We start from the raw sequence: 72,089 nt of genomic DNA, 5'->3' as shown, positions 1-72,089 counted from the left end.
CAATCTTGGACGCGTCTGTGGTTAAAATAAATTGTTTGTTAAAATCTGGTTGGTTTCTATATGTTATTGTAACGCTGCCTTCTTCCAGCCTTAACTTGATAAGCTGGAATACTCACGGGCGTGGGTTACGGAAAGCACGGGGACAACCTTTCTCCGTTTCTCACTTACTTTAATCTCTTCATGGTCAGAAGGACAACAACAACTTTTCACTCTCAACATAGCGAAAAAACGATTGGTCACTTTACATCCCGTGATCTCAACTATCCTTGAGCTTAAAGGGGAGGTGCATCAAATTATGTAGCACATACTCTTGAACTCTCTGGTATTTGAATTTTACCTTTAAGGAAATTAAATCATTTGTCTGAATAAGTCATAGAATAAAATAAAACCATCTATCAAATAAAACAAATCTTCACAAAAAGAAATCTCATCTTACATTATGTTGGCAATTTCATTTTATATGTCTTTGAAGCTGTTCATCTGCTCCTCTGTCCAGAGAATTTATTCTTTGCTTTCTTTTGTTTTTACTTTAAACATTTCATTGAGTTTGCGAGTTATCTCTGCAAAACGTGCAATGAATTCTCTACTATAGTTTGCTAGAGACGAGAAAAGAGCACAGTTCTGTCACGTAAAGGGACCCTTTTAATACAAAGAAGGTTTGTATATCTTATTTAAGTCAGGTTTTACCTTTCCTTGACAAATGATAAGCTCTAAAATTTTTACATCTTTTTTGAAAAAGTTAGATTTCTATAATTCATTGACAAATTGGCTCCTTTTATTTAACCAAAAACCTCATCTAGATCTTATTGATGCTGTTCTGCGGTTTCTGAGTAAACGATGGTATCGTCAAAGTATGGAATTGCACACTTCCACAGTTCTTTCTGTAAGACATTAATCATGATTTTTTGAAATGTCTCTGATGCATTACAAAGCCCAAATGGAATTCTACTGTATTCATAGTGTCCTCCTTTCAGTTCAATGCCGTTTTTCTCGGTCAATTTCTTTGAGGACGATTTGGTGATAATCACTTGTAGCGTCTAACACTGAGAAATATTTTTCTTTACCTAAAGCGTTTATTATATCGTCTATTCTGGGTATTGAATATTTGTCCTTAATAGTTACCTTATTCAATGGCCTAAAGTCATTACAAATTCTCATTTTCCCATCTTTTTTTGTCACTGAAATCAATCTTTCACACCAAGGGCTTGTACTTAACCTTATAATTATATTTTTACTTTTTTTCGAATTCGTTCATCGATTTCTTTCTCCCAATGTATTGAAGTTTAATATTTTTTTAGCGATAAGTGTCATTTCTTAGTATAAATATCATGCTCTCTATATGTGCACTCTGTTTTTTGGTTTATAAGATATCTCGAGATCTTTTCATATTTTTCTACATCTCTACAATATTTACTGTTCCTATTCTCAACCATTTTGTTTATATTCTTTTAGACACGAAAATAAAATTTGCTTATTGTTTAAAATATCACTACAGACAATGATCATGTAATTTGGATTATTTTGTGTTACAAATGGAGAAATCCCCAGTCTGTTGCTACCTATTTGAATTTAAATTTGATGCATTCTCGATGATACCGAGCATGTCACAAAATTCTGATTTTTTTTATGCTTGTTGAGAAAATTTTTTGCCTTTTGGAAGGTGATTTATATGCATGATTGTGGTATCGGCACCAGAGTCGATCAATCTAACATGTGTGTTTCCCGAAGAGCAAATCGTTGTGGTAAAAGGATTGTTCCCCTCTTTTATGAGGTGTCTAAAATTATAATAAATAAATCGTGTTTATTTACAATTCTTCAGTTCCCATTAGTGTGCATTTCAGAAGTCGAAGAAAGGCATCCTGTTGATGGTTGACTGAAACGAGGTGTTGAAATTCCACCATAGCCATTCTTCAAAGAACAATCACTGAATATAACAATAAAAAACGATCTTCACAATTACTTTTCTGAACATAGAAACAAAAAATGGACACATAAATATATGATTTAATTACTTTTTGTTCTCGAACACAACTCATTTATCTGTTTTAGGAAAATTGTAAACAAGACGAAACCAATTAAGGACATTGATTTTCGATTGAGGCCAATTAAAAAAATTGCTTGGAATTGATCAAAGAGAAGGTGATATAGACCAAAATGATAGTGAGCATGATAAAGAAATAGTTAGAAGGTCCAAACGCAAGAGATGTGAAGTGTGTCCGCGAAAAGATGATAAAAAAACAGCAACGATCTACTTTTGATGCAAAATCTATTTATATCTAAATAAAAGCTTAGAAAAGCATCGAAAAGGCATGAAAACGAAGTAAATGAATGCATTCTAAGTAAATTGTTCCAATTGAAATTCTTGATTTTTCATGTCTTTTTCTAAAGAAAAACAGGATCCACCCTTGAAAAGAGATCAGAGTTAAATTGGCTGTGTAATTTTATATTAAGAGTTTCTGGAAACTAGATCGAGGTGGCTTCTTCTACCTCTGTAACAAATTCGTGCCAGTTTTCTGAGGATTTTTCCCTTTCTTATACAGAAATGTCTCTAATCCACCTAAAGATTCCGTGATTAGCAATTTCGTGAAAGGAAGAGTTTCTAAAATGTTTTGATAGTTAAGATAAGTTGCATCTATGAGCTACGTCTTGAAGTTTGGTTATGTGTTTGCTGGGTGCACGCAAGAAATCGAGCTAATGCTGCGTTGGATTTGTTTTGAATGTTGACCCGTTTTTGGATTTTTGCAGTAAACGATTGTAGCTAAAGTCTCAGTCATGTTTTCTTGTAACATCCATGACCTTGCTTGTCCTCCTAGAGCCAAGATAATTGTCCTCATTGAAGTATCTTTGTCAAGGTTCGCTTTTGACGCGACCAGTCGACTGTCTCTGATCCAAACTGATACATTTTCTTCTTTTCCGGTAAATTTAGGCATTATTTTGCCGCCGACGCCATATAAAGTTTGTTATTATCAATCGTTGAGTTTCCCATCCTCTTGTTAGAGGGTTCGAAATGAAAATATTTTTATCATGTTTATGGAGGTCTTAATTGACCTCCGACACTATAATTTTTGATTATTCGCTTTTACTTAATAATTTTATTTAACTTTGCAATAAATCGTTCTACTCGTATAGTTCGGCCTTAAATAATCAAAAGTGTGTTTTCAAAAAACATTTATCTTGCTTATAGTCATTCCAATTACAACAAAGAATATTATTTTTTCACTCTTAACTATGGCTTAAGGATTGGGGTAAAAGTTTGACTTTGACTAAATTTTGAATTCATAATAAATCTTAAAAATCTTGAAAAAACGACAATAATATGAATTTATTGATAATTATTCGTAATATCGGTAAAAAATTCATTGATATCAGACTTCTTCGAAATTTCGAGAATATCCTCGATAATACACAAAATGATCTTTCAACATCTACATTTGGACAATTTATGAACTGGTATTTTTTATCGTCATCATTCCACTCTTTTTCATTTTCTGTAACACCTTTACAGAAGTCATTATTTTAAGTTACTATTTTTTCGAGCCTTTGTGTCAAAATTCGATTTTTCAAGCTTACAGCTACGTTCATTGCTGTGTTGCATTGATATATGAATGATATTTTCTTTTGTTGGAAATTTCCAATTTCTTTAACTATAAATAGGTTTTTATATATGAATTCTAATTCATCATATAAATTTTGAAAAATCTGATTTCTCAAACTCTGATATTTTGCTGGTAGATTGTTGATAAAATTTTTGATCTGATTCCAATTTTTCAAAATAAAATTGCTGCATTCAATAAAAGTAACCTATATTTTTTATATGAATTTTTGGGAGTGTCAACATAGTCTGCACTGTATCTGTCTCTTATTGTTTTTACTTTATACGAAAATCTTTTTTAATAAAATTAAGAAATTATTTGCTTTATTAGTCATATTTCTCAATGATTCACTGGTATCGTGCAGCCTGTGTGCTAAAAGGTAAGTTTTTATGTCAGTGAATTTCGTTTTGAGTATATTTCCCACTTTCACACATACTGTTGCTCTATCTGAAACAATCGCTATGAATTTATTCTTATCGATGAAATATAATGAAATCGTGTTCTCAATAGCAGTTGCAAACGTCTTTGTATCCCCTTCCTGTAATTCTACGCTCTCAATCAGTTTCATATAATCATCGACTGATTCTACACTTTTTGTCATGATATTGGTGTTGGCTCATTCTGATGAATAAACCAATAATTTGACATAATTGGTTGTTGTTTCCATTTTTGAAATTGATATTCCTTTATAAGAAAGGTTTTGTTTCTATTGGATTTGATCACCCAATTGAGACATTTTCGAATTATCCCACCAATAGAGTGGTAGACAGATGACAGAAAAGGGAATCTAATCATCTTGTTTCGGTTGCCCACCAATGGGGTGGTTGATCTTGTAATAGTTTCTCCTTTATTGAAAACTATATAAACAAGATGATTTTAAATAAAAAAAGAAGAATTTTTATTACCGAATTTATTTTTTTTATTTCTATTTATTTAGTATTTGCCAGTAATGAAGAAAAAGCAGCAGGAGCCGTCTGCCTCCTCTACCGTTCCCAACCATTGAGAATATTTTTCTGTGCTATTTTCATTTCATAAAAAGCCAATATGTATTTTTTTATTGAAAAATATTCGAATATTTGATTCTCTTAATTTTCTTTTTCTATTGTTAGAATAATCTTTCTATAGCTCTCAGATGATTTTGAATTAAATGCCATATCATCTGCAAACCATGTTCTTATATCTGGATGATCTATAATGTTCAATGACACTCCGGCAGAAGAAAGTACTGTGGCAAGTCGCTGATGTTTTTGTTTCATGTGGAACTGTAAGTGTTTTTCACGTGCTATAATAAAACATAGGTAATCAATGTGATCAATACTACCTAAATGTCGATTAAGAATAAATGAGTTTTATTATTGATTCTTTTTCAGGTAATTATCGCATATTTTACTTTTGAAAATAGTTTATTCTTCATCAATCCACTCGTTCTCTACGAGAATCTTGTCAAATGAGTGCCTATTGTGCTTTACAATAGCATTATACTGTGTTTTCATGTTAAGGGAAACCTGAAACCTGAATTTTTATGACACAAGGTCGATTCTCAATTTTTCATAAAAATTACCATATTCAGCATTTTTTCTATAAAAACATAGTAAAAACAAACGAAGTTGAAAAATTTAACATTATATGACATTTGATTGAAAAAACTGTATAAACTTTTACCCCTGTTTGGAGCTCAACTCTTAACTCTTGTTCATGAGCCACAAGAATCACAAAAATTGTTTCTAAAACGAAAAATTTCGAAAATAAAGTTAAAAATTTCTTTTTTTTCATTTTGATCTAAAAAGGGTTTCAAAATGAAAATTTATACTAACCTCAAATTAAATTCAATCAAGACTCCCAATCCGAATTCTTTTCATCAAAATGAAGATATTTGGAATAAAATAACAGTCTATGAAGGGTGATAGAGTTATTTATTGCTTGTATCGATAGGTTATTACGTCGATAGTTCATAATACACTTTTAGATCAGTGTTATTTGAGACATCCATCATGTTTTCGATATAAAATATTAGAAATCTAAAATGATCTTCAATTTTCTGTATCTTTCAGAACCGTACCTGAAAAAATCATTGCCATCGTGTATTTGGATTATTATTTATAATACATTAAATGATATTATGATATAGGGTTTGGATTTATTATATTCATTCCATATTACCAGATATATCTTTTTTATACGTAGAGAAATGATGTGCAATGACTCCATCTGCGCTTCTTTTTTTTGAAATTCTATAAAAACTCTGCCTTAAATTTTTGAATCTTTAGTTCTAATCATTTCTACCTTGAAAAGGATTATTTTTGTCACAATCTATGTAAAATGATTCTTAGAATCGTTTATATAAAATCTTCTTGCTTGATTGATGTAGAAATAAATTCTTTCGTTCTAAAATTGTCTTAATTTTTGCTTGACATGTAGAATAAATAAATATTCGGGTTTTTGTTTTTTATCTGACAAAATATTGCTCTAAAATATATAAATCACAGCAAATAAAATAAAAAGTACTTTAAATCTCAGTTTGCGGATTGTCTGGATACCTATCTTTCCATAATATCGGTGTAAATTAAACTTCTCGCTGCAATTAAATTCCTTATTATAAAACATAGCGCACCCCTGTCTATTTCACTGCAGTTATCAAAATTATTTGCCTGTCCGCCGTTTTTTAAACAATTCTTACTTTCAAAACACCTTCTACCCTATGTCTACTGTGATATTTTCTCTTGCTTAATTTTTTTCCGTCAATTTCGACCATTAATCTTTTTCATCGTATTTTATCCTTTTTTATTGGTGCAGGTTTTTGACTGTTTGACACATTCTTTTTAAAACCTTGTATTTTTGGACTTTAGTCAACAGTTGTTGAAATGGCTTTAAAACCACACCATAAAAATACAACTGTATGATTTTTTTTCTTGTTTTTTCTAAATTTGCATCTTTCTAAAAATGTTTCAGCAAATGGTTTCAAAACAACTCTACCAGATTTCCAAGAGCGTTTTATTCTGTTTTTGGTTCAGGTTTCCCATGTCATAGAACCCTTGCATTTTTTACACTTTTTATTTTTAAAAAACTCATTTGGTTGTGAAACAAATACATTTTCAATTTTTCACTTATTTTAAGAGCCTGAAAACAGTTTTTTTGATTTCCATATACTTATTCCCAACTGTGTTGAAAACATGAGGGAGTCAAACTAATGCTTTCACCAGACTCAAAATAAGAAATGTTCTGTGATTTTAACTTCTTCAAAGAGAAGATTATCAAGATTGAAACTCCACATCTGAATTTCATATATTACAAAACAAAGCTACCTTAACATATCGTAGAATGTTCGTAACAATGAAAATTGGCTTCCGAAAAACAAAATTTTTCCAATAGAAATTTTCAATTTAGAACTCTAAAATTTTTAATCTAAACATTCAAAAATATGGACTAAAGATTAGATCAAATAGATTATTAACATTTAGAGCAGGGGTGTCCAAACTTTTTGCAAAGAGGGCCAGATTTGGTAAGGTGAAAATGTGTGGGGGCCGACTATTTAGCCTGACATTCTTTGAACCATTAACATTAAATACAAATTAACTTTTTGGGATTTTTTTTAATTACAAATGGCATACTTTTACTTTTACATTTTTTTTTACATTTAGGTTTTTACCGAAATCACAAACCACAAAAAATTAAGAAAACTATAAAGGATATCTAAGTTCATGTGAAACATTACATATTATTCACTATTATATGCTCACTGTAGGAAAAGTGCTGAAAACAAAACAATGATCACTGCATATTCAAACTGTGATTTTGACCATCACAAAAAAATTAATTAACTGAGATTTAAGAATTTATTCAACTCAGAGGACTTAACAAAGGTCTTGCCTGCACTAATGTGAAGGGTGATACTGGGATCTTGACTGCAGTATGTAGTCCATGTCTGGCTCAAGAGCAGTGGTTTTGATGCGCAAGACGTCACGCAGGTGAGAGTCACTCAGTCTCGTCCTCATGCGGCTCTTGTTAATGTTCATAACGGAGAATGTCTTCTCGCACATGTATGTGGAGCCAAACAAGCTCAGCATTTTCTTAGCAAATGTCCGAATTGCTTGGAACCTGCCTTCATCCAGCTGGCGGTAGAAGTTGACAAGAGGGAGCTGTTGGTGCCGACTGCGATGCTCGGCGTCACACTGCAGCTCAATGAGCTCCAGTTGCAGGTGGTCTGGAGCGTCATCAGGGTCCACGGAGAAAGGAGAGGGAAAAAGCGTGATCTCCTTTTCAATAGCTGCAAAGTCCCGAAAGCGCTGCTGAAACTCCTCAACCAGAGATGAGATGTCTGCTGCATACTTTGTCATTTGCGCCCTGATATTGATCTGTGGGAAACTGGTCACAATTTCCTGCAGCGACGGGAAATGTGCGGTATTGGGCTGCGCCTGTGACAGGTGTCTTTGGAAAAGTAGCAGCTTGGTCCGAAAGGCTTTGATGTGTGAATACAGTTGGCTTACCACTGCATTTTGCCCTTGAAGGCTTGTGTTCAGCGCATTCAGATGTCGCGTTATGTCAACTAAAAATCCCAAATCAGCCAGCCAAACAGGATCATTTAATTGTGGCATGGGTTGTCCCTTTTTAGTCAAGAATTGTCCAATTTCAGACCCCCGACTGAGCCACCTTACGTCGGTGTGATACAAAACATCTCCGTATTCAGCCTGGATGTCGAGAAGAAACTGTTGAAACTGGCGGTGGCACAGCGCTTTGGAGCGAATATAATTAATAGTCTTTATCACCGGTTTCATAACATTATCATATTTCATATATTTGGCACAGAGAACTTCTTGATGAATAATACAGTGGAGTTTAATAGCGCTGCCTCCTTCTTCGCTGACTTTGTTACAGACAAGGCTTGATAATCCACTCCGCTCGCCAGCCATGGCAGGTGCGCCGTCCGTAATAATCCCGGTTTATACTGTGGTCAACAGTGCTGGCGGGCCGCATATTATTGATTTCATGATAGAGGCCGCGGGCCGGTAAAAATTTGTCCACGGGCCGCAATTGGCCCGGGGGCCGGACTTTGGACATGTCTGATTTAGAGGAATCTTGTGAAAACCATTTCATTATTTGCTGAATTTATGAAGAAAGATCAGTGCAGAGGTGCCCTTTGAAACCTTCGAGTGAATTTTAAAAAAATTTGTTACTTACTGACGTATTCCGCAGGATTGACATACAAACCTGCGGAATCGCGCAAGAATAAGTTCTTAGAACCAGAACTCTTGTTCTTTGATAAACTCTTTAAATTATGATTCAAATGATTTGTTCTCGAAAAGAAACTGTTTACCATACTACTGTTTATTTTTCTCGCTCAATTTATACCTTCTAATTTATCAATGTTTTGTTTGTCAACAGATGTATCAGATGACGTTGAAACTGATTCGGATGTGGACATAACACTTACAAGTTTAAAAAAATATTTTATTGCATTTTTATCTATTTTTCGCTCGGACAGAAAATTGCCTTATGGGCCGAAAAGTTTTTCAGATTGTTCACAAAGCCTTTTTATTTTATCAGCAATGAATTTTATTTTCCATTCATTTCCGAATAAATACTTTTTCTAGTTGAGAACTCATTACTAGCTGTGATTACTCAGATCTAGTTATTTTTTGCTTAAGAACCAGTTATGTATTTTTTGAGTGAAAAAAATAATTCAAAATGCAAAATATAAAATGAAAAACGGCTTTTAAAAAAAGATTTTTTCACTTTTCACAGAAATTCATACTGTTGGGCTATACATCAGATAAAATAATTGAGGATTTTGCAACCTGTTGCAATTCAAAATTTTTTTCATGATATTTAAATTAGCATTCCAATATCAGATTTAACCAAAACATATAGTTTTCATTTGTATGAGTCGAGTTGAATTTTTAGCTTTTTGTAACAATTATCTCGTATTTTATCTGAAAAAATATGTAGTAGATTTTTTTCTTCGCAAATTCCTTTCATTTTTCATTCTGATTTCCTATATAAAAAATTTTACTAGTTTTTGAGCAAAAAAATAGCTAGATCTGAGTAATCACATATAGTTTTGAAAAATTACAACTAGATTTAGGTAATGACGGCTAGTTTTGAGTAACACAGCTACTTTTGAAAAATCACAACCAGATCTAGGTAATGACGGCCAGTTCTGAGTAATCACGGCTCGTTTTGAAGAATTACAACTCGATCTAGATAATAACGGTTAGTTCTGAGAAATCACAGCTAGATATAGGTAATAACGGCTAGTTCTGAGTAACACAGCTAGTTTTGAAAAATATCAACTAGTTCTGAGTAATCACGACTAGCTTTGAAAAATTACAACTCGATCTAGGTAATGACGGCTAGTTCTGAGTAACACAGCTAGATCTAGGTAATTAAGGTTGGTTTTGAGAAGTCACAGCTAAATCTAGGTAATTACAGTTGGTTTTAAGAAATCACAGCTATTTTTGAGTAATGACAGCTAGATCTGAGTAATCGCTGCTAATTTAAGTAATCACAACTAAAAAATAGTGGGCACACGACATTCTTGATAAGATTCATGTAGCTTTAGCTAAATCAAAGCATGTTAAACAAAAAAGATAACAGGCATTTTTTTAAAAAAATTGAAATTGAAAAATTCAGTTTAAACATACTATTATAAGTTTATTTTCGTGATATCGGTTCCATTTTTCGATCAATTATTAGAATAATAGTTATAAAACATGCTTGAGTTTACTAAAGTTGCTTTGATCTTACTAAAGTAGCCTAGATCATATCGAAGCTGCACGACTTTTTTTTGAACAAGTTTGAATTTCATTTATAGTTCCTTTTCTCAAACAATAGCTTGATACCAAAAAATTTATTTTTGAAATTTTTTTATGCAAAAGCAACAATCATTTGCAGAACTTCATATATTTTCTAAAAATCCTTTCGACAAATTGAATTTGGCACTTTTCTACTTGTTTTGAAATTGATGAATCAAAATGTTTTCCCCAAAACCGTCACATGTTTTGACCCCTAGAAAGAAACATTCCCGGTATCAAACTAGTGTATTTTTTTGTTGTTATTTTTGAATACCAGTCTCTTCTAATTTTATATTTTCATCCAGAAAACAAACTCTTTTTTTTATATTCCTATTTTTCTGACTGAGATCATCTATTCCGAGCTGTGTACATAATCCCCCCTCACAGGCACAAAAACATTTTTTTTTCGAACCCCTCAAAGATCTTCTGCCAGATATCAGAAAACTCAACTTTTTGTTCCTTCCCCTTACTTATATAATTCTGGCAAGCTTAGGCCAATACGTGCAATTTTTCTAAACTATACTTTTCCGGTTACCTTTTCTGTTGCTGCACTTTTTACCCCCTATGAAAAACCGTATTTCTTATTTTTATGATTCAAACATAGGAAATTATCACTATTCAGATGGCCATCCTATGAAACCGCATCGAGTCAGAATGACACACTCTCTTTTGTTAAACTATGGATTGTATAAACATATGGATGTCTTTAAACCAACAATGGCGAGCTTTGAAAATCTCACAAATTACCATTCAATTGATTACATAAATTTTCTTCAATCTGTTAGTCAGTCAAACATGGATGATATGGTCAAAGACTGTATCAAATTCAATGTAGGAGATGATTGTCCAATTTTCAAGGGACTTTATGACTATTGTAGATCGACTGCTGGGTCATCACTTTGTGCAGCTTATAAATTGAATACAAAAGAATCAGATATTGCAATTAATTGGTCTGGTGGATTACATCACGCTAAAAGAAACGAAGCAAGTGGGTTTTGTTATGTCAATGATATTGTTTTATCTATACTAGAGCTTCTCAAATATAATGAAAGGGTCATGTATATAGATATTGATTGCCATCATGGTGATGGTGTTGAAGAAGCTTTTTATACTACAGATAGAGTTATGTGTCTTTCTTTTCGTAAGTATGGTGAATATTTTCCGGGAACAGGTTCTATAAATGATATTGGTTTGCTTAAAGGCAGAAATTATTCTGTTAATGTGCCTTTAAAAGATGGAATTGATGATTTTTCATACCAATCTATTTTTAGACCACTCATTGATAACGCAGTAGATAGATTTAGACCTAGTGTCATCGTATTACAATGCGGTGCAGATTCATTGGCAGGTGATCGACTTGGCTGTTTCAATTTGACAAACTTTGGCCATTCTGATTGTGTTAAATTTGTAAAAGAATTGAATATTCCACTGCTTGTACTTGGTGGTGGTGGTTATACTATCAAAAATGTCTCTCGAGTTTGGGCATACGAAACCGCAATCTTAGTAGGTCAAGAAATATCTTCTGAAATCCCATTTAACGAATATATGGAACATTTTGGACCCGAATATCAAATAAATGTCCCTCCTTCCAACATGGAAAACCACAATTCAAAAGAATACCTTGAAAAAATCACCGAAAAAATATATGAAAATATGAGGGGAATACAAGCACCTTCTGTGGCCATGCAACCGATACCAGAATCTTTTGTAACAACGGATGATGACGATGACGATTTTATTTGGTCAAAGTTCAAGGAAGAGCATTTCATTAAAGATGAGCATCCTGATGAAGAAATAATCTCATAAATAAAGTGGGATGTTTTCAGCCTAGAACATGTCTTTTTTTCGTTTTGTTTGAATAAAACTTTTTTAAAAACCGCCTTTTTTTTATTTCGAATAAATAGATTTCATATTGGAAAAATAAAAAGCTTTTTCTATGAAGAATTTAATTTATTCTATAAATTATTTTTATTTGTGAATCAATCTATGAAATCATAAAGAATATTGATAGGCTTCTTACACAATGGACAAATATCGTCAACAATAAACCATTCATCAACGCAACTGGAATGAAAATGGTGCTTACAGGGTAAAATTTTTACTTTTTCGCTTTTGGTGTAATCAGTTAAGCAAATTGAGCACTGTGCCGATTCAGATGGTATCCCACAGTTTTCTGAATACTCTATTATAGGTAAATCAGGTTTGAAATAAGCTAATATGAATATTAGAAGCATTATGGCAAAAAGTGGCGCAATTACCACAAAGATACCATAATATGACCAAAATAAAGTAGTGTAATACAACAAAGGCGTTGTAACCCTACAGGTTTTGCATTCCTGCGTCCAATGTAAGCCAGTTAGTGACCAAAATAAAGAAAATGCATCTACAAAGTTCCCGAATAATGAAAGTTCTCCGTTTTCTTGTATATCAGGCAAACTTGTCACACTGAAATATTCCTTCCATTCCTCCATTGGATAATTATCAAAATCGTATGTACACTTATAAACAATTTAAAAGGTGCCTTAGGATGGAGATCTATAGTTTTTAATAAAACATAATCATTAAAGAGGAATTGTGTGAATTTTATCGATAAAACTGTCACAACAAACCATTTAAGACACTGTAATGCTGTTAACCGAGAAAGAAACCTTTCAACAATTTCTGTTTGAGATCGTCTCGATCCATTTTCCATCTTATCCTGTTTTCGAGTATTTTGACCCTTTTCTGTTTTTTTCTTTTATTTTTATTATTGCTTTTTTTATTGGTTTCTTTTCAAACGGGGAACTGATCTCTGACACAAAACAGTGAATAGCAAATAAACAGATAAAATTATCAAAAATAACCGAATAATTATTTTAAGCTCTTTCTAAAAAGAAATTCAAATGAATCATTGCAACACATCTACTTAAGTAGAAATAGTTAATAAAAAACTGATTTACGACTATCACTCAGTTAAATTATTGGCAACTGCACACTAAAATAACATTCAAAAATTGTTTTATCAACAATGATACCAAAGAAACTGTTTTTTGTTTGAAAATGACTCTAATGCTCTCAAAGAAATCATAAACATGGGAACTGCTCATCATTTTTTCACAGGTTTTTTTTTGAGCAACGGCGAGCTAAATCTCAACCATTTTAATATGAAAATATTTTACAAACTATTTGCTCTTGTAATTGAATTCAAAAATGTTTGAAAAAATATTTCAGTTTTTTTAGATGCTTTGTTTAGATTAGATGTCCTCTTTTATCATTTATTTGACTGGTACTATAGACCTGTTTATACTCGATGAATATTACCCCTTAGGAATGAAAAATTGGACACTTGATGATTTCGAACTTGGCGCTCCACTTGGTGCTGGGCAATTTGGACAAGTTTGGCTGGCAAAAGAGAAAAAAAGTGGTTTTATTCTTTCATTAAAAATTATAGACAAAAACATAATCAGAGACAATGAAAATTTTAAGCACTTGAGAAGAGAATTGGAAATTCAATCGAAATTGAATTGCCCATATATTTTGAAATATTATGGACATTTTCATGACAAAAAAAATATTTATTTGATTATAGAGTATGCTAAAGGTGAATTGTTCAGGAGATTAAGTGAAAAAGGAAGATTTGATGACAAAACAGCATCTCAATATATTTACCAAGTACTTTTGGCACTCAAGAATATGCATGAAAACAAAATCATTCATAGAGATCTAAAACCTGAAAATATTCTTATTGGGTTCGATGATAAATTACGAGTGGCTGATTTCGGATGGGCTGTCTGTAATATAGATAATAAAAGAGCTACTTTTTGTGGCACACATGAATATCTCTCCCCAGAAATGATAGATAAATCACCTCATAATGAAAAAGTAGACATGTGGTGTGTTGGAATTCTCACATATGAGCTACTTTCCGGCTCTACACCATTCCAATCTCCTGATAGATCTTCTAGAGAAGCATATCGAAGAATTAAAAATTTGGAATTCGATATACCAAACTATTTATCAAAGACAGCACGCACATTTATCTCAAGATTGCTCGTTGTTGAAAATAATTTGAGACCTACTGCTATTGAAATGTTAGATGATCCTTGGATCTTGCAGTATCAATAAAATGTCAAATATTCAGTACTGGTTTTGCTTTTCAAATCAAAATTTTGCAATCTTTTTGTGAAAAATTTCGAAAAAAAAAACAATTTCTTTATGTATATTTTGTTTATTATTTGTTTCATCGACACTAACAATCTTTCTTCATCAGTTCAGCAACTGTTTTTTTGAGTCGAGCATTGCTAGTTTTTAATTCAGCATTTTCATTCTTAATCTGATCAAGTAAAGCATCATATTTTTTAATTTCAGACCGATAAACTTCATGCAGATCCTCTAACAATTTGACACCCATTTGAATCTTGTTGGAGTTAATAGAACTATACCTGGATTCGGTATCAAACTGATCAATTTGATTTTCTAAATCTTTTATAACACTTGCCTGTTCAATAATTGACGCTTTTAAATGGTCTATACAATTCAAGAGGTGCTCATTTTCCTCAAGTAAATCTTTATTTTTTGACCTTTCTTGTGATAAAAGCTTTGAGGCGCTGGTTTCGTTTTTCTCAATGTATGAATGTCTCTTCTCCTCTTCAAAGTGTTTATTATCAGTACTTTGACCGTATAACGTTCCATTGCGAGCTTTTTTGGAGAGGTCCAAAAGAATTTGGCTTGCTTCAAGTTGTATACGATCCTCCCGTTCTTTTTCTTGAAAATAAGTAAACTGTTCAATAGCCATTTGTTCTCTAAAAGACAATTTCCCGTTTTCTTTGTGTTCAGGTTTCAAAGCCTTCACCTCCTTTTGATCAGGTTCTTTCAGGTCTCCCTTTTTTTGATCCAATTTTTTCCTTGATTGGAGTCTTTTTTTTAACAGCCTTATTCTTTTTTACGGCCTTTTTCTTGTTGACAGCTTTTTTCTTTTTGACAGCTTTTTTCTTTTTTTTATTTGTTTTTTGTCTTTCGATGACTCCTTTTCAATCAATTCAACAGTGTCACAAAAAGGAGAGTCTGTCAATGTTATATTATGACAGGCTTCTTCATAAGCCATATCTTTTTGTCTAAAATCATTCATTTCTGTGATTTGTGAGAGCGAGTTGAATTTTTCTCTTACATTTGCCAATGAATTTTCGGCTTTATCATAAATTTGATTAATTTGAACAATTTTGCTTCCTGAATATTTCTGTAAATAGCTGACTGTTCCAGCTATTGGAGAAAATTTGCTCTTCTTTTCTTCTTCCTCTCGATCTATTTTAATTTTTGTTTCAATATTGGTATCTTGTAAAGTTTTTGTAATATCATTTACAATGTTTTTATGTTCAAGGCCTAAAATTGTATTTTCCTGTTCAATATCGGGTTTTTCATTTTGCTCTACCCTATTTTCATTTTCGACATCTGCGAGGCCTGCAATATCAGGGGTAGCTGGAATATGAATGCCTTTTTGCGTGATATTTTGTGATTTCTTAACCGAAGCCTTGCGAATTGGAGTTTTTTTCTTTCCTTTTTTAGGAAGTGGGGTTTTTTTAGGCCTTTTCACAGGTGTTTTAGTCAAATTCTTTCTGGGCCTTCCTCTAAAAGATACTTTTTTCAGCTCTGATGGCTCTTTATCCTCTGTTTGAGATTTATTAGGAGCTTTTAATGTTGAATTTGATTTTTTTTCTTCAGGAAAGGATATTTGACTCACAATATTATCCTTTTTTTCTTTGGGCATTTTAAGTACAGCTATGGTTGAGTCAAATAAAAACCCTGTTTCGTCTGGGTCATTGCTTTGTTCGAATGATTCGTTTTCAATCAAATTGTTTGCATTTTCTCTATTAAAAGGTTTTTTGTTCTCAACATTTATTTCAGATGTTCCAAACAATCTATCACATTTTGTTTGTTCCGTTGATTTTGTTTCATCCACTGCTTCCTCTTGTTTAATAATTTCCTTCAATTGTGGAATTGTGATTTTTAGCACATCATCGTGTTTTTCAGCTTGATCCATTTTTACTCTTTTGTTGTTGAATCTCTTAGTATTTTTATTTTTAATTTGTGTTTTTCTATTCCTTTTGTTGAATGAAAGGGAATTCCTTTTTATTTCAGTAGTCTCAAAAAGCGAACCGTCATTAGGAAACGTAGCATTGCATTTTTTAGTTTCATCTATGCTTTGATTGATGTTGTTCGTGCGTTTTTTCATTTTTTTAACAATAATATAGGATGATTAAGTGAGGCAATTGTTTTTTAATTGTCTACGTATGAGGGTAATTTACTTGTCAATAAAATAGAGTTTGTGATCCTTAGTCTGTTTTATTTATTTGAAGGGGTAAAAGCTGTTAGAAAGTTGGTCTCAATGAATTTTTGATCAATATAAGAATTTTTGAAGCCAACCATGTTTCACCATCAGAATATTTGCAGTGTGAATGGTCGTTCAGACTGAAGTAAAAAACCCGATTGAAAGAAAAAACACAAATAAAACAGTTTTTGTGTGTTTCGAGAGAATTCTAGAATATTCTTTGATTAAAATTCAATTTTTCCGTATCATTTATTTTGTCTATTCCAGAATTTTTCTAAAATGAATGCGCATCTGTTGTTTTCTGTTGCTGAAAACTTGGATTAAATGTTCAAAAATATTCTAACTTACAAAGGAGAGAATTTTACAAATGTAATCTACAAAATAAATGAAAAAATTTCTCAAAATGCAATTTATTTTAGCGTTAATTTTACTGATCATGGAGTTTTACTTATCAAAAATTAACACGTATTTTCTTTTTTGTAATATGAAAAAATGAAAAAAAATTATTCTACAATAGAAAGAATATTTACTCTTATTTCATTAACATGATAGTATTTCCTATTTTTTACTCAGTTCTGAGGGAACTGACAAAAATGATCAAAAATCTCAGACAATTGAAGTTTATACATCGAGTCGTTCAAAACATCTCATAAATTAGCATTTCATGAATAATCTCAACAATCCCCATAAAAAGAATGATTCTTACGGAAATTCTTCTCACTCTGTCATTTTCAATAATCAGCTCTGATTCTTTGATACATGTGTAACAAATGCAACTATTCTTTTCAAAATTTTTCTAAAGAATTGGACTCTACAAATAGTCCATTTATTTGGGTTGTAAATACATAATCTAATTTTTTGATACAACAACTCAAAACTGAATTACAATGAACTATCATGATGATACGAGCATATTATCAAAATATATCATAGTCCTAATTGTAATCGTATAGTCTTTTGTTTCCATTGTCTCTTGAAGAACTTTTACATGAAAGCCTGTCTTTTATAAACCGATGAAGTGCTTTTACATATATGGCAGCTTTTACATACTCTTTCACATTTTTCTCAATCAGAAACTCTACATCTGATTTGATATGTTGAGAAACAATCCGTTTCATTCGGAAAAATAAGAAAGAATGAAAAAGACAGAGCAATGTCCCTAATATCTGCAATAAGAGAATTCTTTTTGGGACCACCATTGCAATTTCATCACCAAAAAACAATCTTAGAAACAATAAATACGCAATTGAACAACTCTAAATTTGCCTATCTCTTGATTATAGTATCAATAATTTGCATTTTGGCTTTATTGATACGTATAAAACGACTTAAAAAACAAACAGGTGTATTGCCATTTGTGGTCTGTGCAATTTTGATTTATTCTGGCTATTGTTTAGAGAGAAGTTTCAGAGTAGGCGTCGATATGGATGCTGAAAGCCCTCTCAAAACCCTTTTAGGTAATGGTGCGCGAAAAAATTCACTCATTTCTAGCTTTCTTAGTGAGACAAAAATTGATGATCAGTTTTCTGTTGGTTTGACCAACCAAAACAACGAGAAAATAGTAAAAATTTGTTCATAAATAATGGTCAAAAGCTGCAAAACATGCCAGATAAGTCGTTTACGGACCCAAATTTGTCACAAATGAATTCACCACCGAAAAAAGTTTCTGAAGAAAATTTGAAAAAGCCAGTCAAGAAAATTAGTGTACAGATCGTAAGGCCTAAATTAAACACTATAGAATCCACTAATCAACAACCTCTTGCAAAGAACTCTGAAAAAAGCGAAAAAGACTCCGAGGAAAGTGAACAAAAAACTACACCTGATCCATATTTACCATCACCTGAGGAATCTACAAGCACACATAATGATTCAGTGCAACTCAAAGAGAGAAAAATAGTATTTGATGATACATTTGAACAAAACGATTTCCTTAGAGAGCTAAAGAGATCAATAAACAAAAAAGAAAATGCTATTTCAAAAGCTAAAACTTTACTCACAGAGCTGAAAAAGACTGGTGGATTCTTGAGAGAAGATCTCAAAATGTTCGAAGAAAATTTGAATCAATTTCTGAAGAACAGTGCAAATTATCAAAATATCTTACTCAAGGCAGACATTAGTCCAGATTCGTATAAGATTGATTTGGAAGATCTAAAAAAAGAAGTTGAATCACGGTTAGAAATTACTTCATTATTAGAAAAGTTCTTAACCGTGTCTAAAAATGGGCAGCCAGGCATTATTGAAAAAATGACATCTGCATTTAGTTCCAATTCAAAGAAAAAAATGGAACCGAATCAACAATTCAAGCAGCAAAGTGCTCAATCAAACCTAAAGAAAGCCACATTTAGACCTGAAGAAAGTAGTATGGCTGACAATCAAGCAAGCAACATTATGTCCGAAAACATCCAAAATATAACTGAAAATGATTCCAAAATGAATGATATGAATCAAAACACCTCTTTCTCCAAGCAGTTCGAACAAAATGAAACAAATACAAGCAAGATCAACCTAAAAAATAATTCTATGGAAGAAAACAATTCATATGAATCAAACTTGAAGACAGATCATGATCAAGACGATGAATCACAAGATCAAATCGTCCAAAAAAATAGTTTAATGCCGAAACAAAATGATCTCACAAGTCTAATCCACGCAAATACTCTCGAAACGAGAAACAATCTGGAAAATTATTCATCTGCATCCAATTTCCTTGAAAAAAACAACTTTTTACTTCCATTTGAAAATCGGCTTTTTTTGACAGAAAAAAAGGAAGAATCATCCAAAGACACACAATCATCTGATTTTGATCACGAAGAAATTGAAAATCTTGGTTTTATTCAAGCTTTTATGGTAGTCCAAGGACTTATTTGTTTAGTCATATTCATCTTAATGGTTTGCAATCTTTTGAACATAATCCCACCATGCAAACTGATTCTATTGGTTGTTTTAATAGGAAATGTATTCATAGGAATCGTCAGTATGATATATGCACAAGCTCTTGCCAAGCGATGTATTATCATGGACGTTCCAAATTGTCAAAACAGAAACCTATTTGATGTCGAGGAAGTAGTCGACATCCTTAATGAAAGAGAAGAGCCAAAAACAGAAAATGTTGTCCATTTTATTCAGTCTAAAATCAAAGAAAACAGTGATGAATTGAGCATTTTCGTTGAAAAATTTGAAACTTTCATGAAAAGTAACGAATCCAAAGCATTGCACAAAGTTGACGTTTTCAGAAATATGATAAACAAGCTCATGTTTATTGAATCTGATTTTGAACCTACAAGCAAATTTTTTAGCCCAGTATATACAATGAAAAGATCCTTAGAAGATATTAAACATCAAATCGTATCACTTTCGAACGAGCAAGTTTTTCCCATCTATAGGGAATTGCTTGAAGCTCAAATCTTTTTTGATGATCAAAAAGACACAATCAGTCAAAGAATTGAAAATTTTTTAAAATTAAATATGAAAAGGAAGGAAGATAAAGCAAATGATGATTGTAAAAAAGAAATGAAGAAAATATGCAAAGCCAGAAAAGATTATGAACAATTAGCATTTGCGCTTGTTGTTTTTGGCTTAATCTTTGTAATATTAGTATGTTTTTGATAAAATAATTTATTTAAATGTGTAAATCAGAAAATAAATTCATCAAATATCAGATAGGGATAATTGGCTTTTGATTTTTTTTATTTTTTCATCACTTTTACACATGTAAAAATCTTGACCTAAATAAAAATCGCTCAAGAAATTGAGCGTCAGCTCTTTCATGTCATTTCGGAGGGGGTACATTTTTTGCTTTTTTTATACCAGGACTAAAAGGCTTAAGAGAAACTGCTTTTCATATACAATCACCACTAAATTATGGTTAACCAAGCTCTTAAAACCTATCCGTCAAGTAAAACGATTTGAAACCATCTATACGATTATCACGTTGATTTTCAAGCAATTTTTGTGGAATTTCATCAAATGCCAGATTGTTTGTTATGAATTGTACTTTTGCCATTTCTAAGTAAAAAGATGTTTCACTTTGATCAATTTCAATCCAATCTGAAATATTTTGGCCATCAAAAGGAAATTCACGTGGAAATAGCAGATTTTCAAACTTTTTAGCAATATTTAAAAGATGAAATATCAGATATTTGTTGTTTTTAGAAGCTTCTTCTACTGAAATGTCTATAACAGAATGTTTTAAACCATTCTTCTCATCACAAAAATTTTCTTTGTCATAAAGATTTTTGAAATCGTCGTGACATTTATTTATTAGAGTATCAAACGGCTCACTATTGTTATTTTTGAAAGAATTAGATATTTCTGATATTTTATACTCAGCAGCCATCAAGAAAATAGCCAAAGAAGTTTCAAAATCTTCCTTCATATGTCTTAAGAGGAAGACCGCATCTTCAATTGACATTTTCTCAGTCACCTTTTTTAAAAGAACAAGATTTTTCTCTATTCGTTTTACTTTGATGAATACTTGCTTATTACAGCATAGCGAGTTTTTGACCATTAAAAAGTTAGAAAATGAATTCTTCACGTGGTTTGCCGCATTGAAGACAAGTAAAACATAAAATCGCACAAGAAAATCGTCAAACTTCATATGTTTTTTTAGATTCGAATAATTATTGTAAACTCTACAAATGCTCGATATTTCTATTTTTGTCTCAATTTTGAAAATAGCTTCGATTAAATTGTGAGTTTTGAATATTTTAAATGCGGTAAAAAATCTTTCACACTCTAGAATCTTGAAAATCTCTATTCTAATCCTTTCACTACTGATCTTTTGTTTGAGACTAGTTTTTATTTCATCCGAGTTGAATGCTTCAAGTACTTCACTGTCAATCTGAAAATTTAATCGTATTGCAAACCTAACAATTCTCAGCACTCTCAAAGGATCATCAACTAAAGTTTGATGTGGCGCCAATGGTGTGCGAATTATTTCATTTTTCAAATCTTCAAGGCCTTTACCTGTGAAATCTTCTATTTTCTCAGTCAATAAATTATAAAATAAAGAATTGATTGTTAGATCTCTACGAAAAGCATCCTCCTTTGCAGAACAGGCAACCACCTTCGGGATACGAGTATTTCCGTATTCCTCTTTTCTTAATGAGAGAAAGTCTATACTTATACCATTGATTTTCATGACAGCAGTTTCCAAATGCTTCGATTTGTCAGGGTTAGCTTTTATTTTTCCAACAGGGCCAGTCCAACTGTAATAACTTTTAAGTCCACTTGCGAAATCAATTCCAGAAATTGTGTCAAGTGTAATGTCTATATCATTAGAATCTTTTCCCAACAATTTATCTCGTACCCAGCCACCTGCTATTCGAGGAGTGACTTTCGGAAGTGTTACTGCATATGCCTGTATCTTGCTCAACGCCATTTTTTCATTCAAAGTGAGTAAAATGTTTGTTCTAAGCTTCATTTTCAAAAAAGAATATTTTAAAGGGGCATACAAAAATCAGAATCTTAAAATTGCTCAAAGGAGTAGAAATTAGGAGCAAATCCACAAATAGAAAATGTTTTGCACAAATCATTTAATTGTATCCAAAATATATAAATCTACAAAAATGTATGACAATTTTTCAATAAGGTTCTGGATCACCATCTTTAAGAAATTGGAACTGTCAAAAAACGGTTTCTTTATTTGATAATTTTGAATGTTGACAGACCAGGTAATTTTGGAAAACTAATATTAGAAGTATAGCGACTTCATCCAAAAGAGTCGCTGAGAGGCTGAAGCCGGGCCTTTACTTTGTCTGACGCGCCGCACATAAAAAATCTCTGAGATACAAAAAATGAGTTCAACCTTTTATTAAAGAAAATTAATGATAAACTTATGATACCGTGCACAAACTCATAATCAAAGTAATCACAGAGATTAAATGAATTAGCGGTCAACAAAAAATACGGCAACCCTGCTCACCCTCTCTCTGTCTCTTCCCTGCACACACAGGTGAACAGGTGCCTATATTAACGAAATATCACCGCCCATAACCAATTGACCTACTTCCCGTGTCCACGTGATCACAACGAATCTAAATAATATAAACAATAACAAACACCACTATTCAAATTTAAACCATCATGCACCTACAAAAAAATCAATCCAAATTCATTCATGGCTCCTACAAGAAGCGTCAAAATAGTTCCTAAAATATGAAAAGTGGATTTTAACGGGAGCATATATCAGATTTGAAGAATTTTGATAAGCATATAGCAGATTTGAATGCTAACCATTCAATTTGATAAACCATGGAAAAGACGATTTTGAAAACAGCATAAAACTGAAAAAAATTTATTATTAAGGATAAAATTGGCCATTACTTCGTTTAATCTACTATTTGGAAAGGTCTTGTTTTAATTGATTCAATATTTGAATTTTATCTGCATGAAATCAATTTTCTAAAAAAAATTGATACATTTAAAGAGTTTTGACAAATTTGTGATTTAAGTACTGATCAAAATATCTTTTTGTGGATTTTTCATCTAAGAGCAATAAATAAGATAAACCTAGCTTTTAATTAACACATTGCAGGCAATGAATTTGATTGAATTGTATTCTAAGTAAACAAGCTCGGTGAGACCGAACTAATAGCTTAATTTTCACTCAATTATCAAAATTGAGATTTATTTATGCTCAAAAGAGTTTTTAACTTGAAAAAGGCTATCATATTTTTCATATTTCACAAGTGTCATATGAATCAAAAAATATAAAATCATAATATTCATTATGTTGCAAATTTTTGGAAGATTTTTCTTCTTTCAAATATTTCTAAATGAACCAATCGATCAACATCTTGTTATTCAAACCTTTTTTGGTAAATTGCAATTAAATGGCATATTTTCCTTTTTTGCTACTTTTAAGCTGACAAAAGATAAAATTGGCTGTTTTTATTGGTTATTATAATATCTTAAAAACGTGATTTGTCAGACCTGAAAATATTTTTCTGAGTTTTCATCACATTCGATGCAAATATCTCATTTTTGAAACCTTTTTTTTTGAAACATTCATTTTGCCTCAAGCACCAAAAATAAACAAAATACCCCCTTGATAAAAAAAGGCGGGGTATTTTTCATCAAAATTAGATTTTCCCTCCCAATCTATTCTTTTTTGGTAAATCCACTTCAAAAAGGTTACTTTTTCATGGTTTTGATCCATTTCTTATTTTATTAGTGTTTTAAAAATCGAAACTAACAAATAATTATGTTTTTTTTGATCTGAAACAGATCATATTCCTACTTTTGATTTTACTCCTTTTTTTCAAATATAAAAAAGAGTTTTATCATACCCTTCAAATGGCAAGAACAAAACAAACAGCGAGAAAGAGCACTGGTGGGAAAGCACCACGTAAACAATTAGCAACTAAGGCAGCAAGAAAATCAGCAGTACAAGGTTCATCACAAGGAACAAAAAAATTACGTTTTAAGTCTGGTATGGTCGCTTTAAAAGAAATCAGAAGATATCAGAAATCGACTGAAACTGTTGTAAGAAAGGCCCCATTCCAAAGAATGGTAAGAGATATTACTTCTAAAATCAGAGATGATATGAGATATCAAGCACAATGCTTGTCTGCTTTACATGAAGCATTCGAAAATTACATTGTTGGTTTGTTTGAAGACGGTCTCCTTGCTGCCAATCACGCTAAGAGAGTAACAGTCATGCCAAGAGATATTAGTATTGTCGGTAAACTTAGAGGCAGATTTGGATTCTACTAATTACTAAAAGTACCTTTACACGTATAGCAAATATTTTTTATTGTTTCTGATTTATTTGATTTTGGAATTTCTTTCTTTTCGAAGATTCTAATTTTTTGTAGATTCAATTATTTTTTTGTTGTTTTTTGCTCTTTTTTTCAATTGAGAGCGCAATGTTACTAAAAACGGAAGGTGTTGACAGCTACTGCTAACATCATTTTTTTTAAAAATAGGTCGTATGCATTCACGTAAAATGGTGAATATGTGATAGAAATACATCTTCATTACGTAAAAACGTATCAGTCAGGTTAATTTGAAATATTAACTTGAAATTCAAATATTTGTTTTGCAATTTTTCACTACAAAGACAAACACTCAAAGATGGTTTTCTTGTTGGAGTAAATTGATTAGTTTTAAATAAGAAAAGAATTACGTTTTTTAAAAAGTTAGTTTTATTGATTTTCGTTTCTTGAGACTATTCTTAGAAATATAATTGAATGCGCAGAAAATTTTCCTTATGACAGGATGGTTCTGATTTTGATTAAACATGATTATTTATTGAGACATGACTAGAGATTTTTGCTGTCATAAGTTTTGAACTCAATTCAGTTGAAAATGTAGATTTCAAGCTTTCTTAGAAGTCTTCGATTTCAAACTGAATAGGTTAGAAAAAAACAAAAAATACAAACATTTGAACTGTTTTAAATCTATAAATTGACACCAGATGAAATTTTCATTTTCAAGTTTGAATCAACAATAGATGTTGATGAATACGATTAATTTGAAATGCCCTTGAATATATGTCAATTACATCATTGTTGTCGTTTTCAGCAGGCATTTTTGCTACAGAACATTCTTATATGAAAAAAACAATTTCAACCGGACTTATCGGAGCAACAACACTTTTTTACGCAGGTAGTTTGTTAGAATGGGATAATTTAGTGGGTCTACAGCCAATTAAACCCTATAGGCCTGGTTTTTGGTTTTTCTGTGGTGGTATGAGCAGTTTAGGACTGATAACTGGTGGTTTTCTTCGAATGGCCACTAAAAAGTCTTCATTTGAGATATTTCAAGACATTTTGCTATCTAAAAGTGTTTTTGCACTGCCATACAAACAAAATAAAAACAAACATTGAAATAAAGCAATAATACTAAGATTTTAAAATCATTTATTTTTCTTTTTAAAATGTTGTAGCAAATTCGGTTTTGTGTCGAATATTTGACTTTCTTGTATGTTGAAAATATTCTCATTTTTGCATAATTTTTTCTGCCAAACATCTATTTCATCAAAAGTTTGTAATACCGTATTTTTTTCATCTATTAGAAAAGTTTTCATCTTAAGAGGCTGTTTTATCAGTAATGTGCCATGTAAAACTGTTTCAGTCTCATTAGTGCCTTCTAATTTAGCAGTATTGAATGGTATCTTGTCGGTATGTTTTGGAAAGATGATTGGAACAATTTGCGGTTTCATAGGATTGAGGGCTTATTGTCGCTACTTTTAATTTTTTTGGAACTTTGTTCAATGTTTGAATGAAAATATTTTCGACAAATGTCAAATTCATGTCAGATGTCAAAAATTTCTCTAAAAACAACGAATTCTATTGATATTCAACTAAAAAACTAAGTTCTCCGCGTTTTGTAAGTGAATGAACATTTGATAGTAAATTATTTTCATTATGAGACTTTATTATAGAGTATTTTTTACTTCTGTTCTAGAATTTTTGAGAATGTAAATGAACAATTTGAATACCCTTTATAAAAGCATGTCTATGTCTGACAAAAGCCATCAAGCAAAAAAAGAGTCTCTACCCGATATTTTTCTGACAGGAGATCCATCACGTGATAAAATCATCAAAATATTCTTCAAAGCATTTCAAGATGTGATTCCCGATTCTGATTCTACAGCGTGTGGAAAAATTGCCTATGAAATAGAGTCATACATAAGAAATAGGAGAATAGATGCTTAAACAGTAAAAACTAAATTTCTGAACTTGAAAATGCCACAAAATCAATTATGTTATAGGATTTATTATAACGAACTGTCAATCGGCGATTTTTTCGATTTGACAGTCGAGCAAATGAAATCAACACAGATGATTAAGAATGATGCGAAAATGGTAAGAGAAGGTATTTCCAATTCACAAATGGCAGAATCTGGTGAAGTTACGACCCTTTTCACATGTGCAAAGTGTAAGCAGAAAAATTGTAGATATAGACAGCTACAAACAAGATCTGCTGATGAACCGATGACCACATTTGTTTTTTGTCAATGTGGACATGTTTGGAAGTGCTGAATGTTCAAAAAATAAACATTTTCTCTTTTTCTATACTTTTTAAAGTCTGTCGTTTGAATTAGAATTAACAACTTGACGAAGATCTGTATTTTCCTTGATGATTTCTCCAAATTATTTGTTCTATTCATTTAGTCAAATTAAATTGTTTTCTGAGTAAATTTAATCTGCTCTCGAGCGGAGTGAGCTCAAGCGTAATAAATTACACAATCGACTGTAATTTGCAAAATTAAAAAAAATCGAGGTTACTGTTTAATATTGAGTGGATATCACCTCTATTTAGTTTTTTTAAACAAAAGGAATAAAATTGTGTTGATTTTTCATATTTTCATCAACGTCTTTATGAAAGAAAGGTGAAATGATAGAAAAAATGACACTAAAAAAGCTTTAGGAAGAGTCAAATATAGTTATGTGAAAACCAAAAAATATAGATTCAATACAACCTCATCATTTTTACTTTTTGGTGTGATTGTTTCAGAGATGCCTGGGCACAAGCTCTGCACAAGTCGAAGCTGGTGCTAAGACTAGTTTTCTAGACAGAAATACATTTTTTTGATGCTTATTCAAAACCAACATATCAAATTTTTGTTAAGAAAATTTACATAGCTTTGTTTTCGATAGTGCTATTGAGGCAGATCTCATCTGAGTGTTGTAAAAAACATTACTTTCATTTCAATAATGAGAGATCTGCCCCAAAAAATTGAAAACAAAGTGGAAGAAGATAAAAAAAGAAATGAAAGATCTTTAATTTAAAAGACATTCCTATTTTATAACTAGTTGATGATGGTGCAGTACAAAAGTAATTTTTTATATGAGAATTTGCTTTCATTTGCTGGTCCATGGGCAACCTTGGTCCTTTTATTGTTTTTGCACTTCCATAATTTCAGTGTTCAATATGAAAATTTCGTACAGTTTGTCTTGAATCAATAGTAAAATGAGCTCAATTATATATCCCGACAGAGTTTTACAACATTCTTGTCGAGAAATGTTAATTTTTACAGAGAGAGTTTCAAAAATCATCAAGTTCTTGAAATTTTATACACTCTTTTTTGCTAGTTTCAATTTCAAAATCCTCAAATTCTTGAAATATTTTTACCCCAATGTTGTTCAAAAAAAATATGTTAGTTATCATAACAAAAGGCAGAATGGCATCATGTAAAGGTGTTATTTTGGACGTTCTACCTGATAAAAGACTTCTAGTCACAGGTTATATTAACAGACGTAAAAGAAACAGAGAGACCAAGGGAGCAAAATTATTCCTCAAAAGAATGAACCCAACACATGTTTTGGCCACAAGTCATAGTATTTCGGTCGATTTCACATTGAGTGAATCCATTTTTGAAGATCAAAAGGCCAAAAGAGAGACACTAAATCAAATTGAAAATCTTTTGGATAATCAAAAAGTAGCAGAAGCCAAATGGATGAAGAAAAAACTTATTTTCAAATAAATTTAAGTTTCTCACATTCTTTTACGTTTCTAAAATGTTTTTAGTTCGAAAATATGAAAAATTCAGCAATAGGTCCCAAATATTTTATTCATTTTCTTGCATCCCTTATTCCTTCATGACAGATAACAGAACTCCATCTATCGAAAGTTTGACTAACCACGAGTTTTTAGATTTTATAAATTCCGATTTCACTGCATATTACAATTATCTAACATTAGGTGGTTCTCAAGATGATTTGATCAAAAAAATGGACTGTAATATACAAGAATATCATATTTATTTCCCTAATAGACAAAATAGAAAATGTTAAAAAAAATATTCGTAAAATAAAAAATGTTTACAAAATTGAATGTAGCTCAGAAAACAATTTTCAAAATAACAGATTGGTTTATGAAATAGCGATTCACGATAAAAACACTGCTCTTTTACTTGTCAAAGGCAGAAAATGGTCGTTGCAACAGTTTTACACAGAATTGCAGAAAATATGTGAGAAAAAAACAAAATGAACATCCTTAGTGTTTGCAAATTTCTACTAATGATACAATTGAATTTATTCGAATGAAATATTCCGTGCAACTTTTATTTTTAAGTTCTTAAATTCTCAAAATCTTAAAATTTTGAAACTTGAATGGATTGATATCCAAAAGACTCAAAATTCTTTAAAATCTTAAGTTCATAAGATTTTTTTAGTCTAAATGTTGGTTTAGACAATTTTTTTCGAAATTTTCACTTCTATAAATATTTCCGTATGAGCTTTTTCAGTCAAAAGGTGATCTTTTTTGCCTTAATCGTTTATTAGATGGTTCAAAATCATCATCATAGAGACTTTTACGTCTTTCTTGCACAATTATGTCCTGGTCAAAAGCTCTGCTTCTCTGTTTTGATTTTCTTATACTGTCATATAATTTTTTTTGTAAATTTTCATTTGTTTCCATTTTTGAATATTCGCCCCAATATTTATCGAACAATAATTTGTCCATTTCCATAAATTCTTGAACTAATCGTGTGATATATTGTCTGTCAGGAATGTCCCAAAATTTTCTATTGATATTGAACATATTTTTGAAAATAGCAGGGAGAATATTTTTTACATTCAATCTCATTTGGTAACGAAATTGATCACAGAAGATGTATTTTTTTATTATACTTACCAAAAGATGATGCTCGTTCTCGAATGCTGAATTCAAAAAATAGCAAAAATGCTTGGTGTAATCCTCTAGATTTTTGTATCCTGAGATCAGAACAACAAAAAAAATCTCAAAGATTGTTTTTTTCACAGGTGTAGGCGAATGTGAAAAAATTTCCATGAAATAATTGAATAGTTTTTTGGTATAAAAAGAGGAAATAAAACAGACACTCTTATATAGATTTACAGCACTTGTTTGATACAAACAGGCATTTGACGGTGTAAGCAATCTGAAGACGTAATTATCGATAAATGATTGCAAGCTGTATTTTGATTGTGTTTTTGAATTGTGTGATGGCGCAGTTATCGAACCATTTCGATTTATCGGTTGTCCATCATATGAATCATTCAGAAGAGAACAGGAAAATCGCCTGTTTTCTTTTTTGTTGAAAGGAGAGTTGTTAGGACTGTTCTTATAATCTGAATTCAGAAACCGAGTCATATCTGATCCAAAAGATCGTCTACGATCTTGAGACTTATCATCCGATTCAAGATAATCTCTTACTATAACGGTGGTTGAGAGATCAAGTAGAACGTCTATATATGTAAAATTTCTACCGTTTTCAAGATAAATCGTTAATTCATTGTAAAGTAGATCTAACAAAACAGTTTTTAAATTGTAAGGTGGATTGTTTTTTTCTATGTTAGATGTTTGAGGCTCTATTTTATCAAAATTGCCACTGTTTGTAGGTTGAACACTACTAGATTGTGTTTTTAAATGAGTGACATCTCTGTTATTCGATTGAGGTCTTTCTATCGATTCTGTACTTATCTGTGAAATTTGACGAAAAGATATATCATTTTTTAATCTATTGTCGAAATCTAATTTAGTTTCATTTTCCCATTTACAAGCATTTTGCATTAAAATTTGCCAAATACTTGTCATAAGAGCTTTATTTGGAGAATTCAAAAGATAAACCATTCTGTATAAGTTCGGCAAGTCGTTTGTATTGAAAGATTTCATAAAAATTACCTGTGTACATCTTTTATGAGTAATGAATTCTGAAAAAACAACTAGCTTGCCAGAAAGATGAACATGGATTCTTTCAATATTATCTTTTAGTTGCAACAATATTTTATGATCAAAAGCAAGCTTGCCTGACATTTGGTCCTTTTTGAGCATTTCATTTCGAGATTGCTCACATTTTAATCGATGAAAAATTTTGAAAATATCCTTTTTCAAGCTTGTGAGGCCAAAAACCAATTGGTTTTTGTTAGATCGTTCAGAAAATAATAATCTTAAGTTACTAGAGTAAATAGAACTAGGCTGGTCTTCATCAACTGGGCGTCTTCTTTTATTTTCATTGGCTTCCTGGTCAGATTTCGTATTTTCTGTGTGATCCGCATTGGAAAATCTTCGCTTTAACATTGTTCTACCGAGTGATTTCACAATTGGTAAATCTGGGTTAAAAATTTTGGGTGTCTTTGGTGAGGCTTCACATTTTTTTAAGTGGTCATTGCTTAGATGAAAAGAAAAGCTATTTTGGTCCTCAGGACTTTTTGATTTAGATCGTTGTTTTTCACTTTTGAATTGTTTAGAATAATCGTCATATTGTTCCCGAGCCTGCTCGTTGATGTTATTAAAGTGATTTTGTCTTTTTTCATTTTCAATGATGCTCGTTTCTGCTTTAAATATCTGTTTCTGTTCAAATTTACCTTGTTTGAATTGACTTTTATCCCTAACTTGAATATCTTCAACATTCGAAATATAAGTGTTTTCTTCCTCAGTCTTTTTATTAGTTTGGTTTTCTGTATTGGAGTATTCCGATTCCTTTTTTTTGTCCAATCGCTCGCACGTTGGCATTTTCTTGCTTATGTTGTTTTTTATGTTTTATGAATATTCTTGGGGTTGTTGAGCTATTTTATGAAGGCACTTTTCTCCAAAGTATTACAAATTTGTAACTATACTTCAAAATTACCTGTTTTGTTTGAAGAGGTTTGAATTGTATATCGTTTGATCTATGAATAATTTCTTGTTTCCTTTTGTGATTTAAGAATCTATAAGGGTATTTGACCAATGTAGGCACAATCTACTCTTTTTGGTTGAAACCGATAAGAAATATCAATTTACTAAGGTATCAATCAATAATAAATCAATATATAAATGAATTGATTCTATTGATAATAAAACTTCTATAATTTTACAGATTTTAATTGAGAAATATTGTTTTTATCTGAAAAGATGTAAATTATTTCAAAAATGGCAAAAAGTATTGTGATGGCGTAGCAGTAAAAAAGCGCTTTTTGATATTATTTATATCCAGAAAAAGCTCTTTGTTTGAATGTAGATACTATATATGGTTAATTGCAAATTAGTCGGCAATAAGAATCTATTTTTGCCCGACATCTTGCATTTTGAGGAGCAAATATTTTCTTTAAAAACTAAATATTAAGAAACATAACACCATATATTGGAACATATAAAACTGACTGTAAAATATTCTCATCTAAATGAAGTACAATTGTTTGTTAAGTGAAATAATATGGCCGACAGAAAAAAAAAGGTCGGGTAAATTGGTGAGGTGTGTCGGGAAAAACTGGTTTTAGTATCGAATAAACAAATTTCAAATACGAAAACAATTGATCATATGTAAATAGACATTTAAAGTTCTCGAATTTTGAATAGATTTCGAGGCACTTTTCCAAATTTTTAGTTTTCATATGAGCCATCAAATTTCAAAGTTGTGCTTGCTTAAAAAGGTCTCGGTTCGTTTCTTATAAACTTCTATATTGAAAAAATTGAAGTACAATTTATTTTTACTTTTTGATATGTATAGATTATGCCTTGCCTTATATCTTTTTATGATTTTTTTGAAAATTTATCGAAATTTGATTCTTTGACCAAATAGCAACTTGACTATACACAAAAATAGACAGCTGGCCATCAAACTCGCGGTCCAACAGATAATCTGTTTTTCCTTACAGAGACGGGGCAATTTTTAAATTAAGATAAAAAAATTTTCTGCACATCAAAAGAAGTGTTCTTTATCTGAAATGAAAGAATAAAATTTGAGCCTTTTGTCTATTGTGATCTGTTTTACGGTTTGAAAAATGAAAATAAAATTTTGAAAAATATCTTTCTTCAAAGACAAACCTGTGAAGATTGAATGAATAATAAAATGTTTCAAATAAGTTTTAACGAATTTAAACCACAATAGTTTGAAATATTCATAAGAGATGAATATTGCTGATTGTATCATTCATACTAATGAATTCAAAACATTTTTAAGACTCAAATTTGACCATTCAATTGTATATTTATATGTTTTGAGATGGGAAGTTTTTCAATAGATCAGTTTGAAGCTTTTTTTCCGCTTGAGGTGTTGATATTGAAGTGTGCCTCAAAATTTATCTAGGAGCGCTTTATAAAACAAAAACGTTTTCATTTAAAAAAAAACACCTTCATAGCAAAAAAAACGAAAAAATAAAATATTCATCGATAATCTGTTTTACTTTTCAGTTACCCAGATTCCCTCCTCATTCCGTTTTTCTGTTCCTTCACCCTCTTTTACAATAACTGGTGTTTCAACTTTATAAACACCGGTGATTCTTCTAGGATTTCCTTTGAGACCTATAACACACAACAATTTTCCTAAAGTCACTTCCTTTTCGACGAAACGAAAATTAAGCTGATTCACGTTTATCATATTATCTTGATCTTTTGAGGCACAAACACTTGATTCATTTTCCAAAACGGGTTCAACATGTAAAAGTGCCCTATTTCTTGCACATTTCGTGAAAAGAACAGATAACCATTCACTCCATTTTCCTTCCATCAAAATTACCATAATTAAAAAAAGAGCTGACTTATTGCTTATATTATCAATTTTTTGGTAAAATATTGTTGATAAATCGAACATACATCCTCCCAAATTTATCAGACCAAGCGATAAACCTTTGAAAAAATCAACCATTTTATCACAATCTGTAAGGGCTCCTTCTTGTTGAGAAAAAGATGCAGCCTGGCCATCATTATACGATCTCTCTGTTTCGTTATTCTGTGATAATCCCCCTATTGCTTCAATTACCTTTTTATTACCATTGCCAGCACAAACCATTCCCAATCCAACCAAACGATAAACCAATTGATCTCCTTCTAACACATTTATTCCTCTTAAAAGTGCGTCAATCACTGATTGATCGTTTGTGCTGTTAAACAATAAACCTATAAATAACGAAGACAGTCTCCTTTGCCTTAAGAGTCTCATACATAAATCTTTGTCATTTTTACTAATCAAAGAGATTGATAACATTGCCATATTTACATCTGTATAATCGTCATATGAGTCATCGATGCTTTGTTGTTCAACTATATTATTCTGATTGTTCAATGGATTATTGACATTTAATTGATTATTTAGATTGTTTGTGTTATTATCAACCAAATTTTGATTGTTGCTGTTTAAATTATCGTTGTTCTGTTGATTGAACCCCGAGTTTTCGTCATCATCATGGTTAGCATAATTTTGTGAAAGAATTTGTTCGATCACATCAGTTCTACCTGTTCCATAATAACGCATTGCTATCAACAGCATATTTACGTCCAAAGGTACATTTCCTAATAAGGTTTGTGGTATTTCTTTTTTATAGTACAATAGAGATAGGGAAAGAGCTCAAATATTTCTTGTCACACTGCTACTGTCAGCTGTATTATTTGTTTGCAAAATTAAACTGGTTATTACATCTGATAGTGTCTCATCAGACGATCCTATCATAGAACTGGCAATAACAAACACGATCAAGGCTCGATCGAAAGGTATTAAGGCATTTTCTTCATCAGATGGAATCGCCTGTTCCAGCAAACTATCCACAGAGAGAAGGCCCCTGTCCCATTTATCAGTCAAAAACATTGCAATTAACAACTTGGCTCGATTGTCATGACTATCCGGAATATTCAATAATTCATCATATTTCTCTTTCAAAAGTGCCATTGTAACCTGTTCCTCTTCTGTTTTGTTCATTGCTAGAGCCAAAAGACCATTTATATCATCTGTGAGAAGGGAAAAGTCTAAATTACCTGTAGAAAGAGGCAGCCCATCCAAGCAATTTAATAGTTCTGCATTGTTTTCTATTGGTTGGCCGTCTATTGATTGATCAGTGTTTTCTAATTCATTGTTTTCACAGGAAAGCAGGCCGTAATTTGAAAAAGCCCATTCAACCAAGTCACTTTCCTTGATTCCTCGTTTTATCCTGAAATCTTTTTGTGTATAACCAGCAATTTTATTGGGGAGTCCTTCTATGTATTTTTGAATGACCAGTTCTGTAGAAAACCAAATCCATTTTTAAACGAATCGTACTCAGTTCTGATTTCGATAAAAAATTTTCTACTTGATCATTAAAATTATAAAGTTTCTGGTTCACCTCTTCGTATAACTCTCTGGCACTGCTTATTTGGTCCATTGACAGTAACATGATCAACTGATCCACTAAAAGGCCGTGCTTAGAAAAAATTGATAAAAGAGTGCTCTGAAGCGTGTTGCTATTAAATGTGTTATTTTCGGTATTATTATCTTGGTTTATAGGTCTACCTGTATCACCAATTTGTAAAAGTCCCTCAATATAATCAATTATCCTTCTCACATTATATTTATCTGTAAGCTCAACTATTTTATTGATTCTCTCCACCTCTAGTAGATAATCAATCGTGTCAATCTCTGAGTTTGTGTCAATCAGAAAAGAAAGGCATTCATTCTCTATTTTCATCAAACGGCCGTATAGATTATCAAAAAAGACACTTCTACTAGCCGCCTGCTCATTTTCAGCATTATCATTGGATGATAAGGAGAGATCCTTTCGTTGAAACAGCTGAATGAGCTGTTTCATCATTTCTTTGACATATTGATGACCAAATTCTTTTAATGGTCTGATCGAGTGTCTGTAAAGTATGTCATTCATTAAAAGACTCAAAATATCTGAAAGAATGGATTGACGTTCTTTGTTTTTGTCTCCTTTTAATGATTTATATGATGAGAGTATCTCTGTAAGCTGTTAGGTGTATTTTTTTATCGATTGCAAATTATTGTAATCTTTTAAAAGAACAATCAGAGATTGTAGTGCATTATGTTTTATGAAAGGATCCTCTTCTGACAGCCTGTCTATTATTATTGGTAAATGATCTGTCAGGTCTATTTCTGTTTGTTGTGTCTCTTTTTTAGGTGATACATACGGTCTGCTGTCTGAGGTGTTCATTTTGAAGGGGTCTTTTTTGTTTGTTTAAAATTAATTGTTGAATTAAACTTGTTGAATTAAACTGTAGGATGTTATTATTATTTGTTTCATCCTATATGTACCTTCAAAATTTTTAATCATTCTTATCTGATTGCTTATCAGGTGACTTTCAGGTTTTGAACATTCAAAATTTATATTCGGAGTTGAATTCTTTTAGCTTTGTGAAATAAAATTCGAAGAGAAGATCACATTCTTTTCTTGAAATTTAAGGCTTAGCTCCAAGATGATTCGGACAATGCTGTCGGTTGAATAACAGATTCAAAAATTACGACTCTTTTCTTTTGGTTAATCCTTGGATCTTTAAAAGTATGACAGGGAATTGACACACAAAATTGAATTCATTCTTGTTCTTTTATGATCACTAATACAATGATTCCACTGACTATTTGCAAAAACTAGAACTGTTCTGGCTCGATCCGGAGCGGCAGTAAAAAATTCTTTGAAAATCTCTTGATCCATTTCTCCCTATTCATGTCTCACTGTGGCTGGTTGATGATTTTACTATACGAAGAACTCAAAAGCTGAGACAACCTACAGAGAGCAAAAAACTTGAATACATTTATTTGGTTTGTTCAGGAATTTTTTATTGGTCAAATTGCTTACCTTTGATATGATTCGATATGTTATAAGAGATCGATTTTTATTTTTTGAAAAAGACAATCAACTTTTTATACACATGATTTTCAGTCATAATTAAAATCATCGAAAACAAAACAATTCACTGACAAAAATTAAGCTTTTTTCTTAGTTTTCAAAGAGTGCTTTGAAAAAATTGAAAAAATGCGCCACGCTTTGCTCTTTCCGGAGTAATATGGTACGTGTTGGCTTCGGGCATGAGCTGAGCCAGGCACTACTCATTAAAAATCTGTCTTAGTATTATGAATGTATTCGATTTGCAATTTTTCAAAAATGTGATCTCTTAAGATCTGAGAATGATTCTTGAAATGAGTAAAAAGAAGCAAAAAAATCTAAAAATCATTTTACGAAGAATTTTAAACGATCCACTTTTTATTTACCCGGTCCGAATGACTAAAGATTTTATTTTATCGCCGACCATAACCATGACTTTATATTGAAGATGGCCTAACATCAATTTTTGTTTTAATACATTCAAACAATCAGTTAACAGTTTTATACACTCATAGATAGTCATATTATTTGAATATTTCCTATCTAATAACCCGTATAGAAAAAGGGAGGCATAACCATGACATATATAATTTTCTCTTAATAATACGCCGTTATTGTCAATTGAACAGAGATTATAGTTTTTATCCATAAGCATGTAATTGGATTTACATGGCGATTGTGTTCGCAGAGAATCATGAACAGATTTTTGAATAAAGGAAGAAACAGTGTTGATATTAATGTCAATGTTTTTAGTCAACTCTACTAGTTTCAAAGATTGTATAAAAAATTCTTTTCTGCCTACAGAATCACCAAAATCGCCACAATGTGATAAAATAACATTCTTATTGACCATTCTGAATTTATCGTGTTCAGCTGTAATGTTTAAAATACTTCTTGAAACTGTCATGTCACTTGCAATCATAACAAACTTGTCAGTTCGTATTCCTATCAGGTTGTCCATTTTTAAGGGCAAACAAAATTGGCTCTCATAATTCAGTAAAACAGAAGCTGTCACTTTCAAAGGACAACAATGAATTCAAGAGAAAAAATTTCTAAATAGAATTCAAAAAACACAATTTATTATCTGGAACGAAATGATTATTGTTTATCACAATAAACGCAATAGCAGAGATCGTTATGCAAAAAATGTGAACAATCCGTGCAATAAACAGTTTCACAGGTCGGACATTTTTCTCTGCCAACCATTTTACAAATTTTACACTTGAGATTGGCAGTAGATGAAATCGCTAAAAAGTCCCGTAATGGATAGCAAAAATATAATGATTGTATCAAACTAGAATTAACGACGAGCTGTGTCTCACAAATTGGACATTTATAAGGCAATTTACATATTTTTGTATTACAAATCGGACAAATATAGCCTATATTGCTCTTTTCAAAGCAGCAAATGCAATAAGAAAGCTCTGTGGTTATATTTGGGAATCCTAACCGTAATAAATTGACATTTATCGTTGTGTTAATCGTGCTCGGCATGCAAAATTGTTTCAAATAGAATGAAATATCTTTCACATCTATTGGAACAAAAAAATGACCGTGTGTTTTTTTTGATAATTCTTGAAAAAAAAACACTTCACCTCTTATACTAAGAAAATGAACTTTTATGTTTTCTAAACCTGCTATCTCTTGTGTTTGACTGCTTTTTGAGATGTTTGACAATAGAGTATGTGCCTGTGTAGTATAAATAGACGCAGTAATGACTAAAATTTCTTTTATATAATCATTCGATATGAAATTTAATGAACTCTTAAGCGCATCGGTTAAAGAAAATTCTCCGGATCCTGATTCGCTGAAAAATTTGTCTATATCTGTGTTTGTATCAACCAGAGAGTACCTTTCAATATGATTGTTTCTATATATGAGAATAGAAAGGATGGATATAGGATTTTCTGAATACATTTTTTTTACAAAAATTTTTAGTTCTTCACAAATGTTGAATCTGATTGATGGGAGAAAGTCGTTCGATTCTATAGATTCAGAACAATCCAAAATAATATGAAAATGTCTGATAATACCTTTTTTGAAAGAATTCTGTGGAATTTTTTTATATGTCAAATATTCGTGGTCTTCATTATCTGAAAGATTTTCCCATGTTCTTTTATATTGCTTCTCCCAACTAAATGGATTTGTCATCCGATGGGCTAATTTTGAAATAAGGGCAGATCAGTTTTTTACGGTTTTTCCTTTGGCTCATTTTATTTTTGACAAGTTTTTTCACATTTTAACAACAGCATCGAAAACTTAGAAAAAGGAAAAATAACTTTAGAAATTAGTTTGTTGATACTGCACTATAATTTATAGGTCAATAATGTAAAAAAAGAATGCATTTTTTTCATGAGATTAAATAACCATTTGTGTCGTTTAAAATACTCTAAATCGAAGAGTCTGAATTTTTTTCGATTGCTTCAAGCAAAGTCGAGAAAGAACCATCATTAAAGACCCCTCGAAATAGTGGATTGTTATGTTGTCATTCAGCGGTATGAATAGGGAAAAGCTTAAAGCAATTTTTCTTTTAGCTAAAAACACACCAAATTTGCAGGATCAAATTGAAATGGCCTTTCAATTCAGTAAAAAATTGAAGAACAACGGAAAGGTGTTATTAGGATTATGGGAACGTGCACAGGTTGATCTGAGAAAAGACATTTTTTCACAATTGAAAATCACTGATTTCAAAGATGACACTTCAAATATAGCACATTTTGAACTGATCAGACTTCAAATGGGAGAGAAAATTGATTTCAAAAGTTTAAATGAAATTCTTGATAGAACAAATGTACATTTTAGAGAAAAAGCGGAAAAAATAATCAAAAAGTATCAGGTTTTTATCAAAAAGCAGCATAAATTCATTACTATCGGATCTTTCATTTTGAATCCTTCGGATATCATTACAGGACAACCATATGGAGCAGAAAATTCTGTACTCTTCGCTAAAAATGCGAAATCTCTAAATTTGGACGAGCTTTTTGACATAAATGACATTGCTCTAAAGAAAATAAGTTTAAAAACAAACGGACAACCGAGCTCAGTTTCAATTCAGGTTAATGAAACTCTCAAAGAATATAATATAAACGAAAACTATTATAAAACTATTATCTGATGGAAATTTCCATAACATGGAAAGATACCTCCAAAGAGAAATAATTTTAGCAGATTCAAATTTTCATTACACATTCATGAATGAGATATATTCATTGATGCTCAGACTCGCCGACTTGCCTGGTCCTACACCACAAATATATTTAATATCAAATGGCCAATGGCAATCAAATTTTCTTGAACGGAATATATTATTTAAACCATTTGATCATTGTTTGAGAGACTTCAAAAACAGTTTCAGCTCGTTCAGCATTTTTAAAGAAAAAATAACCAAAATTGGTCCAGTTTACCTGTTTTATGAACGACAGGAGCTTTTAAAGATTTTTGATGTTAAAAATAATAAAACAATTGCAACTAAATTGAATATTAGAAATAAAATGGTTGAACTTGGCTATATTATCGAAAGATCCAAAGAGACGATACGTAGAAAGGTTGATTCACCAGATCAAATCAAAAAATGGTGGATTGATAGATACATTTTGGACAATGAGCTATGTGATTTGCTTTCATTTGAAATAGCAAATTTTCCAGAAGATAAATTTCACATTTGTCTAGATGACGATTTGATCAATTTTCCTTTTGAAAACAGTGAATCACTTAAAAACAAAACTGTTATGAGATTACCGTGGTCAGATTTCATCAAAACTACTGAAATCAAAGTTTTTAGCGAATCATTCGTACAAAACAACGAGAATACTGTTAAAGACAATACAAAAGTTCGAAACGAAGAAAAAATCAACATAAACAAATCAATTAGAATAATAACAGGCGAGAATGTCATAAAAACAGAAAAACGAATCTCAGATTTTGTTAAAAAGCACGAAAATTTAATAAACAACAATGAGAGTGATTTGATGGCGTATTTCGGTCACGGCAATGGAAAAAACAAATTCATCCTTTTTTCTACTATTTGGATGTTCATCAGTCAAAATAATCAACAGAACAGGTTTCAGACGAAACGGGTATGCCCAGTCACTTCTTCAAAAAAACAACACAAATACCATAATAGGTTGCTTATGGGATGTGACAGATGGTGATATTGATAATTTTGGTTTAAATTTTATTGAAAAATATTTGAAAGGAAATGACTATAAGGAATCTTTTACCTTTGCTCTAAAATCCATGAGACTAAAATACCTTAATGGTGCAAGTATTGTGTGTTATAGCAAATTGATAATCTAATAACTCGAGGATTCCGACTATTGAGTTGAAAAAATTCTATCTTTCTTTCAAAACGCATTTGACATCTTTTTGATGCCGTTTCTTCATCTTATTCCTCAAAAAAATGTTCACTGATAGTATTTTGCCCAATTTAGAATTGAACAAATGAATCAATGACTGATCATTGTTGAAGATTCCTCATTGATAGAAAAAGATCAATATCTTGACAGCCTCTCCTTTTCTCCTTTTTCATAAAATATAAAAGAAAAAATTAGTTAAAAAGCAAATATGAAGAATAAAAAGGAAGACACTGATCGAATAATTGACACTTTACTTGCAATGATAAAAAAATTAGAAGTAGATTTACATAACCTGAAAAATTCCTCAAAGAAAAGTACAAAAAAAATAGAATATTATTTGAAAGAAAAGAAAAGATCAATCAATTGGGTAACAAAACTGGCAATTTTTTCAACCTGTTTGTTTCTAATTACTGTTTTTGGTTTGTATGTATATGCGAAATCAGGATTGATTAAGTTGGCCGTATAAATAAATTTTATCTTATTTTGTTAAAGTGTGATTTTTTCAATCAACAGTGTTTATAAAAATAGCACATTCATTTTGAAGAACTGATTTATCGGTTTTATGATGAAATTTGCAGCAAATCAAAAAAACAAATAAAAATTGATTTTTAAATTTAAATAAAAAGTAGCACATTATCATTGAAATTGAAGAAAACAATTCTAAAGTTTTTCAGCTTAATGATAACAAATCATTTGATAAGAATTTCGCCTTTAAAATTGAAACATCAGATATGGATTATTTCAATGAAATCTTGTACTATAATCACCATTAATTGGGTTTATTTCTATCTGGATGTAATGAAAAACACAGAAATTCTTCGAAATGATTCATTTCACAGCTTTGCATTCCTTTGAGATAAATTTATTTTCTATAAAATTATAAAAAGTAATCTTTTGAATTGTTAATCCAATTTTTTATCAAATTTCAGTAGTGCCGAACCAAAAAGCTCAGGTCATTTTTTCTGATAAATCTCATTAGCCAAACTGTTAGAAATGATATACGATTTTTTGATAGAAAATACATTTGTGAATTAAAGTATGAGTTTTTCACTCATTTTTTCCTATTTAAATATTAGAGAAATTAGATATTCAGATAATTTTTAACATATTTTCAAGAAAAAGTTGATAATATTTCTTCAAAATATCAACAAAAAGCAATTTTGATAAAAAAATTAAACATTAAAAATACCGTTAAATTTGACATTTTTATGTGAAATTCGACTTTATCATAATTTGATCATTCTTGATAGAAAATATGAGCATAGAAAAATTGATGTATCAGCTGACGAAATTTTTTATCAATAAAAAGCTATAAAAGCCGGTAGAATTTCAATCCATGTTACTTTTTTTTACCAGGATTTTGTTTAACGGGATTAATTCCAAATCGAGAGCTCACAGGATTGGGTGGAAATGTTCTTACCTCTACAAAAGATGAAGATAAAAGATGGCGACCAGATCCTTCAAATAATAAACCTATCACTGGTATCACAGACATACCAAGTGCCATTGCATCAACTGTGAACGGATCTATATTTGATAATTTATTGAATAACCCGCCAAATAGGGATAATCGTTGAATATACAAGCGAGTTTTTGAAGTAAATTATTTATTGCTTCCATGTTTTTGATATTTTTCTTTCAGGTAATTCCTTTGAAAACTCTTGAAAGGCCATAAAAGCTTAATTTTTCATAAATATTTCACATCGTTAAAGATATGTCATTTGAAGACCAGTTTTTCTTGAAAGATATATCATTCGTGAATGCTCTTTCACAATTATATTTTTTTATGATATCAGTTATGAATTTCTCGGAAGAAAGGCTTTCAAAACGAGCTGAATAAGTATTTTTTGATTAAAAAACGAGTAAAAGTATATTTAAGAATTATTTCGATTATCACGCGCTATGTTTGACACAAAATTTCAGAAAATTTAGTCAGGTAATTTTTTTGAAATACTTGAATAAAAGATGAGTAAGTACATTTTTGTCTTGAAAGTACACAAGTGAGCACAATAACACAAAATTCTTGTCCTCAAACCAGCCATTGGCTTGTTTAAAACACTTTGATTGGCTTATTAACGAATAAATGCTTTCAGAGTATCTTATCAATTTTATGTGACAGCCTAAAATTGCAGATTTCAATTTTTCATAAAAATATGACTTCATCTATAAATTACTCATTTAGAACGATTGTCAGTTTTTCTGTATGTTTTTCAATTTGATGTAGCTATCACGTTTAAATTTGCCATCTCATAATACAATCGGATGAAATATTCATTACATTTCTCTTCTTTCATTCAAAAACGAGTTTGTCACCGGAATGTAAGGAATGATAGCACAATGTCTCTGCTGATACGAACCGTGCACGATAACACACTATATATCTAGAAATACTCTTAAAAATCTCTTTTATCGTCTCTGATATCTGACAGAATTCATTTTGGTAAATTTTATAAATTTGAAATCAAATCAATTTTCCTCATCGGATTCTTGAAACAGAATCAAAACGTTGATCAATTTTCTTTTGTAAACAAAAATCGAGTTTTCTAGTTCAAATAATGAATTGAATGCCTTATTACACCAAAATTTTCTTTCTGGTATATCGCCAAAATTTATCAATCAATGAATCAGTGATTTCATACCCTGAGATTATCTCTATAGATTAATAAAACATGAAAAAAACGTTATCATATCACTTTTATTTACAAAAATTAATTAATGTTTCATGTTTGTTTGTGTTTCATGCTTGTTTACTTTTTTCAAAACAAATGGACTATAAAAGAAAATCTTGAAGTAAACAAACAGAAAATGGAAAATATCCAAAGAGAACCGAAACCAAAAAACAATATGGTAAAGGTGACATTTAAAATCGTGAACATAATTACACTTACAGTATTTTCTTACATATTATATTCTAAATTGACAGATGACCATTTAAATGAAATCAAAAATGGCCTGAGGACAATCGGTACCATAATAAAAAAATCCACCGTAGGTGGATATGCAACACAAACCTGCAATATTGCTTATGACGGAAGCGTTTATTGCATAGATAAGGCTGTCTCACAGATAGAGAAGCTGAAGAGATTCAAAAGTGCAACGTCAATTTTAAAAAATTTAACGATACGACCAGCCTATCAAGCTATAAATTCCATCAAGCATTTAATGAAATATTTTCATGAAAATATTAAGAAGCTTTATAACCTTATTCAGGTAATTATGAATAAAATAGAAAATACAAATCTTGTCGTCAGATTAGACAGGTTCAACAAAATATTCATAAAATGGTTGAAAAATATCGGCAGAGACACTATGAATCGGGTTAAAGATTTTTTCAATCACATAAAGACTATTTTCAAGGAAATAATTGCGATATTATTACAAACTTTGGTTCAGATTCCTCTGATATTGAAGAACATTGCCATAGGAATTCTGAGAAGAGAATGGCACGCTCTTGAAAGTTTTGTGAGGAAAACGATTGTTTTAGTCTTGAAAGTAACGATAAGGACATACAGATTCTTCAAAGACGTATTATTTATAAAAATTCCATTCATCGTTAAAAATATTTACAATTCTGAAACTACGCTATATACAAAAAAACTGGCCGCTCATGTAGCACATATGAGAAATGCAAGAAAAGGTAAAGATTAATTAAATAGAAGTATGGACTAGCTCAGAAGATCTATGCTCGGCTCTAGGGAGGTTGAGGTGCAGTAATATCACAGAAGACACAAAATGTACTTTTAAGTGGCTTGGTGCGTTATTATTTGGTTTAAGTGCAAACAGTGACAAATTATTTACAATATACACAAACGGCAGTAAAATGGTATAGAGGGTTCGGGAATTCCAATAGCTGATGAAGTGCACTTCAGTCTTTCAATCTAGTTCATTTGTTTCTTACAAATAAAGAAATCACAATTCAACAGTGGTTCAGCACAGTCCAGGGTGTAAATGCCCTTAAGCTCACACAAAGCACAATATCACAGTATTCACAATAAAGGGTCAGTGGCCACAACAATGTGTGGAGCGAATGTCCATCTCATAGAAACCCAGAGTCCATGGTATATGTGGAGATTGTCCAGGATCGCGCGCAACAGAGTTCATATGTGAACAGAAAGTGACCAGTGCATAGGTGGGAGAGAACTGGCTGCCAACACCCCTACCAGACCGCAGGAGGATGTTGAAGTGGTTCGGTTCCCTTTGGGCCTAGCTCGCCTCGTAGCATGGGGGTTGTCCCCAACCGGCCACACCTGGCCTGTATATCACAGACAGGGCCACTATCAGTAAAATCAATCATAATTATCATTAGCTAGCTCAGTGTACAAAAATCCATTAATCAGTATGCAAAATCCATTACACATCAGAATATGAAAATACATTTTCAAATATCAACCCCGGTTTAGCTTTAAAGAGGATTGTTTTAAAATGCAATTTAAGGTGCATAACATTCAGAATACACAGTAATCAAAAGCAGTAGCTCACTATTTAAACAGTTAATTCTATTTGGCCAAATCAAGTTAAAAAGTTTGATTATCGTTTTGGGGGTTAGCATAACAATGAATCGCATTACAGCGGCGAAGTTTGTTGCCGATCGCATTGATATGCTAACGCTACATAAGCTAACCACACACACAACAATAGCATTCAGACTCACCAATTCCCCTCGTAATTCAGTCCCCGCTAGAACCCAGATGTCTGCAGCGACGGTACGCGGCTTCTACAAGTTTTATAATGCACAAAGGTTTAGAGAACGATCAACAATATATATATAAGTTGAAGTAGTTTGTTCGAGACTAACCGTGTTAGCAGCGTCTCCTCCCCAGTGTGTGTGAGGGAGAGCGCACCGGTGTATTTGATTGCGGCCCGGGCGAACCTGATTGGCTGAGACGCAGCGCAAGCGGAAGACGGAACGTCTTCCGTCATGTGACTGGGTTGCATTCACAGACGTTATAAAAGACCGGGGAATATTTTTATATTATATAAATATTTAATAATTTTATTATAAAATATATTTTCATTATTTTCCAAGGATGCCTAACTTCTATGTGGGTTACACTCAACTGAAAGAAAATTTCATAAGCTGGATTCAATTAATCAAAAATGAATTTGAAGATAAGCCAAAAGAATCAGATCCTAAGGAAGCGGTTGAAAAGCCTGACACAAATGAAATAGCTGTCAGGAAAAAACCAAATGTTATTGACACAGTAGAAGCACCTGTCGCTGGCTGCAATTTGAAGCATGATTTCAGAAAGAAATTGGGAAACGGGACATGGTATCTATTACATACTATTACTTTGAAGTATCCTGAGAAACCTACGCTTGTTCAACAAACAGAAATGGCCAATTTCTTAGTTCTTTTGGGTAGAATTTTTCCATGCGAAGAATGTCAAAAGCATTTCCAGCCTATGATAGAAGAGAACCGACCAGACCTGTCATCACGAGAAAGTTTCAAAAGATGGATGTTTGATATTCATAACATCGTCAATAAAAGGTTGGGAAAGCCAGAATTTTCCTATGAAAATATTGAAAAAGAGTATAGCTGTGGGTGTTAGAGCGAATTGGTGAGAAAATAAAAAAATGAAAAAAACTGTCTTTTTCTCATCAATCAAAAATATTTTGAAACTTCTAAGATACGTATTCTGAATACGTAAGTAAACTGATTCATTCCTAAACATAAGGGAATGATTGTAAGTCTTTTGAATGCCTTGTCTTATTGATAGACCTGATTAAAACCGCACAGTAAGCTTGCTTAGTTTGTTTGAACGAACTGTCAAGAAAATGCCCTGCATATATCTTTGAATTTTAATAGTTCTCAATTATGAAAAGAACTGAAAGATCGTGAATAGAGAGTTTTGTAAAAAAAGAGTATTTTCTTGTGTTTGCTCTATTTATATATTCCACGGTGATTGATATCAATTACAGATTAATTGCAAAGTTGTTTATAAACAATTTAATCAACTGATACATTGGAAAATATTTTGATGCTTACTATACTGTATAAACTCTTCTTAACAGCTGTGATTTCCAAATTCATTTTGAATACTATGTTGATTTATAAATTTCTCATGAAAAATCAATTCTATCAAAATTATTTCGAACCTTTCAGAAAGTTGATAAAAAAATAAAAATAGTTTGAGCTTCAACTGAAATATTTCATATTTTTCAAATGATGAAATCTTTTAACATATACGCTTCACGAATTTTAAAAAAAAGATCAAATAAACATACTTTTTTCGATATTGATACGACAACCTGAAATTCCAACCCTATCACTTGTTGTTCAACCTGCCATAAACTTGAAAAAGTTCCTTTTGAATCCATTAAATTGTTTTAGATATACAATTAACTCTATCGAATAACTTCAACTTTTCATTTTGAGTATCCTCTGAGATGAATTCTCCGTTATAAATCAACGGTTATTGATAATTTAATAGTTTATTTTTGGTTCTTGAATATTTTGTTTGTAATTCGATCGCCTTTGTCTGAAAATTTCTTCATAAACAGGTCTTCCTCTCGACTGAAACATCTCTTAACAGAAACTTAGTAATGAAAACTCAACCCGTGAAAATATTGATGTAATTCGGAAAAAATATGACTGTAATGAAGCATTTACTCGTTTTAGATTATTTTGATGACAAAATTGATATTTTCACTTATTTTTTATGCCCCTTCTTTGAAATAAAAATATTCTAACATTTTTGCATAAATAGCTTCACAGTAAAAAAATGGCAAAATTACTCATTAGCAAAAGACAAAAGAACGAAAACCACCTTTCAACAATTAATGAAACGAAATCATTTTTTAAATCAATGATAATTTGTGATATACAACCAGTAAGAACCAAAATATTACATTCTTTGAGAGAAGAATTCAGAGCCGATTCAAAAATTATTTTTGGTAAAAAACGCCTATTAAAAAAGGCATTAGACAATCACGAAAAACAATTCACAGATGCTCTCACAGCAAACACCTTCGTAATTTTCACAAACTCTGCCACAAACACCATTTTAGAGAAACTTACATCATTCAACAAAGAAAAAACAGACAAAATTATCAAGGCAGGTGTCCTTCAAATAAATGATAAACCTATAAACACCACTCTAAAAAAGAATCTCATTGAGTTTATTCCTGTTTTCGAAGAAAACGGTGTTCTCAAAATAAAAGAAGATTTCGCTCTTGATGAAAAGAAACACAAAAAAGTAATAAAATTGCTGAAAATAGATGATGAAAGTGTCATCAAACCACTTTACATCTATGAGAATGAGAAATACACAAAAATTGAATAAATCTCATTAAATTATTATTTTTCTTCAAATTATTTTTCGCAAATTATTTTCAAAGAAACGAAACAACGTAAAAGCTTCAATTTTTGAAAAAAACATAAAAACATACATCATATTTTTGAAAAATTCTTTTACTTTTTTCAAAAATAAAAATTTTCCCAATAAGCTCATTTATTTTTTCATTTTACAACCGATTGATTTTATCATTTACAATTTTTGGCAGATGCTCCTTCAACTTCTGACTCTCCTCCTTTCTATAATTAAATTTACAATTATGTTTATCAAAAAAATAGTGATTTACACAGAAAATCTTTTTACATTTACATGAAAAATAGAAAAAATAATTTGAGCTTCTTATTGCAAAATGAACAATTGAGTGTCTCTTTCTTCTTTTCTGCACGTATTTCTTCCTTTTCTACTTGTTTTCCTTCTTCTAAGATATTTGGTCTGACTCTCTTGAAAGGATTGGCTGTTTCATTTTCCTCTATGACATTCATGTTTCTTATAGCACTATTTGTCTGATTATTTGTTGAATTATCACTGTTTGTTTCTGTGCTATGGTTTTCGACTGACTGTCTCATTTTGATGGGGGCTAAAGAGATTTTCAGTTTTCACCTTTTTCCTTCTATTTCTGTAGACGATGCAATAACAAACAAAAAATAAGTTTTATAACTTGGATTGATTGTTAATTTTCTTTATTTTTTATTGTTTACAGAAAATATACAATATTTCTAAAAATAAACTAAATATTTGACAGTTTAGACAAATAAATATGATAAAAACTATAAAGATTGTATTTGACAGTTTAAAAATGCTTATTTGATAAAGATTGACACTTTTTATCAAGATTTGTCTACTTTGCTTCGATGAAATAGTATGTTTGTATCTTTGAGTCACTGTAGAACCTTTTCAATTATATCGGGCTATACCTTTTTGAATGAATTGAAATTTTTAAAATAGAGTTTGTCAATGTGTTCATATCGAAAAGGTATGCAAATTATAAGAACAGAAGAAATGGCCTGAAAAATTAGAGATCCTCAAGATATGCTTAATATCATTTGGTTTGATGTAATATATTTCTATTTCGATCATTCAACACAAAATAAGTTGAAAATATCCAAAATTTTGAATATTTTAACTGAAAAGTACAATCGGTGCAAGTCAAACTCGTGGATTAATTGAAGCAAAAAAACATGCTGATTTGAGTGATACTAAAGTTGAATCTAAGAAAGATTCAAAGATGTTGAAAATCTAAATCAATACGAGTGCACTCAGAAAACTCTAATTTGACAAAATACTCAAATCAAGTATAAGAAAATAATCAAAAAAATGTTCGATTGAGAGATTCTCAAACAGCAAAAGATTCGAAAAAAATGATATTTTGTTGATCAAAAGTTAATTTATTGGTTAAAAATGATTTTTAGAATAAAATTTTTCTTTTCAATGCATTATTTTGTCAATTTGATAAAAAAACCATACTGATTGGTAAATCTAAATCATCTAATTTTTCAAGTGTTTTTTCACCAGTGCTCCATTCATTTTTATTATTTTTCGAATATAAAACTGTTTTGTTCTCCTCTTTCGTTAAAAAACTGGTCAAGTTGTAATTTCTTTTGTTTAATTGTAATATTTCTGATAATCTTATCAAATGATCGGCATCGGAGGTTAAAACGAGTATCAAAGGATATTTTGATATTTCTATATTCTCGATTGCCAATGCATGTTCTAAACAATCACTGATTGTGACGAGGTTTCTTCTTTTGTGCTCTTCTTGAAGAAGCTCTCCAGGTTCTTTTAGATGTGGAGTGGCGTAAGTTTTCTTACTTTCTTTACGGTCCTTTTTAAAAGTATCAGGCTGTAACTGAATAGTGTCTTTCGTTATTTTAAATGGTTGTTTATGGATTTTTCCTTCATATTCACCATGAAAAATTTCTACAATAGGTGAATATTCCTTTAAAAGTTTCTTATCAAATTTGTAAATTTTCTTTTGTGACGAGTTCCAGTCCTCTTGTTCAAAATAACGAGTGGAAATGAAATCAGAATGTGCCTTTTTTGTGATACTTCTATAAATCTCAGATGGTTGATTACCTAAAGATGCCATTGTCGTATCATAAGCAAAAGGATTTCTGCAAATGTTCTTCTTTCTTGTTGGTGACTCAGTATTGATATTTGAATGTGTATCTTCTTTTTCTGAGCCCTCTGCCGTATTATGACAAAAAGATTGTAGACATTTTTTGAAATGAACAAGTTTGCACAAGAACGGTGTATAAACACGTGTATGATTGATTTTATCCTCGACATCTTCAATCATTGTGAAAAATAAGGAATTTGTCATCAAAGCTGTCAAAATTGACTCGGCAAGATTATTTTGTGGACAATTTACATAAAAAATCTGTTGCGGTTAGATTATCAGATGTAGGAAGCAATTTGTTGCCAAAAAGGAGTGTAGGAACTTCTTTTTGCTCATCTTTTATAGAATTGCCAAATATAAGATCGTATTCCTCTTCAACTGTAATATCTGATTGGAAAAATACCTTCTGGTCCTTTTTCACCATTTCTAAGGGTTCAAAATAATTTGCTATTTGTGATTTTTTTTCGAGTCAAATTGAACTTAAAAAATACGAAAATCTGAAAAAAAGAAAATTTTTGAAAAAAACAAAACTGCTTTAATTCTCAGGTTTCATCGCTGGGAAGAATAGCACATCCTTAATGTTAGCAGCATTTGTAAGGTACATTGTTAATCTATCAAGACCGATTCCCCATCCTCCGGTAGGTGGCAGACCGTATTCGAGTGCGACACAAAAATCTTCATCCATTTCCATTGCCTCTGTGTCACCGGCCTCTATGTCCTTAAGTTGTTCTAAAAATCTTAGGCGTTGCTCTGCAGGATCGTTCAATTCCGTATAGGCATTTACGATTTCCTTTCCATTTACAAATAACTCAAATCTTTCAGTCAAACCTGGTTTAGATCGGTGCACCTTTGATAAAGGAGACATTATAACAGGTTGGTTGATTATAAATGTAGGATTGATGCAATCTGGTTCTATGTATTCACCTACAAGTTTGTCAAGAACTCTTGCAAGTGTTCGTGGTTCCTCACAGACAAAAGAATTTTTATCAAGATATTCACACAATTCTTGATGCTTAGATTCAACATTTTCACCTGTCAATTCAATGCCAGTGGCCTTTGAAAGTGCCTCAAAGTGCATGTCAATTCGTCTAAAAGAAGGACCAAAATCGATTGTAACAGGATCAGGTCTGTTTTCTCTCTTTTCTGGATGGTATAGCACCTGAGTATTTCCATCAAACAAACTCTTTACCAATCCACGCAAAAATTCTTCAGTCATATCCATAAGATCGTTATAATCAGCATATGCCATATAAAACTCACATGATGTGAATTCTGGATTATGTGTAAGATCGATACCCTCATTTCTGAATTGTCGGCCGATTTCATACACTCGTTCCATTCCACCAACAATAAGCTCCTTCAAATACAATTCTGGACTGACACGCATGTAAAGATTCATCTTTAAATCATTATGATATGTCACAAAAGGATTTGCAGCTGCACCGCCGGCAATCTGATTCATCATCGGTGTTTCCACCTCTATAAAATCTCTCTCATTCAAATAATTTCTTAAATAGTTATAAATTTTACTTTTAGTAAGAAATCTCTGTCTAGATTCAGAGTTCATCACCAAATCTAAATATCTTTTTCTATAAATTGTTTCTGATGCCTTTAAACCGTAATATTCACTTGGTAATGTTCGAACACATGGTGAAAGAAGCGTAATATCTTCAGTAAAAACACTGAGCTGTCCAGTCTTTGTCCAACCAACAACACCTGTTAAACCAACAATATCACCACGTTTTATATTAGAAAATCCTTCTTTTTTTTCTTGACAAGTCGAAGAACAAACAATTTGCAAAGTCACACCATCATAAAGAAGATTCATAAAAATAATAGAACCGAGATCTCTTATTGACATAATCCTACCAGCAACAGAGACTTTATCCTCAGTTTGCACACTTTTTTGAGCCACCTTATATTTTTCAACAATTTTCTTAGTAGAATGAGTCATAAAAAACTTATGAGGATAAACATTGATATTTTCCTCTTTCATTTCTTGTATCTTCTGTCTACGTTGCAAATAATAATTTTCTTCTGTTAACTGATCTGATTCTTTGATCGCAGCATCTTTTGACATCTAAGGGTTATTTTAAAAAATTATATTTATAACACAATTGAAAGATAAATTTAAAACGGGTCCCTATTTAATCGCAAGCCGAATTACTGAATCACAAGCATTTTTACTGAATCATAAGCAAAATTACTTAAAAAAATAAGCCGAATTACTGAATGATAAGCGTCTTGAAAAAAAATGCTTCAAATTGCAGCAAAAAAATAATGTTTTTTTTTTAATTTTTATTTACATAGAAAAACCATCAGAAATTTTTCATAGCTCATTAAGACGAACAAAATGTGTTGAGTTTCAAAAAAATTCTTGATAATTAATTGGTTAGAAATTGTTTAATAAGGTTGCAAAAATAAGAAACATGTCAAAGATCCTTCATTGCTTTTCTTGTCCATCTTTTTTCACCTTTTTCACCTTAGATTTGAAATATTTCTAGTCAGAATTGTTCGAAATTTTCTTTTGCCGGCCTTGCGTCTCATTTGTTACGAAAGGAATTTTTGGAAACGATATTGTTTTCAAATTAAGTAGCGTTAAAAATAAGTTACCGCATTGCTTTTGCCTAGTTTAAGAAATGAAAGTGCAGCGTAAGTAACAAATAGACTGAGTTTGATTTGGTCTGAAAACTTAACAATATTTATCATATCGTCCTCATCATTTTAACAGAGATGATAGGTTTTAATTCAGCTTGTTTTTTTCCATTTATCTGTAATTGCAGTGCCGTTGGCTGATTTTTTACTCAAAAATTGAATTTTCTTAAATGAAACTTTAAAGAAATTTCGCTTTTCTCTATCATGATTTGACCTGTATAAAAGCGTAAAAACTACCTGTGAAAAATTTCTGATGGTTTTTTTATGTAGATAAAATGATAAAAAAAACATTATTTTATTGTCTGCTGCATTTTTGAGCATTTTTTTCCAAGACGCTTATCATTCAGTAATTCGGCTTATTTTTTTAAGTAATTTTGCTTATGATTCAGTAAAAACGCTTGTGATTCAGTAATTCGGCTTGCGATTAAATATTTATCCAATTTAAAACACATTTGAGAGATAAATTTATAACATTTGAAAGAAAATTATTCGTTCTGTTGTAATTTTTGTTTGAAAATATCATACTTTTCAAATTCAACTTTTCTCAAAATCTCCAGAAAAATTGTAAAACTGTTCTGTTTTAAATATTTAAAAAAAGGCAAATTCTTTATAATCTAATTGAAGTACATTCTCCACAGATTTGCTTCTAATTCGATTATATAAAATAAAACGAATGAAACCACAATTTTTCAAAAATTTATATTTCAAAAATGTATATTTCAATTTTACAACAAATGTTTCATCACAGTTATTTCGAAAATAATTTGAATTTAATGAAATTAAATGAAAATCAATGAACTGAATTCAAATATTTTGAACAAAAAAATATACAGTTTCCACACTTTATGTCTATTTATTCATCATTTTTCTTTATAAACCTATTTACCTCTTTGGAAAGTTTATTCCATCCCCAGGTGTTGTACTGATAGGCAACAGCCAGGTTGTCCATTCATTACCGAATATTTGCAACCAATTATCTGTCAATCCTAAATTATAAGGATTCATCACCGGTCTGTCGAATACCTCCTCTTGTGTGACCAACAGCCCTTCTTGAAAAATATACACAAATCCTTGATCACCCTCATAAAATGCATCCAATGCTATTGACTCAGTGGTTGTTTCATTTCTTGAAATGGTAAAAGAGTGTTTTATAAGTTTTTGTACACAAAATACCAGTACCATTGCTAATAAAGATATAGCTATGATAAAATGCACCTTGGGATTGGTATTTAAAGAAGGATCACCCACCAATGTTATCATTAGCAATGTTATAACAAAAACATCATAAATAATAGAAGTAACCAAAAATAAATAAAAGAACTTATAATTATAAAAAGCAATACAAACACCTAAAAATATGCAATGATGATCAAATTTTAAGAAACATTTTTTACAGATCGTGCAATGATGGGCCCTTGGTGGTTTATAAGTCTGACAACAATCACATTTTTTTAACATTTTTCTTTTTTTTGACTCTATTTCCTGATAGATAAAAGGATTAAAGAACGTTTTTTCCAAATATTTTTTATCCACCCCTTTTCCTTTGAATCTATTAGCAGTGGAGGTGTCATCGATTCCTAATATTCTCATATAAAATATCAGATTGAATATAAGAAATAAATGAAAGATAAGAAAGTATAACAATATTAACACTCTGTCGAATGCCTGGGCCTGTATGCAATATTTCCCTACAAATACGAAATATGAATAAATTGTTATGACAGGGTAAGTGACTGACAGTGCAGAGTAGAACAATCGGACAGGCAGGGCGTGGCGTCCCTTCATATTTACTTATTCTCTTTTATATTCTAATAAAGTGTAGTATATTTTTATATTGTATTTTATTTAAAGTGTAGTATATTTTATTTCTGTAAGTATATTTTTCAGTACTTGAATAAATATAATATTTTATATTATTTTCATAAATATTTGAATTGTTTGTTTGTGATAAATTCATTTTAATTTCTTCATTTTTGGCAATTTATTGTTTTGTTCTAATCTTTAAATCAAAATATATTTATATATTTATTTATCCTTATACTTCGTACAACCCATTTTTAGGAAAGACGTACCCGTCATCCAGCCCTGTATAATACGGCAGCAACCAATTGTACCAATTTGGTCCGAACACCCTCAACAAATTATTTTTATAATTCAGATTATACGGATTCAACCATTTTCTTATATTTCTATCATCTCTATCAAAAATAGGCAATAATTCTTTTGATAAAGGACCTTCTTGAAAAGCCTTCTCCTCGAAATAATCACCGTCAATCACATTTTTTATACAAAAATATTCGATTGTCGTTTCATTTCTGAGAATTAAGAAAATGTGAAAAATTAACATTATCAAACAAATAAAAAATATAAAAAAAAGAAAGAATGATACCAATAATGTAAAACGGTCTCGGCAGTGTGTTAACCACAAATATTTCAATAAAAAATATGATAATTTTACCAAAATAATAAATCAGATTGGCAGTTAAAAACAACAAAAAGTTTTTATAATTTTTCAACCCTATACAAATATTAAGAATCGTACAATGATGGTCCATCTTGAAATAGCACACATTGCAAAATGAGCAATGATGTGAACGGGGTGGTTTAAAAATATTACAATATTTGCAAATACGTATCAGATCATTCCTTTTCTTAAGTGTCTCTTCAAGGAATGCCTCATTAAATAAATCATTTGAATTATCATTATTTTTTACTGAATTCTTAAATTGATTTTTTTTTAATTGATTTGATTTTTTTCTGAATTCTCAAATTGATTTTGTTCAGAATTGACATTTTTGTTCCTCATTTCCAACCGTGTCTCACTCTTTTCATCCTCCTCACATTCTTGTGTATCAAAAGTATTTTTCTCTTTTTGATTGTAAGAGTGTTTTTTTTCATTTTTTTCATTTTGTTCATTTTTTTCATTTTTTTCAATTATTTCATTTTGTTCATTTTTTTCATTTTGTTCATTTTTCTCATTTTTAATGATTCCATTTTCCAACAACAAATTTTCCTTCAAAACATTTTCCAATTTCCTAATTCTCCTATGCAATCTATTCTTATAACAATCGAGCCACAATTTGCAATAAACGATAATAATGTAGAAAGAAAGGATATTAGAAAAGAAAAATATTATTAAATATTTCTTATCGCAACAAAGATTTTTCATGTGGGTGAATGTCAGAATGAAATATGTGAAAAGGAAAATTAACGGATACAAAAGACTGCAAACGGTTAAAACGGATCGGTGCAGGGGGGTTTTTAACATTTTAAAATGAAATAAAATGTGATATAAAATGTGAAATATTTTTTAAATTGTACAATATTTTTTTAAATTGAAATAAAATGTGAAATATTTTTTAAATTGTACAATATTTTTTTAAATTGTTTATTTTGAGGGTGCACAGTCCAAAACCGTACAAATTTATTTAAATTATTTATTTATTTAAATTATTTATTTATAAAATATCTTTTATTACCATTTCTCACGAAATAATCCTCCAACCTTCTTCTTTTCTTAATTTCATTTATTTTCCTGTTCTGATCAGCAGAATATAAAAATGAATATTTCGTGTGATGGGAAATGAAATTTGGCTTCTTTTTATAGAACAGACTTTTTGAATTATTTTTTATATTTTTATTTTTTGTAATTTTTTTCGTTTCTGCTGGTAAAATCTGTCTCATTTACTTTTTTACTATTTTTACTTTTTTACTATTTTACTATTTTTATTTTAAAAAGATAAATACTTACAAGGGGCTGCTGAATGAAAAAATAAAATTAAAAATATTTTTAAACTTTTTATTCTTACACTACAATTCATCTATTTATTTGATTCATTTTAAATTATTTAATTTATAAATAATTTTCATTTTCTTATAAACATTTCTAAATTTCTCACATTCCTTTTTCAAATGATAATTCTCATTTTTCAAATCATTATTCTCATTTTTCAACCCCTCAATAATCTCATAATACTTTTTATTATTTTTTTCTATCTTTTCATTATTCTCTGATAATAAAATATTTTTATAATTTTCTATCTCCCTCTCTACCGTTTCATAAATCTTTCCTTTTATGACAAACATTCTTTTGTGTGTCTCTTTTAATTTATTCAATTCAAATTGAAGGGATTCTACCGTTGGCTCTGATGATTTTTCATTTTCATTTGATTCTATGTTTTCTTTTTCTGATGAAATATTTTTTGTGTTAAAATATTTTCTTTACTTTTTTCTGTTAAAATATTTTCTTTACTTTTTTCTAAAAGAATATTTTTTTCTGTTAAAATATTTTTTTCAGGTTCTTTTTCTTTGAAAATATTTTCTTTATTTTTTTCTGTTAAAATATTTTCTTTACTTTTTTCTAAAAGAATATTTTTATTTTCGTGATTCCTCCTTTCACCGAGTGGCACCCTGCCATTTCTCACATTCCAATCGAAATAAGATAAATTGAATAAATCATTAAAATCATTAAAATTATTCAAATTATTAAAATTATTAAAATTATTCAAATCATTTTTAGAATGTGAATCTTTCAGGAAACTGTCGAAACGGGACAGCTGTGCGTGTTTAATATCATTTTCTGAACCAGTTACATTTTTTACATCTTGTTTCTCAGAATCAATCGTATTTTTCTTTGTATCATTAAAATTTGTATCATGTTTCTTAAAGAAAGAGCGAAACCCCAATTCCTCCTCATCCAATCCTTCCAGTATCACATCTTTTATTTTGTTTGTATTATTTTCTAAAAGAAGGGAATCTGTGAGGTCCTCCTCCAACTGTTTGATCTTTTCTTCTACGGACATTTATTTTATTAAATGAAATTAAATATATTTTTATAAAATGTTTTTTATTTACAGGGGCTGATTTGTTTGAAAAAATAAAAGTGGGTTACTGTAATGATATGAGAAATAATAAAATATTTTATTTAAAAATAGAAAGAAATTTTATTTTTTACTTAAAAAATAGTTTGTGTTTATTGAAAGTAAATTTTTACCAAAAACCACTTTATTAAAAATATTTTACTTAAAAATTTATTAATTCATACTTTCATTCATGAACCCGGCCGACAATCCTTAGATATGGCCTGTCAGTACACACCACATCATAAAATACAATATTTTTAACACTTTTTCTAAAGAAAAATGAACTAGGATGGATATGTACAATCTTATCAGCTGTCTTATAACAAACAATTGAGTTATTGTTTAGATTATTATTTGAATTATCATTTATATTTTTCCTAAGAGTAGCTCTATTGAAAGCGAATGCTTTTGAGAATGCCACCTCTATATTTTTTATATTATCACCTTTTGAGAATTTTAACAGTTGGTTGTAAGTGAGAACTGCCCTTTTGAGTGCCGGTTCTAACTTTTTTAGATCATTTTTATCTTTTGAAAAGTATTTTTTTTATCTTTTTTATTTTTGTCTTTTGAAAAAGTATTTTTTTTATCTTTTTTATTTTTGTCTTTATTAAAAGTATTTTTGTCTTTCAGAGTACTTTCAACGAGCTGCTGGTCAATGAACGGGTCAACATCCTCGTTTTCCGACTCGTTTTCCGACTTGTATTGCTCAGTATATTGTTCATAAACGGTGACCAACCACAGTATATCATTTTGTTTTGCCCCCTTTACAAAATTATAGTTATCCTCTAATAACAAACTGATAATTTTTATGGCTATCCGGCCGCAATTCAAACTGTTTGATACGTGTAGAAAGTATGACAAAGTTACTGGAAGGGGTAAAGTAACAAGCTCACGGCCTAAAACTGATATCTCTAATCTTATATTCAAATTATTGAAATTATAGTTTGAAATATTGTTATAGTTTGAATTACTCTTTGATTTGAACCGGTCAAGCACTGTGCAATAAGCTGTTTCATTTTTTTTATTTAGATTATTTTCTTTATTTAGATTATTTTCTTTATTTTCTTTATTTTCTTTATTTTCTTTATTTTCTTTATTTTCTTTATTTTCTTTATTTTCTTTATTTTCTTTATTTTCTTTATTTTCTTTATTTAAATCATTCAAATTGTTTTTTTTATTAAAATCATTCAAATTATTTCCATCTTTTGATTCAGAATGAGAAGTAATTTCATTTTTCTTCAAGTAAACAGCACCGATAGAAAAAAGATAAGACAGTGCTGTTCGTACATTCCTTTCATTCGGAAATGTGAGAATTGTTTTATTGTTTGAATCAAGAAAAAAAGGATCAATGCCCACAGCCAACAGCCACAACAACAAATCATTCCGTTCATTTCTCAATATTTCAGGCACCATCCCTTTCAACTGTTCATATTTCTCATAGGTGTACAATCTACAACAAATCCCGTCATTCATTCTGCTACATCTCCCTTTTCTTTGTTCTGCTGATTCTTTAGAGATAGCTTTCATTCCTAAATGGTTATATGATGAAAATATCTTTGTTTTTTCTAAACCACAATCAATAACATATTTTATAAAAGGAATTGTTACGGAGGTCTCAGCTATGTTGGTTGAAAGAATTATTCTTGGGATAATTGATGGTTTTTTATTGAATAGTGTATTTTTGATTGAAGAATATTCATTTTTTGAATTATGAGAATTTTTTGAATTGAAAGAATTTTTTGAATCAATATGTTCATTTGAATTGAAAGAATCTTTCAAATTTGAATCATTTAAATTGCTAAAATCATAAGTTATGTACATGTGAATAGACGGCCGTCGCATCCTGTCCGAGCCTTTTTAACATTTTTTTTTAGTTCTAAAATGTCCTCCTCACCTGGCAGGAACACCAGGATGTCTTTACTTTCTTGTTTATTACATTTACTTTCTTCTTTGATCAGAATCTCCTTTATTTTGTAATAAGCTGCCAGCAGATAATCACTGACCGGTTCCTTTTCATAGAATATTTCTGATTTATATCCCTTTATTTCAAGATCGATCCTTTTACAATTGTAAAATCGTTCAATCTCTTCGTTTGAAATGGTTGCGGACATGAAAATCAGCTTTTTGTGAGAGTTCATTCTTTTCAATTGTAAAAAAATTAAAAGAAACTCTATTCTTAAATTTCTTTCATGTATCTCATCTAATATGATAATATCATATTTCTTATTATTCAATATTTCTTTTATGAAAATACCATCTGTCATTACAGTAATATTGGTATTTTTATTTATTTTTTTTGAATGTCTTATTTTATAATTTATATTCATTCTTTTCTTTAAATAATTATAAATATTTAAGACGGCCAATCTTCTTGGTTGAATTAGTGCTATTTTATAATCAGCATACTGTTCTGTTAATATTTGTGGGATGTATGTGGATTTGCCCGTGCCCGTTGGGGCGGTTATCAAAACGGTCTCGTTTTCTGCAATCACATTCAATATCTTGGATTTATACTTTGTCTTAATTTCTTGATACTTTTTTAATTTGAAATTCTATTGATTTTATGAGAAAGATTACGTGTTTTTTTAAAGAAAATGTTCTACTGAAGAGGGGCATATTTTTTATGTAGAAAGATTGAAGAAATATTTTTTATATGAAAGATTGAATGAATAAATGATTATTTACAAGCTAGTTGATAGAATTTGAAAATCAAATATTTGAATTGCTTATAGTTTTTTTATTAGATCAACAATTTCATACATATCAATTTAGTGATTTTTTAATAGCTTTGTCCATTTAAGCATGATACTGAAAAATATCGCTTTGATGAAGATTCGAAACAAAAATTTCATTTTTAATAGAAGAGATATCGCAAAATATCCGATATTAACAGCATATAACGACAAAACAACTCAACCCACAAAATATGGATAAATTGATGAAAATACTCAAATCACGTGTTGAAATAATTCAAAACACTAAAACTGTTATAAAATTAAACAAGAAACTGTTTTGAAGAAGAGTCATTTTACATAATTCTTTATAAATTTATAGAACCATGTCCTAAGACAAGGATTAACCTATGCATATCGATAAGAAATATGTACTTTAGACTGCGAACAAAACATTCAACACGATTTTCTTGATATATAACCACTGATAAAGTAGTAGATCGATGTTATCAAGTTGAATTTATCATTAATCTCAAATTGATCAACTGTATGGGCAGTGATCTCGATCTAAATGATCATACATTTTCAACACAATGTTTCAACACAATGTATTAACACAATGTATTAACACAATGTATTAACAAAATTTAAATGTACGATCAACTGACATAACTTATCAAGATAAGAATAATCTCACTGAAAGCGATTATTTTGAATAATTTGTTGGATATTTGAGCACAATTCGGCTCGAAGCTCCCCACAAACACAAAATGGCATTAACAACAAGAATGCTTTAGAACACAAAAAAGTATCGCTTCTATCATAATGATGGTACAAACTATTTTATCACTAGAAACCTCGTTTTTTTCGAATCAGCTGAAGGAGTCGTGATTCAATCCAGTTTCTGTTCTATATGTACTTCAGAAAAATCTGATTTTGTGGAAAAATTCTTAATTTCATATCAAAAATTGGTCTTTTAAAAAAATAAGTATAAGTGCGTTTTTATCATTGTAGTTGTTATTGGCAATCAAACAAAAGTATTTGCAAAGATAATACGTGATAAATCACAAAAATGTGTCCATATTACATCCACGTATTCATAAGTATCAGACAAACATCAAGCTTTCCTTCCGAAAGTAAAAAGGATACTATACGAGCTATATGCGATACAAAATGTTCATTTTTTCGAAATTGACTGCAAATCATTCAGACAACAAATATTAAAATCATAGTAATTTTAGCCAAATGCTAAAAATTTTAAAAGTTTATCACGAAATAACAATTGGTATGAAGGGTTTTAATTTTGTGGCCCCTGAAACGGATAACACTGTTGAATCATACAATGGAAATTCAAAACAAATCATTTCAAAGGTCGTATTCTCAGGCTTGAATCAAAGATATTTAGTTCTCCAGTTAACTTTCAAAAAAAAGCTGCCAGGACCGAAAAATCCAGTTCACAAGAGAATTTTAAAATAGAGTCAAAAACACGACTACTTAATAAATCAGAAGGTAAAAATACAACTGATAGATATTTCTTCTATATCCTTACAGCTTTTTACAGCAGAAAGATTTCAGAATTTTTGTTTATCAATTTGATAATCTAAACGATTAAATTGATTTTATGCAAACATATTCTCCTGATAAAAACTGTATCAAAGGTTAGTTTTGTTCATATAGAGTGTGCATGTCTGAAAAACTGTCTGGTCACCTCTATTACACTGAAAAATGCACAGTCCTGCTTAGTATTCCCATTTCTGTTGCAAAGAAGAAAGTTCGACCCTGAAAACATCCAAAATCATCATCAATACAGAAAAAAATGAACCAACAAGAAATCTGTTTTTTTCATCTGAATTTATTTATCTCTCATAACATCCAATACACTTATCTCTCATAGCATCCAATACACTTATCTCTCAGAACATACAATACATTTATCTCTCAGAACATTCTGGTTAGATTAACAAGCACGAATTATAAAAAGCTTGTGAATAATCAGTTGTGCATAAATCGATATATTTTCGTTAAAAATAATCAAATAAATCATTTTAAGTGATGCATTCATTTAAAGATTCTTCATTATATTCGAGAACCTCTTCTCTCAAATTCCTCACCATTTTCATAAATAAAAAGTAACAAACTATCTTTATGATTGATAATCAATTTTTTAAACAATTTTTCTTGTTTTAAAATTTCAGGAGGAAAATTAATATCATAATTCGACCAGTTCTCTCTTCCTTTTTGAAAATTATTCTTTATTAGAAATAAAGATTTTCCATTTTTATGAACCAGAATGCCTGACAGAGCATGATTCTTCAAATTAAAATCTCTTAAATCTGTGAAAGGGAAGAAGTTCATTTGTGCACCAGGTTTTTTTTATCAAAAATTAAGAAATCTGGAACATTTTCAATATTTTTTAAATTCCTCATTTCAGTTGCTTTTTCTCTCATTTTATTTAAATCAAATGCACAGAAGTGATATTTATCAATTATTGGTATCTTTAAATCAAATGGTTTAAATTTGAAATCAAATGGAACAGTTTCACTCTTAGATGTAAGAAACATCTCAAATACACATTCTGGAAGAATGTGCCTTACTACGTATATCATGAGAATGACCAGGATTACGTTTGATCAATTCTTCTATTTGTTTACAATATTCTATCAAATATTTTACTAAATTATCATAAGTATCGTAAATATCACACTCATAGTAATCGATATGTTTCCAGGTGCCCTCAAAAATTATTCTGATATATGCTTTCATAAATTTTAATAAACAGTATTGACTGTTTTTCTCTGCTCTGTCAATGTGCTCAGCTAAGCTTCTTTGTGTTATTATAAACATAAAAATATGGAAATAAGAGAAAATAGAACGACCTTCTTTATAAAATAACAATCTTTGTAATCTATTGATAAATTCACATTTATCTCTCTTGTAATGATTAATTGCATCTTTTTGGAAAATTCCCTCAAAGAGATTCGATTCTTTTGTTTGTTTTATTCCATCATCGGATGATTCTTCATCTGAACTACCATATTGGTATTTTTGTTTCAGATAATTGAGACTTGCATCACGCATTTCTTGATCAATACTGTCTATTCTTATCACATTCTTTTCTTAAATCTTCAGGTAACTTTTGAAAATTTATCGTATTTTGTCCTTCTGCTGCGATCTGATCGAAAAATTGTTCTGTATTTTGTATTTCCAATCTATTTTTGAAAAGAGCTCTCATGATGTTGAGTATAGCTATTGCTACTTTCATTTGATTTTTTTGAGAAAAATCCTTTATATACATATATTTTTACAAAAAAGGAAAGTTTTGATGAAATCTCGATTGAGAACATTTGATAGAAAACATTTTAAAGAAAATATAAGATCAAGTTGTAAAATTCTTGGTAATAAATTTCCATGTTTGCGAAAAATATTTTTGGAATATCACTCCAAGGAATTTTCCATTATGGCACGGTTTCTAAATTTTCTTATACAGGACATCATTCAGAAGAAATTATAAAAAGACGAACAGTTTCAAAAACATCATTATTTCCACCAATGTGATATTTTTTAGCTGATTTTTATCCATCTTAATTGTGATTTTTAATGAAAATGTGATATAATTGTTAATTACTGAAAAGAAGAATCTTGAATATATGCGGATTGTAGAAAAATCACATGTTTAAAAACATTTTTATGATCAAACTAGACTTGTTGACAAAATGCGTTTTTCACACATTTTTTCTCTTTTCAGGATAAAAATTGTATTTATGCACCAATAAAGATTTTTATACAAAATTTTTATATTTATATAAAGAATTCAATTACATCCAGATTAGAAAAGAAAATGGGTAATTTGTCATTATGTCAAAAAATAAACTTGTAAATATTTTCAATTTTTTTCCATACATGAATTTTAAGGTCATGTTTTTCAAAAGAATATATTTCATGTTGTAAGAAAATAATAAAAAAGAATGACATTTTTATTTCACCATATTTTTATTTCACCATTTGAGCGTATCAAGTTTGGAGATGTTGTTTGTTATTTCATCTAATGTTTTTCTTGCCTTAGCTCTTTTAAAAAATATTGGACAATCTTTATTAGCACATATCACCTCACTACATACAGATTGTATACATCTCTGACATTCTAACCAACATTTATTGAAAATCTCTTCTGTTTTTCTTAAATCTTCTAAACGAAAAATTGGGCTCGCATGCCTTACATAAAATTGAGCCTCTTGTTTTACAAGATATGCATGTCTCGGATTTCTGTACAAATTTGGCCATTGGCCCGGCCATCTGTCCTGATTTGACTCTTGTTTTGGTATGTTCACCTTGAAATAGTTCATTTACATTATCCATCAATGGTTCAAATAATCTTTGAACTGGATTGCTTATCTGTTGCTCGATATAATATTTTATATCCAGTGCTAGATTGTGTTGTAAGGCATATGATGGATCTTCTGATTTTTCATATGCATTCACTTTCGGTCCTTTATCAATTATTACAAATGCTATACGATCACCTATCTCTGCTACAATATTATCTCTTTTTTGCATTTTCTCTGCTAATTCTACATGTGCCTGTTTCGCTGAATAAGATTTTTTTGAAATCGTCTTGGAAATTACCAACATGCTCATATCTATTTTATCTAAATAAAGATCGCGAATGGTGTCTTTCACCAACTTCTTTGCCTTTTCAGGATCTCGTTTCATTAAAAGAAGGTCTAATGATTCTTCTATTAAATGTTTTACCAATTGGCAATTGTCTCTTCGAACAGTTTCCATTCCCTTCGTGTCGATTCGTCTTTTCGTCACGGTGATCATATTTTTGGCACGTTTTGCATCATTATTGTTTGAATCTTTCAATTCTTTTTCTTGAACTGGTGCAGGCACGAATTCTCTTGTTTCTATAACACCTGCATATCTTTTTTTGTTCATTAACAGATAAGGATAATAGATCTTTTCAAATTCTAATTTTATAGGATCTAAAAAGATACTGGATGCTCCTTTTGCCATTTCACCTGCTATATCAAAAACAAAATCAGAGTTGATATTTTCTCCTAAAAATTTTATCATGACAGAATCTGTGTCACCGTAAATCACCTTTGCTGTAAAATTGTGCCCCTTTTCAGGATTGAAATTAGATTCTATATAGTTTTTTGTGAGAACTATCATTTCTCTACCATAACCTGTGATTGTTTGTCCTATGTCTAAACATGGCAATTTACTGATTGATGAACCGGTAAAACCGTAAAGAGAGTTCGCTGCTATTTTAAATGCGTTTTGTCTGGCATTCATAAGTGATTTTTGTAATGGATCTTTTTCCTCTGTCATCTTTTTCTTTACTTCTTTTCTTTTCTTTAATAAAGATTGTAAGATTATTGGTAATAAACCGTCTTTTTTACTTTTCTTGATGAACATCGTGCCAACCGGTGTTTTGGACGCCTCTTCTTCTGTGAATTTGTTTTTATCCTTGTTAAGAACAAGCGTAGTGTAACACAAATGATGTGCTATAATGATACTTGGATAAAGACTTGCAAAATCAAGTACTGCTATTGGTTCATCGTAATATCCTCTCTCTGGATCGATGACGACTGCACCTGTATATCCCTCTGAATCACTTCTTACTATTGGAATGACGTAATTATGGGTCTTAGCCTGTCTCAATATCAATGTAAACATTTTTATAGAGATTCCTCTATTGAAGTGCCAATTGATCGGTACGCCCAGCACACGTGCCATTTCTGTACCCGTGAAAAGAACGACCAATTTTTCAAAGATGAGAAGTGGCAGCATTGTGTCTTTCAGACAATTAACTGCAATACGTCTACGAGTTTTCTCATTTCCCTCGAAAAGAGAGTTCATCAAATAATATGGTATGTCCTCCTTCTGATTGTTTAATATTTGCTGAGAAACGTTATTTCAAGTGTAACTTCTCAAAGAATGGCTTTTCTTTATCACTGGCAGCATATCGATGGTCAATCTTGATGTAAATTCAATATTTTCATCTTTTTGCAATGTGCTACAATTTTTACACGTTTTCAACTGATCCTCAATTGAATGATACAAGAAATGAAAATCCTTTTCATTTTGATGTATTTTCTCTATTTCTGAAATTGTAATTGTAATTGCTGTTTGGCTCATCAGAGAAAATTGAGATGTTTGCTTAACAGTTTGTATCTCTGAAATGATTTTATTGAACAGTTTTGCATCTTTCGTTCTTTCAAGATATTGTCTACAAAGACACAGACCGAGCCCAAACTGTTTCGCTCTTTGCATTACATATGGAAAATCGAAAAATTGATGTTGTATCCTATAATTATATCGTAATCTAAAATGAAAATATATTTGAACCAAGCCTGTAACATTTCTTTTTCTGTCTTAAACCATCTTACTTCTGCATTGTCAATTGAGGCTGTTTCACCGACACAAAAAATAATTTGTATTTTCGTATCTTCTATTTTTATCGTGTTACCTATTTGAATTATCGGATCAAATGCGGCATCAGGAAATTTGTTTTCTCGATTTTTCGTTTCAATATCGAAGGAAAGTACCTTGAATGATGGCAAGCTTTTGTCATCAACTGTTGAAATGTTTTTGAATGAGATGTATTTCTTTAGACCGATCGGTGTTCCTGCCAATGGTGATGATATTTCACTATTTTTACCATCAGAATCTTCTTTATCCGTCTCTGAGGCAGCTGAAGAAAAATTAACGCCTGCCTTGGTGTCTTTTTGTTTTTTCTCGAATGTATCACTCGTCTTCTTTACATCTATGTAAGTCATTCCTTTTAAACCGAGATCCACCATAAATTGGACCATAAAGGGGATATTTCTGTTATAAACAGTGTAAGAGTTTTCTAAAGCCTTTTTTGCAGAATTCAAATGAGTAACTGAACTGAAAAAACACTTGACTAATTTCAAATTTGTTTCCTGATAACCAAAAATGTTCATTTTTTCACTTTGAGTGTATTTTTCAACTGTGACATTCCTTGCCTCAAGGAAATTAACGATTTCTAGTGGTGTATTTTTCACTTCCACATATATGTATGGCAAATAATCGGTTACAATCAACTGATATTTTGAATTTTCATCGTCTAAAGCGTCAATAACAACATGTGACGTGGTTGTATCGTCTTCTGTTAACGTTGTGGATGTTATATTCGTTTGAAAAAATCTCATTTTGAAGGGCTTCCTTTTTGCTCAGGTTTCTCAAAATGAAAGAATCTGTTTTCATTATGATATTTGATTAGAAAATATTTCTTTATTAATAAAATATTTTAAAGTTGACTAAAATTCCAAAATCCGCCTTGATTTTTTTGATGAAAAAAAATTATTTTTGAATCATCGATTTGTTTTTTTTGGAAATATTTTGAAAACAAATGGCAAAGCTGTTCGATCGATCTGTTTTCATTGTACTATTAGCATCGATTACCGCCTGTTGTTATTTACATTATTTTGGACTTCTGAATTTCTTTACAGGCGGTCCGAAGAAAACGGTCAAACCTCCTTTAGATGCAAGAGTGGCAAAAGCAGAGCAGCAAATAGCAGTTTTCAAGAAAATATTAGGTATAGATGGTGGTGTAAAACCTGCTAGTTCTGATCATAAAAGCTCCAAGCCAAAATCGTCTAGTATGATGTCAGGTGTTCCTGGAATACCGAGTTTCTAAAATTACGAATTTTATAATGAAACTTTCATTTGAATGTTATTTTTTTCATATTTTTATCAAATTTATTTGTTTGTAAATAAAAATGGCAAAGTTCGATCGATCGCTCATTCTAATTATAATTTTTGCAATAATGGCATCTTTTTATTTTACTAAATATGAATTACCAGCTTTCATGACGGGTGGAAACAAATCTGGTGCAAAACCAAAAACCATGTCAGGTAGAATTGATCAAATTGAGAAAGACATTGAGGCGATTTATAAATTGCTTGGTGAAAAAGTGAAATCTGGTAAAGGCGGTGATTCAAAAGATAAAGGCAGAGACGGTGAAAAAGAAGACGGAAAAAGCAAAGAAGGTGAGAAAAAAGATGATAAACCAGAGAAAAAATCCGGACCAGAAACAGTAAAGAAATCAGCAGCTGTTCAAAACGAAAAATCAAATTCAGAAAATAAAGGAACTCAGAAAGAGAAAAAATCGAGCCAAGACGAAACAAAAAAGAAGAAAAAAACACCAGAAGAACCGAAAGGATTTGTTTGGACCGGATTAAATCCTGAACAAAGCCAATCTGAATAAATTGCAGTACATTTTTAGAATTATGCACATTTTTTATTTTTCAACAATCTGTTAAATGAGCAAAATTGATCTTTTTGTTGCCTTTTTGATCAAAATGCACTAACGAAGGGCATTTTGCCCCCTTTCATGTTCAATTTGCCATACGAAACTGTCTCTGAACAAGTTTTTAAACTGAATACGCCCGAAAATAGAAACAACACAAGTTATATATTTCTTTTAAGTAGTACATATAAATCAAAGAAAGATATAAATGTCATTTTCTTTATGGTTTATTATGATATTGGAACACTTCATTATTGGATGTATGTGGTTTTGGTTAAATATTTCATTTTAAGAGCGAAAATTGGTGTCTCACTGGAGATATTAAAATATGGAATACGAAAAACGTTGTAGGTTTTGAAAAACTTGTTGATTGCAAATCAAAAATTGAGAGTATGTTACGAGATGGACAATTTATAGACCTGGTTGATACTATTGGATTAGAAGAGGTAGAATATTTGGCAATTTTAGATAAAATAGAGAAAACCCAGCATATTCATGGTCTAAAAGACATTTTGCCACCAAACTTTGTTGTGTTTGGCAAAATATTCTATAAACAGCCTCAAGCCACTAAAAATAAAGCAAATTATACAAAAAATGATGACAAAAGTTTGCTGGAATCGCGTGCACAGAACTTTTTTATGGAAAATGAATCAACTAAAGATAAAGTTACCGAAAGTTCATTACCACCTGAAAAAGACAGCTCTATGCACAAAATTGAAACCAGAACAAGTAAGTCAAATAAATTTCCTGAAAAGGATTCAAATTCAATAAAAAGCTCTGTTAATGAATTAAAAAGTGATTTAAGCGTTGAACAAAATAAAACAAAATCCATAACACACATATTTGGATCGAAAAAGACCTGAACTTTATGTCAATCTCTCATGATGTTGTTAAAAGCACAAATTTCATACAGATAGAAGAAATGGTTGCTCCTCTTCGATCGAATGCAAATGACAATCATGTTTCAGTTGCACAGGAAATAGCATCTAATGAACAAGTCAATAAAAATAGTGAAGATTCTAGAGGGCTTGAAATTGTTAAAAGACAACATATTGCTGAAACTGAAAACATTGGATTCAATAAAGAAAATCAGGATATCAATGCAAGTGAACACACTCAAGATCAAAATATGAAACAAAATGAACAAAATTCACACGAAGATTCAAATGTAGACTCAGAAAGCCATTCTTTTCCAAATACAAGCCAAAAACAATTCAAAAATGAAGAATTACAGGAGAAAACCGAAAATATAGATTTTTACAAACTTCATAAAGCTGCTGAAATAACTGAAAAGACAATTCATCTGCAAATGTCTCCTAATGATAAACAGAGTGAGCCAATCAAAGCTGCTCAAACACCTCAAAGACTGAATGAAATGTGTGAAGATTTGCCAGACATTCCAATAATAGAAAATGAACATGTTGCATCTGATATTTCATTTGTTCGGATAGAAAAAGAAAATGAGCTGCAAAAAGACGTAAATATAAATTTAGTTCCCCAAATCGAAGTGAATAAACAGAAGATAGATGACGAAAACGATGTGGTTTCTCAAAACAAATCAAATAAAGAGCAAAAGGTCGTTGAAACTGATAAAATCATTCAAAAAGTATTTAATGACCAGCAAATAGACATCGAGGCAGATTCTTATTCTCAAAGCGCTTTCAATGAGCATGAAAATATCGAAAAAACTCATACAGCCACTCAAAGCGAATTTTATGAAAGGCAAAAAAACATTGAGATCGATAAAAAAACTCAAATCGATTTGAATGAACAGCAAAATATTCTTCAAACTGATAAGGTCACTCCAAGCGAATTTAATGAACAGCAAATAGACAGAAACATAGAATTGGCTGCTCAAACTGTTGTAATCGAGCATTTCGCAAAAGAAAATACAGTTCTCACTATGCATCCTGAGAAAGCACAGGCCAAATACGAACTTAAAGCCACCTTTACCCTTGATGGAACAAAATATCAAATAACTGAAATCAAACCAGACACGTTTGTTGCACAAAATACACAAACATATGATTTTTTTCAATTTAACGAGAAAATACCCGAATCTTTCACACCAAAGAATGATGTATTAGACTTTTTTCTGCTCAAACCTATAGAAACGAGACTCTTTGATAAAACATATTATTATTTTCCCAAAGAGTCAAATCTGTGGTCAAATTTTGTGTATTCCTCTGATGCTGTTTTGTCATATTTTATCTTGCAAATTTTCAGTATGATCAACCTTCTTGTTGAACACGACATATTCATCACACTGAATATGAATGATCTTTTCGTGATTGACAATGGATCGCATTTTATTATCAATTATTGCTACCTCAAGCATTAGAATTCGAGCAAAGTCCCGAAATTTTGATAAAATTAGAATGTTTGAACGAATGGCTTGAAAAATTAGGCTTGGAAAATCTCGATCTTGACGAGTTGATTATCAAATTAAGACGCCACATTTCTCTGCGCGATATCGACAAATTAATGGCTGAACATCGTCAAGAACTTATTGATCGGATCAAAGATTTTGAAAAAAACATGTTAAAAAGTGATCATTATTAATTACATTAAATAAATCAAACAATTATCGACGTTTTACATTCTTTATTTTCGATAGCAGCTATTTTAGAAAGTCAATTGTGAAAAACTTTTAAATGTGTGATTTTTGATTGATCTGAAACTCATATCAAAAAAATTGTTTCATATCGAGAATAAGTAAACATTTAATGCACATCAACAATAGGAAAAATGGGGAAAGAAGAATTCACAGGTGCATTTATAGGAAGTTCATTGATTATTTCTGAGGATAGAACACGGATAGATGCACATTTCTCAGTCAATGATGGCAATTTCTGCATTGACACCCAGGCCATGTCTTTCAATATAAAAGTTAGCAAAGGACAGTCTAAAATAAAACATGCTTTGTCTGTTATGGATAGAGAAACTGCTGATGACATGGCAAGATGGTCATTGAATCTTGTTGGTGAAATAATTTTACCTGAAAGCCTTATTTGCCCACATATTTACGAGAAATTTGTTGAAGAGGAAGAAATCAATACATTTCTAAAAGAATCAGCAGATAAAAGTACAATTTACACAGATGACATAAAGGACCTGATTGATAAAAGCAGTCCTTTACTAAATAAAGATGCAGACGGTAATACTGTAAATGTTTATAAGACACTAATCGATCATTTACATCGAACAATGAACCTAAGCAAACAAAGACATGATGACTGGCGAATTTGTAGAAAATGTGATCGTGTTTCTTACGCAAAAGATTCTTTTTCCTCATCATCAACACGTAGCTCATCCATGAGCATGTCAGAACATCTTTTAGAATATGAAATAGAACATTATGAGGACACCTCTTATAGAATGTTAAGTTTGGCATTGGCGCATGTCTTTGAAGCATTCATTTCATTCATGGATATTTATACAAAAAAGAATAAGTTCAAGATTATTGCAATAGGTTATCCAGTTGCTGCTTTAAAATATCAACTCGTTAACAAATTGTTATTTTTCACATGGAACCATTTAGATGCTTTTCCATGTTTCTTTGAAACAACAAGAGACGATATAGAATCTGTAAGTGATTCTTTTTCAAGAAGAGCGACTCGTCTGATAGGATATAACAATCTTGTTCGTTTATCAATTGGTAAATACAATTGTGTAGGTGTTGATAGTGACTG

General features: G+C 30.6%; 6 protein-coding genes across 6 annotated transcripts; 3 read left to right on the top strand and 3 right to left on the bottom strand.

Moving 5' to 3' along the window:
* The first annotated feature begins 10,945 nt into the window (after positions 1 to 10,945).
* On the top strand, positions 10,946 to 12,187 carry LOC131119358 (histone deacetylase 1-like). The gene has a single exon (XM_058064709.1). The coding sequence runs from the start codon at positions 10,946 to 10,948 to the stop codon at positions 12,185 to 12,187; it is 1,242 nt and encodes a 413-aa protein (XP_057920692.1).
* Positions 12,188 to 13,690: 1,503 nt separating this feature from the next.
* LOC131119357 (uncharacterized) lies at positions 13,691 to 14,485 on the top strand. The gene has a single exon (XM_058064708.1). The coding sequence runs from the start codon at positions 13,691 to 13,693 to the stop codon at positions 14,483 to 14,485; it is 795 nt and encodes a 264-aa protein (XP_057920691.1).
* A 9,496-nt stretch (positions 14,486 to 23,981) lies between these two features.
* On the top strand, positions 23,982 to 24,533 carry LOC131119367 (histone H3-7-like). Its single transcript, XM_058064716.1, has one exon. It carries the CDS (start codon positions 23,982 to 23,984, stop codon positions 24,399 to 24,401), a length of 420 nt encoding a protein of 139 aa, XP_057920699.1. The 3' UTR covers positions 24,402 to 24,533.
* A 24,792-nt stretch (positions 24,534 to 49,325) lies between these two features.
* LOC131119366 (uncharacterized) lies at positions 49,326 to 52,103 on the bottom strand. The gene has a single exon (XM_058064714.1). The coding sequence runs from the start codon at positions 52,007 to 52,009 to the stop codon at positions 50,465 to 50,467; it is 1,545 nt and encodes a 514-aa protein (XP_057920697.1). The 5' UTR covers positions 52,010 to 52,103; the 3' UTR covers positions 49,326 to 50,464.
* A 12,043-nt stretch (positions 52,104 to 64,146) lies between these two features.
* On the bottom strand, positions 64,147 to 65,517 carry LOC131119374 (uncharacterized). Its single transcript, XM_058064720.1, has one exon. It carries the CDS (start codon positions 65,447 to 65,449, stop codon positions 64,271 to 64,273), a length of 1,179 nt encoding a protein of 392 aa, XP_057920703.1. The 5' UTR covers positions 65,450 to 65,517; the 3' UTR covers positions 64,147 to 64,270.
* A 688-nt stretch (positions 65,518 to 66,205) lies between these two features.
* On the bottom strand, positions 66,206 to 68,644 carry LOC131119375 (DNA polymerase delta catalytic subunit-like). Its single transcript, XM_058064722.1, has one exon. The coding sequence runs from the start codon at positions 67,294 to 67,296 to the stop codon at positions 66,394 to 66,396; it is 903 nt and encodes a 300-aa protein (XP_057920705.1). The 5' UTR covers positions 67,297 to 68,644; the 3' UTR covers positions 66,206 to 66,393.
* Positions 68,645 to 72,089: the final 3,445 nt, after the last annotated feature.

The sequence above is a fragment of the Doryrhamphus excisus genome, unplaced genomic scaffold (genome assembly GCF_030265055.1).
Source record: "Doryrhamphus excisus isolate RoL2022-K1 unplaced genomic scaffold, RoL_Dexc_1.0 HiC_scaffold_26, whole genome shotgun sequence".
Taxonomy (NCBI): Eukaryota; Metazoa; Chordata; class Actinopteri; order Syngnathiformes; family Syngnathidae; genus Doryrhamphus; species Doryrhamphus excisus.
The sequence above is the reverse complement of the archived record's forward strand: the minus strand, read 5'-3'. Positions and strand labels throughout refer to the sequence as shown.

Excerpts from the sequence above, each read along its gene's own strand:
- LOC131119367 (XM_058064716.1), top strand. The coding sequence starts at position 23,982 with ATGGCAAGAACAAAACAAACAGCGAGAAAGAGCACTGGTGGGAAAGCA.
- LOC131119374 (XM_058064720.1), bottom strand. The coding sequence starts at position 65,449 with ATGACAGAGGAAAAAGATCCATTACAAAAATCACTTATGAATGCCAGA.
- LOC131119358 (XM_058064709.1), top strand. The coding sequence starts at position 10,946 with ATGAAAAACCGTATTTCTTATTTTTATGATTCAAACATAGGAAATTAT.
- LOC131119375 (XM_058064722.1), bottom strand. The coding sequence starts at position 67,296 with ATGAGATTTTTTCAAACGAATATAACATCCACAACGTTAACAGAAGAC.
- LOC131119357 (XM_058064708.1), top strand. The coding sequence starts at position 13,691 with ATGAAAAATTGGACACTTGATGATTTCGAACTTGGCGCTCCACTTGGT.
- LOC131119366 (XM_058064714.1), bottom strand. The coding sequence starts at position 52,009 with ATGTCAAAAGATGCTGCGATCAAAGAATCAGATCAGTTAACAGAAGAA.